The 71,817-nt window shown below is 42.8% G+C and overlaps 2 protein-coding genes across 2 annotated transcripts; one reads left to right on the top strand and one right to left on the bottom strand.

Moving 5' to 3' along the window:
* Nucleotides 1–12,682: 12,682 nt before the first annotated feature.
* Nucleotides 12,683–29,313, bottom strand: COIL (coilin). The gene is made up of 7 exons (XM_058560608.1): nt 29,057–29,313; nt 20,436–21,546; nt 20,227–20,313; nt 19,787–19,834; nt 17,820–17,889; nt 15,171–15,259; nt 12,683–13,360 (listed from the first exon to the last, which is right to left on the bottom strand). The coding sequence occupies exons 1-7, from the start codon at nt 29,299–29,301 to the stop codon at nt 13,277–13,279; spliced, it is 1,734 nt and encodes a 577-aa protein (XP_058416591.1). The 5' UTR covers nt 29,302–29,313; the 3' UTR covers nt 12,683–13,276.
* A 12,605-nt stretch (nt 29,314–41,918) lies between these two features.
* Nucleotides 41,919–69,981, top strand: SCPEP1 (serine carboxypeptidase 1). Its single transcript, XM_058560607.1, has 13 exons — nt 41,919–42,022; nt 44,394–44,542; nt 48,854–48,943; nt 50,642–50,797; nt 51,159–51,233; nt 56,045–56,117; nt 59,539–59,576; nt 60,094–60,222; nt 60,844–60,937; nt 61,724–61,837; nt 63,835–63,972; nt 65,002–65,165; nt 69,010–69,981. The coding sequence occupies exons 1-13, from the start codon at nt 41,956–41,958 to the stop codon at nt 69,070–69,072; spliced, it is 1,350 nt and encodes a 449-aa protein (XP_058416590.1). The 5' UTR covers nt 41,919–41,955; the 3' UTR covers nt 69,073–69,981.
* The last annotated feature ends 1,836 nt before the right edge of the window (nt 69,982–71,817 follow it).

Genomic DNA, 71,817 nt, shown 5'->3' with positions numbered 1-71,817 from the left:
AGTTAAATTTTAATTTCAGACATTTTACTTTTTCATTATAGAGTTTCCACTTGGTTCTTTTTATTGTTTGCATTGCTTTGCTGAAATTTCCCATACATCCACTCATTATGACTGTATTTTCCTTTAAGTCCTTAATAATATGTATCATAGCTACTTTAACAGCCTTGTCTGCTAGTTCCAACATTTAGGTTATCTTGGAGTCTGTTCTATTGATTGTTTTTTTGTTTTTCTTGATCAAGGGTCACATCTCCTTGCTTTTTTGTTTGTTTATTTTTTTGTGAGGAAGATTAGCCCTGAGCTAAGATCTGTTGCCAATCTTCCTCTTTTTGCTAAGGGAGATTGGCCCTGGGCTATCATCCGTGCCCGTCTTCCTCTACTTTATATGGGACGCCACCACAGCATGGCTTGACAAGCGGTGCATAGGTCCGCACCCAGGATCCGAACCTGTGAACCCCGGACCACCAAAGCAGAGCATGTGAACTTAACCACTACGACACCAGGCTGGCCCCCAAATCTCCCTGCTTTTTTACATTAATAATTTTTTAATTTTATGCTGGATTGTGAATGATATGTTTTGAGAAATCAGATTATATTGTCTTCCTTTAAAGGGTATTAATTTTTTTTTCTGGTAGGCTGTTAAATTATAGGCATGTCCTTTTGGCCCTGTCAGCCTTGGTTTTATTCTTTATTAGAGTGGATGTATTTTAGTTTTGACCTTAATCTTAGGGCTTGGCCCTTAAACTAAGACATATTCCTGACTCCTAAATCATGTCTTTTCTGGAGTCCCACCTAAAAGTCCGAGGTGTTCATAGAAGTCTCTCCTCTCTGGCCAGGCCAGAACACCAACATCTCCCAGAACTGCACAACATTTAGCATCACCATTCAGCTCTCAACCTCACACCAGACCATCTGCTAGGCCTCACAGAGCCTCACCCTTCACCTGTGCAGCCTAGTCCTCAGTCAGGGACCTATAGTGAACCCCTGTGCAGACTTCTGGGATGCCCTTCCCCCACAGGGCTTCCTCTTCTTCAGTTATCTGCCCCTCAGTTTTTAGCTGCTTCAGTAGCCCACTAATCTAGTCTCTGCCTCCTCAGCTCAGCAAGACAACTTTCCACTTGAGATCCACCTCCTTGCACCACAGCAGAAATCTAGGGTGATTGTGAGGCCTACCTGCCTGTTTCCCTCCTCTCCAGAATCATAGTCCTGCACATTTTGCCCAATGCCTGAAACAGTTGCATCATATATTTTGTTCAGTTTTGTAGTTGTTCAGTGGGAGGGCAAGTCTTGCACCAATTACTCTATTATAGCCAAAGGTGGACATTGTTATGTTTTCCTAACATCAGATTCTTTCAAAACTTTTGTTTCTCGTGTTTTTGATGCTCCTTCCTACTGGTTCCCAGAGCTTAGACCTAGTCTACCAGAGGGTAATCTGGCACCACCCTGTTGCCTGTTCCATTTTTTTTTTAATTTTAATTATTTTATTGAGGTCATATTAGCTTATAACATTGTGTAAATTTCAGGTGTACATTACTATATATCAGTTTCTGTATAGACTGCATCATGTTCACCACCAATAGTCTATTTTTTATCTGTCACCATACCTATGTGCCCCTTTACCCCTTTTGCCATCCTCCCTCCCCCTTCCCTTCTGGTAACCACGAATCTGTTCTCCTTATCCATGTGTTTGTTTATCTTGCACACTATTCCATTTCTTTCTTTTTTCACTCTGTCTCTTAATCCTAAAAATGGATTAGGATCAAGAAAATAAGAAGACAAGCCAGAAAATGGGAGAAAATATTTGCAAAAGACATATCTTACAAAAGACTGTTATTCAAAATATATAAAGAACTCTTAAAACTCAACAATAAAAGAACAAACAAGCTGAATAAAAAAAATGGGCAAAAGATCCAAACAGACACCTCACCAAAGAAGATATACAGATAGCAAATAAACATATGAAAAGATGCTCCATATGTCAACAGGGAATTGCAAATTAAAACAATGAGATATACTATACACCAATTAGAATGGCCAGAACCTGGAACTCTAACAACACTGAAGTTGGCAAGGATGCAGAGCAAAAGGATTTCTCATTCATTGCCGGTAAGAATGCAAAATGGTACAGCCACTTTGGAAGACAGTTTGATGATTTCTTACAAAACTAAACGTACTTTTACCATACGATCCAGCAATCATGCTCTTGATATTTTACCCAAATGAGTTGAAAACTTATGTCCACACAAAAACCTGCACACGGATATTTACAGTGGCTTTATTCATAATTGCCAAAACTTGGAAGCAACCAAAATGTCCTTCAGTAGGTAAATGCATAAATAAACTGTGGTACATTCAGACAATGGAATATTATTCACTGCTAAAAAAAAATGAGCTAAGTCATGAAAAGATATGGAAGAAACTTAGATGCATATTATTAAGTGAAAGAAGCCAATCTGAAAAGGCTACATACTCTATGATTCCAACTATATGACATTCTGGATAAGACAAAATATATGGAGACAGTTAAAAGATCAGTGGTTGCCAGGGGATAGAGGGTAGGGATGGATGAATAGGCAGAGCACAGAGGAATTTTAGGGCAGTGAAACCACTTTGTATGATACTATAATAGTGGATACATGTCATTACACATTTGGCAAAACCCATAGAATATACACCACCAAGAGTAATTACTTACCCTAATGTAAACGATGGACTTTGGGTGATTATGATGTGTCAATGTAGGTTCATCAGTTATAACAAATGTACCACTGTGGTTGTGTGTGTGTGTGTTGGGGAGGTGTCAAAGGATATATGGGAACTCTCTGTACTTTCTGTTCCATTTTGCTGTGAACCTAAAACTGACCTAGAAATAAAGTGTGTTTTTAAAAATGGATTAGGAGTCACCAAACTTGGCTGTTTCCGAATATTAGATCTATGCTTAAAAGGTGAGAATTCAAAATAAAATAGTCAATTAGCTACATTTTTGTTACTGTTATTACTATGATTATTTAACAAGGGTTCTCAAGATTCTTCCCCAAAAGGAGGTCCAAAGATGGTTGGCAAGCTGGTAGCATTAAGTGAATAAGAGTTTGGAATTCCAAAGGTTTTGTAAGACAGCATTTGTTTTTAAAAATGAGAGTGAGGAGGATGTTCTATATGTAGTTGTTAAAATTCTTAACATGACCGAGCAATGAAACAACATATATTTTGTTATATTGAAGGGAAAAAAACTTTTAAATATTGCATTGGTCATTATTATAAAGTTAACAAAAAAAAAAAACACCAAGACTGTTATTCATGCTGCACAGACAGGGCAGCTGGTTCTGATTATTTGTCAATGAGCCAAAAGCACATTCTTGTACTCAATTATGTTTGGCTTTTTTCAGTTAACGATTTTGCAAGAACCCATTCTTAAGGGATTGAGCTCCAGATCTTTTGCTGAATTCCTAATGGTGGAACTTTCTGTTTGTTTCCTCTTGTTCCGTTACTAAGCAGGTGATGAGGAGGCAGGAACCTGCATGTTTGGCCACACCCCCTCAGCCCTGGAAGCGGACGATATCTCAGCTGGCTAATTGGCCACTGCCAGGTCTGGACGTCTGCAGAGGCACCATGATTGAGGCAGCTGCTGGCCCTGGGTTGCAACTCCTTGAGGCTCCTTACCGTCTCCACCTCCACGGAAGGGATAACGCTTTTGGAACACTAGCAGATCCCTTATTCTTTCCCTGCTGTCCCCTTAGATAACTGTGAAGCCTCAGAAAGAGAGAAACGTCTATGGTGGCCACAAGGTCTGCTGTAGATTTCTTATTTCTTGCTGGAATTCCATCAGGGCCTATATCAGTAGCTATTTCTGCATCGTCTTCTCACCCCATACCCCTCAACCCTACCACCTCTCCATTTCTTGTTGCCCCATGGTTCTACTTCCTGATGTCTTCCTAAGCAACGTTCCTACTGATACCGTACCCCTTTTAAAACATACTACAAAATTATAAAAGTATACCATGCATGTGGCAAAACATTTACAGAGAAGAAGAATGTAAAAAAGTGAAAAGCTCCCTCCCCATCAGTCCTTCTGCATAGAGGTGACCACTATTAAGTTTCACAGATGTCTTCCCAGAACTTTTTTTTTGCTGAGGAAGATTCGCCCTGAGCTAACATTGTTGCCAATCTTCCTCTATTTCGTATGTGGGCCACCACCACAGCATGGCCACTGACAGACGAGTGGTGTAGCTCTGTACCTGGGAACTGAACCTGGGCTGCTGAAGCAGAGCACGCCGAACTTAACCACTAGGGCACCACGGCTGGCCCCAGAACATTTTTAAACATATCCCCTATCAGGAGCCTCTTTTATAATGCAAATGGGAAATATATTCTATAAATATATAACGTGCTACAATTTGCTTTTTCACTTAATACTACAACTATTTCTTCCCTACAGTCTTCTACTGCTGGAGAGATGGTAGAGTATGGTAGTTAAAAGAAGACTCTGGAGCAGACAACCTGGATTTGGACCCAGGCTCCTTCATTCGCTAACCGTGAATGAAAGAACTTAACCTCTGGACCTCAGTTTCCTCTTCTGTAAAAGGGAGATAATAGCGCCTATCTCAGAAGCTTATTGTGTAAATGAATCAATACATGTAAAGCGCTTAGAAAAACAGTTGGCGCATAGCTATTGTTGTCATTTCTATTCTCCAAAGCTTCCGTGTGACGATCTTCTCATCTCCGGCTGCGTGTCTTGATCTAGAGCCAGAATGGCAGTGGTGGTTCTCCTAAGCTATGACAGTGACCAGGCCAGTTTGGTGGTGGGGGGCGGGGGCACTCAGGGCTGCTCAGGGCATGCTGGGTCCGTTTCCACTCCTAAACTACCATGTCATAAAACACTGTGTGCTCAAATGGCGCACATCACCTGTGTTCCAAGACTTTGATCCCAGCTCCGGGGCAGCCAGAACCCTTGGGTGGTTGCCTCTGGCCACTGATAGCATTATTTGCTTATCCCAAAGTACCCTACAAGTATCATTTTCTATGTGTGCCCTGATAAGAAAAGGGTCGGGATGCCCTGCATACAGTACTCAACTGAATGCGACAGTCCTGGCCCAAATGAAACCTTCAGCCTCCTGAAAGCCCTGAGCCGGCCCCTTGTTGGAGGCTGTGTCACTCCCCTTTTCCTCTACAGTGAAAGAGAATCTCAGGCTTGCCAGGTAGCCCCCACGAAAAAGCTTCACAGAGACCAGGTTTAGTCAAGCAGAAGTAACTTTTCTTGGTCTAATGAGCAGGGAGCAATGCCAATATCCCAACTGTGTTCTGCTCTAACTCAGTGCTTCCCAGACCTTCATGGGCACACCTCACCTGGGGATCAGGTAACGCAGCTTCCAGTCCAGCAGGTCTGGGGTGGGGCTGATACCCTGCGTCCTAATCAGCTCCTGGGAAGTGGTGGCTACTGATTTGCAGACCCACTGGGGCGGCAAGTCCTGACTTAGCTCACCCTGCCCTTTCCCTTAAGGTTCAACCAGGCTTTTTTCAACCAGGCAGACTCCAGGGGAAAAGCCCAGGAGCAAACAGGGTGGCGTGGGCTGTTGACATTGAGGGTGAAGCTCAGTGAAATTGACTTGTTGCAGTGGAAACAAGCTAGCCAAGATACGTAACCAACACAACCAATGCCATGGCCTTTGGACTCTGTTATGGTGGGTTTGTGTTTTAAAAAAAATCAGACATCAGGGGCCAGCCCAGTGGCATAGTGGTTAAATTGGCACACTCCGCTTCGGCAGCCCAGGGTTTGTGGGTTCGGATCCTGGACTTACACCCCACTCAAGCCATGCTGTGGTGGCATCCCACATACAAAAAATAGAGGAAAATTGGCACAGATGTTAGCTCAGGGACAATCTTCCTCAAGCAAAAAGAGGAAGCTTGGCAACAGATGTTAGCTCAGGGCCAGTCTTCCTCACCAAAAAAAAACAAACAAAAAGTTAGACATCACCTTATAGCCACACTTCATATGGTAAAACCCTGCCAAAACCCTATAAATAGTGTTCCCGAATCCAGTCGTTTAACACCTGGGGTTGCATTACTGCAAGGTCAACAAAACGACTAGGCTGAGTGTCTTGCAGAGGACAGAAGCTAATCACCAATCCCCTTATATCCCAAATGCATTTTTCTGGAGTTTCATTGTACTTACGTTCCTGTAATCCCTCACTTGTTCCTCTCTGAATGCCTTTTCTCTCCTGTTAACTTAAAATAAAAAAACCTGAGTTGTTTTTTCCTGCAGAGAAGATTCACCCTGAGCTAACACCCGTTGCCAATCTTCCTCTTTTTTTTTTTCTTTTCCTCCCCAAAGCCCCAGTGTATGGTTGTATATACTATTGTAAGTCTTTCTAGTTCTTCTATGTGAGCCATTGCCACAGCATGGCAACTGACAGACGAGTGGTGTGATTCCACTACTGGGAAGCAAACCCAGGGTACCAAAGTGGTGACAGCACCGAACTTTAACCACTAGGCCATCAGGGCTGGCTCCTGAGTTTTTTTTTTTTTTTTTTTTAATTTTATTCATTGATTGATTTTTCCCCCAAAGCCCGAGTAGATAGTTGTATGTCATAGCTGCACATCCTTCTAGTTGCTGCATGTGGGACGCGGCCTCAGCATGGTCAGAGAAGTGGTGCGTCGGTGCGCGCCCGGGATCCGAACCCGGGCCGCCAGCAGCAGAGCTGGCGCACTTAACCACTAAGCCACGGGGCCGGCCTCTGAGTTGTTTTCTTAATATAACCTCTTTGAAAGTGGGGATCATGTGTTGTAAATACCTAGAGCCCTGGGGGAAAGCTATACAACTCAAATATTAGGATAAGACACAACAATTTAGAGTTAATGGATGGATGGAATCAGCAGCAGAAATCTCCAAGCCTTCCAGAATAAAAGCACCATTGATGAGAATTAGGTGACTGACTCCCTCCTACCTAAAGATGCAATTAAAGAAAGTCTAAACATGGCAGGTATAACATGAAATATGGCACAAGTTGTTTCTAACAGATGAAAATAAAAAGAAGAGAATTCAAGTTCTACCGAAAATTTGGAGCATAACCAAATGATAACTAACGTCTCATCAAGCACTTACTATGTGCCAGGTCCTGTGCTGCATGCTCCACATGCACTACCATCTTGTTCAATCCTCGCCACACTCCTACTGGTGGGTACTATGATGAGGAAATTCAGGCTTACAGAGGTTAGAAAACTTGTACAAGATGAAGTGACTAAGAAGAAACCAGGGCAGAATTCATACCTGGGTCATCAGACTCGAGAGCCCACATTCTAACCACATACTGTTATTTCACCTCCTCTGAGTCCGTTGTCTCAGAGTAAAGCTTGGGCTTCATTATTTGACGGGGACTTCTGGCTTTAACATTTTATGACCCTACAGTGACCAAAGATTGGGTGCAGAGATTCCAGTGAAGACTCACGGTTTAGACCAGAGCTTTACTGCTCCCCTTGAGTCCACTGGGACACAGGAGAGATGATATTCTCGTGGCTGTCACATTCCCGTGGAGATACCTGAATTGTTTCAAGAGCTCGGTGCTGACTGTAACTCCACTCTTTCTTAGGCAGTGAACCATTAGAACGAACATTTTTAGGCAGGATGCAAATATGCTTTTGACGAAAGCAGTATAACTTTTGCAAAGTGAAATGAATCCTCCGTGAAGACTATCACATGCTAATACTATCATATGCTAAAGCTGTGACTTTTCTTCCTGAATGTTAATGAGCTGGAGTTTATTAATTAGCCTCTTGAGAGTCTGATTAGAGGCTTAAGAGTAGAACAACACTTCCAGAACATCACATTTTACAAGCATTATTTTGACTTCTCATTATAAAATGTCTATGGGTGGGTTAAGCCCATTCCACAAATGAAGATACTGACCCTATGTCACCCAGCTCGGATGGGGACCCAACTCTGACTTCAAAACTCGTTTTCTTTCCACTATGTCAGCAGTTCTCTAAGTGCAGTCTGTGGACTCCTGCACGTCCTCAAGACACTTTTAGGGGGTCCATGAAGTCAAAACTCCTAAGATGTTATTTGTCTATTCACTGCATTGATGTTTGCAATGATGGTGCAAAAGCAATGAACGGCTGCACTTCAGCAAGAATCTAGCCAGTGGAACCACTTGGCTCACAGTACTTGGTGCTCACAGTAGAAAAACAAAAACAAAAACAACCGTTGTACTTAAGAATGTCCTTGATGGAGCAGAGACAATTATTGTTATTAAATCGTGACCCTTAAATCGTGCACATCTGCTGCTGCATACTAAAGTACAATGGGTGCCTCAAGGAAAAGCACTCGTGCAATTGTTGTGTCATGAGCTGAACTGCCCACATTTTTCATGGACCACCATTGTTACTTGAAATCATTATTGACAGAAAACCTGTGGTCATTCAGACATGGGTCTTGGCAGATATATTCTTGACAATGAACGAAGTGAGCCTCTCACTTCAAGGAGAACAACTGACAGTGTTAGTTGCCAATGAAAAAATTTGAGCTTTCAAGCAAAAATTAGAATTTTGGAAAACTTGAAAATGCTATAGTGAACTGAAAGCTTCCCAATACTTAAAAAAGACTTTTCTGATGAGATCAGATACTTGCCAATATTAATAAATGTAATTTTTAAATATTGTATAATTAAATGTGTTAGCATTTGAAAGATGGTGATTTCCAGCAAGTTCTGCTGGTGCAGCATCACAGTGACGTCTCTGCCCTTCAGTGAGGATGGCCACGACCTCTCAACAAGGTCTGATCACAGCCCAGGGATAGGGGTGTTGGGGGCTCTTCCTTGGGGACTCTTTCTCAGCCCCAAGGGTAGTGCTGCTCCTCATATCTGCTATTCCTATATTGTTCAGAGTTCTCTTTATTTCTTAATAGCCAGCCCCTCATTATTCCAATCCCTGTTGTAGTTAGTAACTCTTTATATTGAACTTTTTGTTTGAATTACTGTGTGGTTTCTCTGTCATGACTGGATCTAGACTGATAGAGCAGGCCTTGAGAGCAAGAGCTGAGAACAGTCACCAAGGAAGAAAAACCAACCAGTACAGTCATTACTGTGAAAGGAAGGGAATGAGAAGAGGGAGTGAGGGAGCACACGTTCCTGCCAGTCCTCCGACCTTGTGAACGGCAAGAGCTGTCTACTTGACATGGGGGAAGGAAGGTATGGGTTGAAGGAGAAAGTTGGAAAGATCTTTCAAGTATAAATAAAGAAGGCGAAAATTAGAACCAAGTAGTACCTACATTTTGAGTGGGCTAGTACTTTCACCTGTGAAAGAAGTTTGTGTGACATCATCCCTTCAGAACAGTTAAAGTGGTAGGGAGGGAATGCTCCAATCAATCCAGGTTTGGACGTAGCTAAAAACAAGTTAACAGGTAATGAAGTTACCACCACAGTATCCAAGATGAGGACAGCAAAAAAGAGACCAACCCTGTCAGCGATGTGAATGGAGTTGGAGAGCTTGAAAGTTTCAGAAGCAGGGGAAAAAGGTCCAGTGGGATATTGGACTGCTTAAGTCAGGGTCAGAGTCGTTTTATACAGAGTTGAACATGAGAGCTAAAGCAGTTTAGAACTTAACGGTGACATGGTCATTGCAGCATTATTTACAATAGCCAAGATGTAGAAATAACCTAAATGTCCATCCACGAATGAATGGATAAAAAATGTGGTAAAAACATACGATGGAACATTATTCAGCCTTAAAAAAGGAAATCTTGCCATATGCAACAACACGGAGGAACCAAAGGACATCATGCTCCATGAAATAAGCCAGTCACAGAGGGAAAAATACTGCATGATTCCACTTATGTAAGGTATCCAGAATAATCAAACCCATGGAAGCAGAGAATGGTGGTTTCTAGAGACTAGAGGTAGGGGGGAGTGGGGTGTTCTTGTTCAACGGGTATAAAGTTTCAGTTATGCAAGATGAATAAGTTCTAGAGATCTGCTGTGTAACATAGTTAACAATACTGTATGGTACACTTAAAAAAATCATTAAGAGGGTAGGTCTCATGTTTAGTGTTCTTACCACAAAAACAAAAACAAAAAAATCATGGCAGGAGGAAACTTTTGGAGATGATGCATGTCTATTACCTGGATTGTGATGATGGTTTCACGAGCGTATGCATATGTCCAAACTCATCAAATTGAATACATTAAGTATGTGCAGTTTTTGGTATATCAATTATACATGAAAAAAGCAGTTTAAAATAATTTTTTTAATCCAAACAAAAAATAATAAAAATAAACATTCAATTAAAAAAAAGAATTTAATCAACTTAATGGTGAGTAGACAACCTGAAGATGGACAAAACCGAATTGTGGTGGCAAAAAGGTAATTAGCCAGAAGGTTCCTGTTGCCAAGGACAAAAGCAGCAATGGAGGAAACTAGAAGGCGGCACCCTACCGCTGCTTACACTCAGGCCAGGACAGAGCCACTTTAGGGACAGCCATCATAACATCCCAGGGAAAAAGAATACTGCTCTCAAATTACACTAGACTCTCCCTTTTCTGGTTGGGTGGTCTTTGGCAAGTTTATTCAATATTGAGTTGAGAGGAATCAGACAAGTTACTACATTAAGCCCATAGAATAATCCTATAATAATAATAGCTGGCATCTGCATACTTGCTATTTTCCTCATCTAGAACAGTGCTGGTCCACCAGCCCAGGAGCAGGGAGGCAAAGATTTAGCCCCTGGCACGTACTTGTTTGCCTGGCCCCTTTGTTTTCATCTCCGCTCTTCTCTCTCATTCCTGGAGTACCATCTGACAATTACATCTCTGATTTCAAGTAGTAAGAAATACATTTACATTACACATGGCTATATGTAAATTGTTTCATAAAACAAACAAATTTACTGGATGTGGTGCACTACTTATTTTTCTATTCTATTGTATTTCACTTTTCAAAATGCAGGTCATGACTCCCTAAATTGATATCATGACCCTTCTAGTAGACTGCTCTTCGTAGTTTGAAAAACACCATTATAGAGGAAAAGGATGATTCATAAACTGATTATGATCTGAAGAAAACACCCTGAGGTCTACACTTCCCTTTGGACTAGTCAATGTTTACTAGTTACTTTTTTTTAATTGAGGTACAGTTGACATATAACATTATATTAGTTTCAGGCGTACAACATAATGTTTCAATATTTGTATACATTGTGAAATCATCACCACAATGAGTCTAGTTAACATCCATCACCACACGTAGTTACAAAGTTTTTTTTTCCTATGATGAGAACTTTAAGATCTACTCTCCTAGCAACTTTCAAATATGTAATATGGTATTAACTATAGTCACCATGCTGTACATTACATCCCCATGACTTATTTATTTTATGACTGGAGTACCTTTTGATCCCTTTCACCCATTTCACCCACCCCTTTCCCCCACTTCTGGCAACCACCAATCTGTGCTCTTTATCTATGAGTTCAGTTTTTTTGTTTTTCGTTAGATTTCACATCTAAGTGAGATCATATGGTATTTGTCTTTCTCTGCCTGACTTATTTCACTTAGCATAATGACCTCAAGGTCCAACCATGTTGTTGCAAATGGCAAGATTTCATTCTTTTTTATGGCTGAATTTTATCTATCTATATAAACCACATTTCCTTTATCCATTCACCTACTGATGGACACTTGGCTATTGTAAATAATGCTGCAATGAACATGGCGGGGAGAGGGGACAGATATCTTTTCAAGTTAGTGTTTTCATTTTTTTTGGATAAATACCTAAAAGTGGAATTGCTGGACCATATGGTAGTTCTATTTTTAATTTTTTGAGGAACCTCCATACTGTTTTCTATAGTGGCTCACCAATTTACATTCCCACCAACAGTGCATAAGTGTTCGCTTTTCTCCACATCCTCACCAACACTTGTTACATCTTGTCTTTTTGATAACACCCATTCTACTGGGTGTGAGATGATATCTCATTGTGGTTTTGATTTGCATTTCCCTGATGATGACTGATGTTGAGTATCTTTTCATGTATCTGTTGGAGTTTACTAGTTATCTTAATTTGTTCTCCAAGTCCTGGAAAGAAAATATGCTACACAAGAGCCCCAGTGCCAAGATCCCATCATTCACGTTAATCTCACTCTTTCTGGAGTAATACTTCTCATTACAAATCAACAAATCCACATGTTGATGCACGTCAGTGTCATGCAAATTAAATTAAAATTGGACAGCACTTTCCTCGGTCCAATAGCTCCCAGATCTAATGAACTCTGCTGGACTAAACTTTGCAACACCGGACTCTTTAGTCTAGGCAAACCTTCTTGTTCTGGAAAATTTTAATCTCTCACATTATCATAAAACAAGACAGCAATCTGCAATACTCAACTAAACATGATGACTCAGCATGGAAGTTTAGTTCAATATGATTTTATTTAACAATCTGCAAAGCTGAAGGAGGGATCTGATCTTTTGTTAAAAGAAAGCAATTTCACAGTATATATTTAGCCATTTTAGCTTTGTGTTGAATAATCACAGAAAAGGAAGTCTCTGTTCAAGATCCTCTCTCCAGCACACTCGGTTAGGTGCCTGGGATCTTGTAGCAAGATAACACATTTCCTGGTCTGAACTCGCAGGAAATCCTTTCAGCCAAGTGGAACCAGTTCTTCCCCTGGCACACACATAAGAGCTCTGCTTTCTCTGCTTTACACATGGCCCTGAGAATCCTTAATTTTAAAGTTGAGAAAAATGTGAAAGGATTCCTTAATTCACGGCCTGCCACAAACCCAACTACTTGTTAATTCTTGACAATTACAAGTATAAAATACTTTAAATTTATAAGATGTTCCACATTTAATGGAACAACTCAAATTTAAAAAATTAGGTCAAGTAACATGCTTTCATGTTTTAAAATGTTACTTAATAAAACTTACTGAGACAAGATACGCAGCACTTTCCTGTACTCCTCGGTATTATAAACTCCTACTGATGATGGCTACTTGATGGTCAAAAAATATATAAAAAGAGAAGAAACCATACCTATTGGTAACTAACAATGCCTGCAGGGAATGTCATGTTTTAAATTTTGTTACTAAAATTAAACCTGAAAAGGGGGTGGGGGAGGCTACAATAGCAACACCCATGTTACTTTAAATGGTGAGGTAGATGTTTTCCTATGCAGTAAAGTGAAGATGACAACAAATGCATACAACTTTCAAATCTTTTTTTTTTTTTTAAAGTTCAGGTTATAGTCACTTTCACAAACAAGACATTTATAGACTATGAGGTGGAGAGGTCACACTCAGGCAAGCTCTGTCCTTGATGTCTTACTCGGAGATTCAACAATCAGTCTTGGATCAATCAACTCTCTCCAAAAAACAGTGATCTGAGGAAAAACACAAGGCATTCAGTTTAGAGACTTTATTTGGAGGTCATATAGGTTTCGGTCAGTTAACAACTTCAGTCAAGTAAATTTCCATTTGTACAGAATGGTTGAAGACCTGGAATAATTTGAGTCCCAGTAAACTGAGTTCAATTAGGTATAAGAACTTGTTTACCTAGCATGCAGCTAAATTTTACATTAAACATAATCCATCTTTCTTTGATTTAGAGCAGGGGCTGTAGGGGCAGCTGGTTCCAAAGGGGTCAGGAGGATTTGCCTGACAAGTGTCTGTGGACAGGCGGCCCACAGACCTCTCAGGAGGTAGAGGTGGCCCAGAAGGGTTATCACCAGACTGTGATGCCCTTTTGCACAGCTCTGTGGTTCTTATCTCGTGCTGCCTAAACATGGGAGGTATTTCACATTTTACCAAGAGAAAGCAAACTCTAACACCTGGCCATATGGATGAATAACGAGGGCCACCTAGTGTCACAAAAGGTAATTACAGGCCCCACTTCAGGCCTCTGTTTCAGGAGGCATAGAGGACAGCCTCCAAGGTTTAATTTTCCAATGCAGTTTCCAAGAATACATTTCAACAAAAAAGTGGGGCTGCATATATTGCAACTACGGAAGCACCGGAGACGGCCAAATCTGCTGATTGTACCACAGACCCCAAAAATGTGTTTTTGGAATAAATCCCTAGGAGTGTCATCTATCCTAAAGACAAAGCAAAACATAGTCTGGATAGAGTTTCTACAAGTTTACATTTCAGATGAAGTGAGAATTTGCATTACTGAAACTTAGAGAATAATATCCATAACATTTCAAATATAAACACCTTAAGAGGAAGCATTTTCTTAAATATAAATTCTTTTTTTTTTTATTTATTTTTTTGTGAGGAGATCAGCCCTGTGCTAACATCCGCCAATCCTCCTCTTTTTTTTTGCTGAGGAAGACGGCCCTGGGCTAACATCTGTGCCCACCTTCCTCCACTTTATATGGGACGCCGCCACAGCATGGCTCGCCAAGCAGTGCGTCGGTGCGCGCCCGGGATCCGAACCAGCGAACCCCGGGCCGCCGCAGCAGAGCGCGCGCACTTAACCGCTTGCGCCACCGGGCCGGCCCCTTAAATATAAATTCTTTTTACTTTAATGCTGGCATAGCCTAACGAGCCAGCCATTGCCAGCAACTCTGGAAGTCTGGCTACCTAAAAAGCTCTAAACCACATACTTCCTAAAATGGCAACTGAAGGATTTAAACAAAGTCAAAAGACAGAATCATCATTTTATGTCATTCTTCAAAACTCTATGCTGTTATAAGTCAGAATTGTGGAACACTTAGGGGGTAGTACTGACTACAAGGAGACATGATGGAGACTTCCAGAGGGGCTGTTAATGTCCTACTTCTTGATCTGGGTGTGGTTACATGGGTAAGTTCATTCGTGAAAACTGTTATAGCTATATGCTTATGGCAACCTTTCTGAATGTACATGTCAATAAAAAGTTTTTAAAATATGTTACTCTTTTCTACTGAAACCCTTATATGACTATGATTTTATGCAACTCTATACTCTTAAAAAAGAGTTTGTTATTTGTGCATCTTGTCATGTAGCCTCTTTGGGTCCAAGGTGGTGCCCTAACTTGGCACTTGGCACTGTTATTGTCACCCTGTAGGCAGGACAGAGATCCCCAGGGCCTATGATCCTTTGTGATTTTAAGATAGGCAGTTCAGGAAGCTGCCATGTCACTTTCCAGATCACCAGTAACCAGTCGAGAGAGAATGGACGACCAAGCAACCCCAAGAGAAGTGCACCTACCCTCTTCTCCTGCATCACAGCGTACTCCACTACCTCAGCTCCATTTTCATTGTGATAAACCAAATCAAATTTCCCAGGTTCTTTCACGGCTGAAACCAGATGATAGGCAGAGGCAATAAGTCATTTCCCAGTGGCGAAAATGTTCCTCTACAGGGAATTTATATCATTAGAAAAACAACCACAAAAAAACTGTCCCTTGATGTGGAGGCTGGGTATGCACGTGAAGGCATGGAGTGCTCAGTGACAAGAGGCCCTTAGAAAACCCTGCACCAGCAGATGGGAGCTTCCTGGCCATTTATCAGAGACAATCTTTCCTTCATCAAAAAGAAACGAGCGTGATACATTGTCACTCGTACTCCCAGAAAAGAATGTGCAACCACAAGATAATCCCAAAAGATAATTGATATGTTTCAACAGGGGAAGGTAATATGAATTCTGCAAAATTCTCATATCTTGCTCTGTTCTCAGAAATTACACAGGCTTACTACTTGGTAATAGAGTGGTCCTCACTTTGCATGGTAATGTGGGATCATAAAAATGACCACGCAGGCTGAAATCATACAAAACAATCTTAATAATCAATGGGAAAAATTATGATTGTCTGACAATCTTTAAAAATTTTTACCAAAACATTAAAACCTTCACTGTATAGGGAAATGAAAAAATTGTAAAACTAATATTTATGTAGTACACTGTAATTTAAAACACTAGAAACACTGAGAATTAAAGTGTTCTATTTTCTTGTAAGACACTTTTCAAGGGTAGTTTGAACAGCACTTGCCTTCTTGTCATGTAACGATACAGAGTGAGAATTTCTTCTATGCCTTGTAGAGCTGTCATACTCCTAAGTTTGGATCAGCTTTCAATATTTTATCCTTTGAGCATTTAATGTCATGAAATAGCTCTGAGAGTTTGTTTCTTTTTCACAATTTTGTGAAGTTTTTTTGCTGATGTCACTCCTGGGACATCTTCATCCCTTTTGTCACAACCACTTTCCTCATTTATGTAAGAAGTTCACACAAACCGCAGAGTCAACATTCCCACGGTTAGCTATTTCTTGTATAATTCCACTGAAATTCTACTTGGATGTCACTTCCAGCATGTTTGCTTTTTGTTTCTTTGTTGTGCTTTCATCTTTGTTGGTTGGCCCGCTTCCTATTTCAATTATGCATTTTTGTAAAATGTCACGTAGGTTTATCACCGAGACAAGGAGGTAGCACAACTACACACTTTGCTGTGTGTACGGGAACTGAGTAACAGATGCACAGTGACCAATCACCAAGAGACTGAAAGAAGTGATGCGACTGGTCACTGATCATGACGGTCTGTTATTTACACAGTGACTTGTGGACTGAAGAGCTAGCAGTACTTTATGCAATTACTCAGTTAACAGTTAACATACCCAACGTCGTTGGGAGACTGGTGTTATTGAACTAAACCTTGGTAACTGAAGTTCATGTATATCAGATCCATGAAAAGTGAGGACTACCCACATTTCCATAGAGAACAGATAAAGCCATTTCTTGATGCCCTAAAGAAGAAAAGTTCTAACTGAACGTCATCAGAGTCAATCACCTGATAAGCGGTGATCAGGTTGTGTCCATGGAATGTGACCATGGACAAACTTCTCTACCCATCCTTCCTGAGAAGGGGGATTTCTTCAAATGAAACCTAATCAGAAGAAAGCTGGAAAACCAGTGTAAGTTATGTCTAATCAGAAAGGGACTTTGTTGAAACACCCTTTTGACTGATTTTTGTGTACTGGAGTTTTGAATCTTCTACTGACTATCTAATTTAAACACAAATAGAAGATAATTAATTGCCTTAGAGTCTGCTAAAGAAAGAGATCTCCCCTGCTCTCTGGCCAGGGATGCCTACAACACAATCCAAGTTAAGCCATATACAGTAAAAGCCTTCTGATTCCAGGATTTCAGAACCAATAATGGGTGCGGTGAATCAGGGATAAAGCAGGGAACCATTTAAAATAATGTGTGAGTGTATACACATACACTTTAGACATTTTATTTTGACTTAACACACAGAAGTATGTGCATTTGCCAATCTTTTGCAACAGAGCTGAGTCAGTCTTATGAGTCCAAGGACTAGAGCTGTCCTTCTTTTATAAACCATATTCTTAATGTATGTCTGCAATTTCCACCATTTCCAGTCTGGAGTTTTTTAAAGTGATGCAAGAATGCAAAACTAGCAAGGCAATCTAAGTGCAGAAGCTTTCTAGTTACCGAATTCCTCCCAATCTCTGATAGCTGACCCACCCACACACAATTCAATAGCAAATTTTTTAGTAACGCTCCTGAGTCAGCATTCAACTTAAGTTTCATAGAAATAATTCTTTTTGCAATCAATTTTCATCAGTTTATGTAATTTTTATGAAATTACATATTTACAGTAATAAGAACAACTTGCCTAACAGCTTTGGGAACAAATCCAACAACTCTTAGTAGACACACAACTCCACTAGTGGGAGCACAGGCCCACCCCCCGGACTGCTTTATGCTGACAGAGGTAGTGGAGAGCGCCAGTTAATCGAGGCAGCCAGTGAAGAGAGCAGCTCCTATCTGTAAAAGCTATTTAGAAATCAATTTAGATATGAAGAGCCAAAATTTTCAAATTCTTTTCTAGAAGACTCACCAGGTAAGGATGAAAGAATTTCTATATCTACTTGCTGGGTCTCTGGATTGTGGCTTAATATTTTTCCTTCCTTTCAAAAATAAAAGTCCAAGTCAAAAGTCATCATGTGAAACATTGTGAATATACTAAAACAACTGAACTGTACACTTTAAAATGGTTAAAAGGGTGAATTTTATGTTATGTGAATTTTATCTCAATTAAAAACATTTAAAAATAAATCAACATGTAGGGGAAATAAAACTCCCACACACCAAGCCAGTATTTCCCCTGGTCTAAATCTTCCTATGGTCAGGTACACACAACTAGGGACCAACCCTATAGCCCAAACCCTGCTAATTATTCAAACTAGCCGATCCTACACCGTTTTCCCCACCCTGCCTTGCCTGCCCAAGGAAAGCCCACTAAAGGCTCTGGCCTAGGCTTTCCCCTCACTCCTGCTCCTGCCTCCTGCCTACACCCAGGCGCTTTCCCCTGAGGTACCGTGGCATTCCCCCTTCTCCTGGGAAATGTACGTAATAAATTCCTCTTTCAATAGCATTGATTTCTCTGTGTTGTCCCTCAGTCACTTCCATAAATTAAAATCCCACAGGTACAAATGAGACAGGTTAGGGGCTGAGGAGACAACATTCTCTGATGATAGATTTGACTTTTGAAGACAAGCTTAATGATGAAGCCAGTGATCAAGCTGGATAACAACACTCGAGGTCAAAGCAAAAAAGAGGGATTGATATCCACTCTCGAAATGGTTTTGAAAGCAATTTCAAAAAAGTTCTAAAAATAGCCAGAAATAAAGCAGACAGCTTTCCAAGGTAATAACTATGATGACCAACATCCATTTAATATGCATTTTAAAAAATCAATATCACCTAGAATCACAATTTGTAGAGGTTGTGGGACGTATCAATTCTATATTTATTTCCATTTCCTCATACATCACAGAATTAAATTAGTTATCTATGGTAGCATGACAAAACAACCTGGTTTGCCAAGACAGGCCTGTTTACATGTCCTTCCAGTATAATTATTGATATAATATTAATCCTTTTCACTCACAAGTTTCCTCATTTAGATGATAAATTATATGGTCACCTATAATAAACAGCTAAGAAGATGAAAAATATGATAAAACACCAATTACCCAGAACTAACCGACCAAATCCCTTCATGAACTGATTGTTCTTCTAGCCTGCTTTTGAAAAAATGTTCTTACCAAGATTTTAAGTCTTCCAAGGTATCAACTCAGATTAAATCAAATCTCTTTGTACTTTATCTGTATTACTATATTAATATTACCAATTATAACTTCTTAAAAATGGACTTACATTCTGTATATTACAACAAAATAAGAAAGTATGTATTTTAACAAGATTTTCAACAAAATTTTGAATGAGTGAAAAAGGGAAGCAAACGTAATTCTGTAATCTCATTGAGGCACGCTTTTACTGATGTGTGATAAAGCTCATAGTCCAATATGAAGTCTCATACAGATACTAAATGAGTAAATGCCAAGGATAATATTTGTGAATTACCTGTGGTTAACTGATAATGCAAAAGAAACCATATCAGACCATAATAACCAGTAGTAATTCACAAATATATAAAATAGATTCTTATGATGAAATAATAAAATTTTCTGGCTGAGAGCTATTTGTTATTTTCTCTCAAAGTTTAGGATCATGGGAAAGGGATACTCAAATAAGTTTGTATGTCTAAGCTGATCAGAAAAAAATAACTAAAAAAAATTAAACTCATCATTCTCATTCTATATTCTTTCAAAGTCTAAGGAAAATAACACTGGGAGATCTCAAAGTGATACTAGTAAAAAGTTTACAATTTGATGTTCTCATTTTCTACTTTATGACATTACTTACTCAAAAAAAAACTATATTATCCATATTAGCAGTATTAAATACAACTTTAGCTTCTTTAATATACTGACACAATTATTTTTAAATAAACAGCCTTACCTTGTAGTCAGAGACATCAGGAGAATAATCAGATGTTAGTTCCAAAAGCTAAAAAAGAAGAAAAAGCCCACAAATTCACAAACCCTGTGGCTCCTCTCCCCGACCCCTGAGAACACGTGCAGTGTTGGGGTGCCCACTCCACCACTGCGGGAGCCCTACCAGGAATCTGTGGCAAAACAAGGGTTCCAGTGGGAGAGCTTTCCTGGGTTTTGGGGGGTTTTTTCGTGATACCTATAGCCTTTGTTCATTAAACCTTGCTATGTCCCAGACACCAGGCTAAGCCATTTTTATTCATTCCGAAAACCATTACTGAACTAGACAAGAGAACACGAAAGATATGATCATGGAAGCATTTTTATAAATATCTTTAACCTGATCTGCTAATGAGTAAGCTCACTTGGAGGGGGAATAATCTTTTTTGTTGTTGTTTTAAAATATACCTTAAATGCAATCTTTTCTCCGACTTGAGGGGCAGCTGCTAACAGTGGTAACAGACTGTAGTCCTTCTTGTGTGTCTCTACTGGATTCTGAAAAACAGTATTAGTCAGTTGACTTGTAACTACTGAGAAACTGGGAACCCACGGCATCAACCCCCGACACACTACATGTGGAAAGCGGAAGAGGTAAACTCACAGTAAATAATACTTGCCTGGATAATAGTAGATGAATTTGTTATCACTTCATTTAATTGCTGCTGCTTCTGATAGTCAGCATTTCTATTTAAAAGACAGGAAACAGCGTGCCCTCGTCCTCGACCTCTCCCCCGCAGGCCCCGACCCCTAGCTCCCTTCCAAGAAAGAAAGTCCTCTCCTCTACCCCAACCTCTTCCCAAACTGGTGGGGAGAGTCACATTGGGAGGAGGCCCAGGAGCCTGTCTGCCTCCATTTGAGTCAGAGTGCTTCCATCCAGTAGCATTTGGAGTCTGTGATGATGGCCCTGGACCTGGACAACCTCTTCCTGCAAAGACGCCTCCTGTCTTTGAGAAACCTGCAGCCCGCTCCGGGGCGCTCTTTGACATCGCACATCGGTCGTCTGACTCTGAACTAGAGTCTGAACTAGAAGACGATGGTCTGGTTGTCTTGCCCTTGGTGGGGGTAGAGTTAAAGCCAGTTTTAGGAGCCACTTTGTTTGCAGTTGTGTTTTTTGTAGAGGGTCCTTCCTTTGATAACTCAGTGGATGTTTTCTCTGAGGAATTTCTGACCTCCAAGATGGCATTGCTGAGACCATCACTGGTTGATTCGTGATAAGACTCAGACTCTGAGGAGGAACTGGGACCCTCTTCTGTAGGAATGCCCACGCCTCCTTTCCTTTTGGATTTAACAAGGCTGTTTCTAGCAGGAGAACCCTTTGGAGGACTACACTTCTGCATGGTCCACTCTTTCACTGTCTGTGCTTTAGACAACCTGGGATTCTTCGCCTGTTTTTTATATTCACATTTCTCCTTTTTCTTTGGTGATTTTCTTTTGGTCTCTTCGTCATCATCATCCACTACACCATATGTGGCTTTGTTTTTCCTCTTGTTTTTTTTCCTCACACTCTGATTTGTGACAGCTCTTGGTTCTAGATCCAAGGTCCTCTCATTGTTATTATTCTCTTGCCTCTTCCAATGCTTCTTTGAGTCTCTGTAACCTAGTTCAGTTTCTTCATCCTCCTCCAACTTAAATGCCCGCTTCTTTGCTTTTCTAGGTAACGAATGAGTACCGTCACCATTACTGACTACTACAGGATTCTCAGCAACTCCTCTCTCTTCTAATTTAACTCTATCAAAAGAACGAGAGAAAGCTAGAGTGAGTAATTCATAAGCACGTCTCCAGGACGTAGTTACACACTGAGATGACTGCCAACTGTCACTGCCATCACGCAATGAAAAACGTCAAATCACTTCAGGACAAAAGACTCTGACAAAATGGCCTATATGATATCACTTAAGGTCAACTTTCAAATGACTAGTTTTATTTATTGAATATCTACTGCATCCCAAACATTTTCTATACATTTTCTCTAATCTAAACACCACCATGAACTAGGTATCTTTCATTTTAAAGTAGATCACAAAATTACAGTTCCGACAAGTCACTTGCAAAGACCCGCAGTTAATAAGCAGCAGAAATGGGATTCAAACCTCAGTCTGTCTAACTTCAAAGTTCACAATCTTTCCACTACTATGTTGCCTACCCCAAATGGTGATAATGCTGAGTATCTATTTCTGTTTTTAAGTGTGGGCTGCTTTTTTTAAAATCAGATTTCATTTTTATTTTAAATTAAATTAAATAGGAAAATACTGAACAATTATGTTCTCCGGGGTAGTGACAGCCATCGTAAAATTCCATCACATTTTGTGATTATTAATTTAGTGTGTCAACTTGACTGGGCCATGGGGTGCCCAGATATTTGTTTAAACATTGTTCTGGGTGTGTCTCTGAGTATTCTGGAGGAGATTAACGTTTGAATTGCTACACTACGAAAAGCAGACTGCCTTTCCCAAAGTGGGTGGGCCTCGCCCAACCCAGTCAAGGCCTGAATAGAATAAAAGGCTGAGCACGGGGGAATTTGCTCTCTCTGCCTAACTATCTTTGAGCTGGGACTTCGGTCTTCTCCTGCCTTCAGACTCAGACTAGGAGTGGAACTTCAAGACCATCAACTCTCTGGTTTCTCAGGCCTTCGGACTTGGACTAGAACTTGATCATCGGCTCTCCTAGGTCTCCAGCTTGCCAAATGCAGATCCTGGGACCTCTCGGCTTCCATAATCTCATGAGGCAATTCCCTATAACAAATCTCATATCTACACCTATATCTAAATAGTTACCTACATCCTCTCCTATTACTTCTGTTTCTCTGGAGAACCAGGACTAACACACACTCCGTCCAAAATTATTACACTATAGTAAAGGAATTCTGTTCCTCCACGAATTGGCAATGGCTAATTCTATCACGTGCAGCCCAGAGACAGAAAGCTGAGTGTTCCCAATGTCAAGCACATAGTGGGTGCTTAAAAATGCCCTGCTGAAAACCCACACTATACTTTCAATACATTTACATCCAGCTATATATTTCATCAAGTTTTTTCAGTGACCAGGGAAAGATGTAGACAATCATATTTTAAAATAAAGTACAATTGATGAATAAGAAGATATAAGCATTCTTTAAATTTTTTTTTAAGTATAGTAATCCTGCAGAGTTATCTCAATGTGGTAATTGAAAAAAATCCTCAATTATTCTTCAGAATACACAGACACATATAAATCAAGGTAAAATAAAAGTTACTGATATCAGGAGTAGGATAAAGACAGAAATCAAACTCTGAAGAAGCAGGGATTTAAATTATAAAAACACATCACTCGCTCTTCCCAGCCATGGACCGCAGCATCTAGCAGCAAGGAAGTCATTCTTAAACTGGCAAAAGCTAGCTTGGCATCCTGTGAATCTAAAAACTTTTGGGAACTTCCAGAATATTGGATTGTTCTCTGACATTCTTGATCCATTTGTTTTTACTTGTAGCAATGCTATGATTCAAATTTCAATTCTGAGACGACCAGTTAGGACCAAACTTTCCAACAAACTTAGAAAATGGTTGCCAAGCTCTCTGCTCAGTCATTGCAGTTTATTAATTCACTGGAACACAGCACTTGCTGCATCCAGTATACGCAGGACCCCTGCCTTTCAGAGGAGCTTGCAACAGCATCAGGCTTTCAAAAGCAGCCCTTTCCATCATCTCACCCATTCTGAAGACAATGGATCTGTGGATACTGGGCATGAAGGTATTATCTGTGATTATTGCAGCCTCACTGTTATTCCTGAAGAGAATAATTTCAGTTGGGAACATATTAAGATTGAGAGACAAAATGCCATTCAGAGAACAGGAAATAGTTCACCTGGGTCTCCACAGTTACCAATTCCTTTCAGGGCGCACACTTGCCCTGGCAATGTTCCTCATTTCCCTACTTGGACCACAGGCCACAAGTGCAGCTGTCCTTTTTTTTTTTTTTTTAATTACTATCTTAACCATTTTTCCCCCCCAATTTTTCCCCCCAAAGCCCCAGTAGATAGTTGTATGTCATAGCTGCACATCCTTCTAGTTGCTATCATAGCTGCACATCCTTCTAGTTGCTGTATGTGGGATGCGGCCTCAGCATGGCTGGACAAGCGGTGTGTCGGTGCGCGCCCAGGATCCGAACCTGGGCCGCCAGCAGCGGAGAGCGCGCACTTAACCGCTAAGCCACAGGGCCGGCTGGCAGCTGTCCTTTTACAAAGAGAAGTCAATTACCTGTGTAATTAGCGATGGAAGAAATTGACTCCAAGAAAATTTTAAAACAGATTCTCCACTGCTTATTCAAACTCTTTGCAGGGCAAACTGGGTAGTATTATCAAAATGCAAGGTATTCCTTTTAAATCTGTAATTTCATTTCCAGGATTCTATCATACAGAAATACAGACATGCCCGTCTGCCCTGCCTCACACCCCCACCCACTGGCCACCAAGGCTAAAGTGATCATCTGAATTCAAATCCTCCTTCTGCCACTTTAGTTAAAATTTTAAAATATCATTACCTCAACCTTTCTCATCTGTGAAAACGGGGATAGTGATAATAATTATAGTACCCAAATGAGCTATCATCTATATTTAGAGCAGTGCTGGGCTCAGAGTAAGTGCTATTCAAACATTAGCTCTAATTTTTATTAACACAATGAATGTTGTTAGTCCCTGAGGGCAGGAGCTGGTAGGTTTTTAATGAACTTGTCCCATCAAATAGAGGTGAAATTCAACAAGAAGGGTGAAAGGGGGAATTGGGTCCCATCTGTTCCCTGCAGCCTCCCTGGTGTCTGGCTGCTGCCTGCAGTGGCCTGCATGATCACCTTCAGAGAGGCAAAGTTACTTGACCAAGGGCACGCAGTTAAAGCATCCTAGAGCCAAGATTCAAACCCAGGAATCTGACTCCAGACCCTGAGCTCTTAATCACTCTGCTCTCTTACCTTTCACACAATACTGAACAAAAGGAACTCATATATTGTTGGCATACATACAGGCTGTACAACTTTTCTGGAGGCCAATTTGACAGTACCTATCAAACTTTAAAATTTGACCAAGGAATACCTCTTCTAGGAATGTATCCTACTGAATCATTGCCCAAGTACACAAGAATATTCACTACAGAAGCAGGTAACAGTGAAAAACAGAAAACAACTGCCACCATCTAAATGTTTGTGTCCCCCCACCCCCCCAATTCATATGTTGAAATCCTAACTCCCAAGGTGACAGTATTAGGAGGCGGGGCCTTTGGGAGATCCTTAGGTCAGGAGGGTAGAGCCCTCAGGAGCAGGATTAGTGCTCCTATAAAAGAGATCCCACAGAGCTCCCTAATCCCCTTCCACCATGTGAGGACACAGTGAGAAGGTGCCATCTATGAACCAGACAGGGAGCCTTCACGGGACACTGAATCTGCTGGCACCCTGATCTTGGACTCCCCAGCCTCTAGAACTGTGAAAAACAAAATTCTGTTGTTTATATGCCACCAGTTTATAGTATTTTTGTTATAGCAGCCCAAATGAACTAAGAAAACAACCTAACTATTCATTAATAAGGGGCTGGTTAAATAAACTGACATGATCATACAAACGAATACTATACGGTATTTAAAAAGAATGTACAGGGGTCGGCCTGGTGGTGTCGCTGTTATGATCCCGCACTCCGCTTCAGCGGTCCAGGGTTCGCAGGTTTGGATCCCGGGAGCTGACCGACGCACCACTTGTCAAGCCATGCTGTGGCGGCATCCCATATAAAGTAGAGGAAGATGGGCACGGATGTTAGCCCAGGGCCAATCTTCCTCAACAAAAAGAGGAGGATTCGCAACGGATGTTAGCTCAGGGCTAATCTTCCTCACAAAAAAATAAATTAAATAAATAAATAACTAAATAAGTAAATAGAAAGAATGCACATCACATACTAGACACACTAAAATGAAAGCTATCCATGATACATCAGGTAAAAAAGTGAGGTGCAGGACAATATGTATATTATGATGACATGTATTTAAAAGTATAAGTACCTATTTTTGCATATGTATGGAAAAGATCTGGAAAGATATGCCCCAAACTTAACTGAGGATACTTCTGGAGAGTGGGGTGTGGGAAGAGTACTGAGAAGAGAAATAAGAAACTTTTTAGCTTGAACTATTTTGAAGTATAATTTTTTTTAATAACAAGCCTTTTTTTGTTTTTGTTTTAATAAAAGAATGGGAAAGGACTACAAATAAATGTTCCAGGATGAAAGCAGCCAGGCCTAACTTCCACTGGTCTCTATTTACCCATGGGCGTTAGACAAACATGCTCCTCAATGAGAGAGAACAGCTCTCAGTACTTTATATCCCAGAAACCATTAGCATGCTGCAAAACAACATTTAGGGTCAAGAGACCTAGTGCTACACAAGGATCGGCAACCTTAATGGCAGGTATCTTCTCTGGCACTCAAGGTTTCAGGAAACCAAACTGCCGTCAGCCTGGTTCAGACACTCTGTCTTCTTAATTCCTACCACCAGCCCTCACAGACATGTCAACCCCCACAGACGCGCCAGCCCCCACAGACGTGCCAGCCCTCACAGACATTTCAGAGGGGCTTGACTGGCTATCCAAAGAGCTACTAATTACAGCAAAATGAAATGAGAATGCATGTCTAATATTTAATCAAGTATTAAGTGCCACAGAGACTCAAAAGAGTGAAACAGAGAATGCATTTTGTTTCCTGACATAATGACTCAACAGAGAGATCTCCACTCCAGCTGGTTGCTCTCCCAACTAGTTGCTGTGGCCAGGCCTCTGAGAAGCTCTCTTCAGGGGGTATTATGGGCTGAATTATGTCCCCTCAAAATCCACATGTTGAAGCCCTAATCCCCAGTACCTCAGAACGTGACTGTATTTAGAGACAGGGCCTTTGAAGAGATGATAAAATTAAGATGAGGCCATTAGGGTGGGCCCTAATCCAATCTGACTGTCTCCTTATAAGAGAGGAAATCTGGACACACAGAGACACCAGGAATGCCTATGCACAGGGAAAGGCCATGTAAGGACACAGCAAGAAGGGAGCTATCTGCAAGCCAAGGACAGAAGCCTCAGAAAAAAATGAAATTACCAACACCTTAACCTTGGACTTCTAGCCTCCAGAACTGTGAGAAATAAATTTCTGTTGTTTAAGCCACCCTGTCTGTGGTATTTTGTTATAGCAGCCCTACCAGACTAACACGGGCGCTTCAAGCAAAATGCGGGCCCTTCCTCCTTCCAGGAGAGTTGGAGACCACCTTCAGGAGCTCACTGTCAGCAGCCTGGGAGCAGAGGAAGTCAGAGTCTGGGGGCCTAAGAGAATGGGCTGTAAGGAAAAGGCCCTGGCATACAAGTGTGGAGATGCCTCTTGACCCTCTCAGGTTATTTCTCAGGATTCCCACAACCTGGCTCCCCCTTTCCTCATCAGGCTTCTCTCGGTACTCCCAGCAGTCCCAACGGAATCCTTTTGTTGGTCGGACTCGTCTCTTTACCAAGTTGGGCTAGCTTTTGCCTCCACAACTAGGCCATCCAACATTTCCTACCCATTCTTCAAGGTACTGCTAAATTTCCTGACCATTTGTGTTCCATAACGATCTCTCCTTTCTGAACCATTTTCTGCACTTAGCAGCATAACCCAGTATAATTGTCCAGTCCGACTGCCGACATCACACAAGATAACATACAGAAGCAAGAAACTAGTTATTTTCGCCTGCTACAACAACACTAGGTACCTTTGAGAAAAGAGAATATGTTTTCTTCTGTTCTGAAAAAAAGTGAGTCTGTCGGGGGAAGACAGAAAATGACTGGGGACACGACACTGCAAAAACATACAAAACTTGTCCAAATTCAATTTTTTCCTAAGTTCTGTCCCATTTACCACTGAAGCCAGCTGCAGAGGTATTTCTTGCCATATGCAACTGTGCACTTGAAATGTTTAGGAGGAATTCTGCCTGCCATTGTGCTGTATGTATTTCTTAAAACAGCTTCCACAGTTCGCTTTTGACCTTGTTAATTTCATTATAAAGAGTATGATGCCCAGATGATTCATTGAAGTATAACTGCTGTTAGCTAGCAGCAAGTTATTAATTCATTAGGCAGGGGATAGTTCAGAAAGTACACTTGATAGGAGAGGATGCAGCCCTTACAACTGTAATATTTAAATAGTCCCTGAATTGCAAAGAAAATGGAAATCTATTTCACAGTGAATAAAAAGGAAAAAGAACTCTTTATGAAATTTGGACTATTTCAAATTGTCATTAGAAACAGCTAAACATTATTAATAAGTCATAGCATTCCTGATTTTAAGAAAGAGAGAGACACACACACTCAAAGATGTAGTAATTGTTCCAATTAAATTCCCTGATGTTCTGAAGAACTCTTATGAATCTGACATGCTCTGGGGAAAGGAATATTCAACAAAGAGCAAGCAAGAGGAAGTAGCGTGGTTCACAACTCTAGAATTTTTTCACTGTAGCTTAAGCTTTAAAAAGAAGCCCTGAATAAATCAGTCCAAGATATGCATCTGAACTGAAATGATCACGTCTTACCATTTTATTGAGACAAATCAACCACACACGGGCAATTCATACCACAACTGCTCCTCGATACTCATCTCAGTACAATTTTTAAAAATTTCCAAAAGCATATTTAAAACTATTTTGTTTCCCAATTCACAACCCAAAAAGTCCCCAACACCTATTTAAGTGAACCACAAAACGCCCAAGTGGGACACAGAATGACAACCATCAGAAGTCTCAGGGGCTATCCAGGAGCATAAGGATGGACAACCTGCACGTTATGAAGAAAACACGACTGCTCCTCGGTTTGCGTGGGTCTCCTGCACCTGACCCTGCGAGCCGCCAAGGGAAGGCCGGGTCTCAGGCACTTCTGCATCACGCGCAAGTAAAACAGCGCCTGGCTAAGCGATGGTTTCCTAAATCAAGCTTTAAGAAACACGCGCCCTGCCCAGACACAAGATCCGGGGTTTTCCAAGTTTGGTCCACCAACCAGCTGCATCAGAAGCATCCCGGAGAAAGAAGGCCGTTACAATGCATATTCCTGAGCCCCAGACCTGACTAGACTAATCAGAATCTCTTGGTTCACGAATACAATTTGACAGCCCCACCCCATGCCCACCCCCACCCCTTCCTCCACCCCCTCGCGGGCTCCAAGGGCCCAGGCGCCCCCGGGCATGCGCACGCGCGTCCCCGGCCCGCCGCCCGGCCCACCCTGCGCGCACCTAAGGCAGTCGTTGTCCCGGACCAGGCGTGCGCTCTCGGTGGGGGGCAAGAGCCCCCCCTCCAAGTAGAGGCCCAGGAGAGCCCCAGAACTGAAGCCGAAGCGCTGGCGAATGAGACTGATGAGATCCGTGACGACTCGGCATCTGTTCAGGTCGACCAGAAGCCAGAAGACAGTGCAATGCGGCGTGGCTGGCGGCGGGTAATCAAATTGAAGCCGTAGCCTAACCGTCTCGGAAGCTGCCATCTTGCTCGATGCTCAACGGAAGCCGAGAGACACCACAGGGCTACAGAGAGGCGTGTTCGGGCGGCCCGCCCCCCTGGAGCCTTTTAACGTGTGCCACCTATCGGTGGCAAGTGGCTACTACAGCCTTCGTGAAGGGCAGGAACGCGGGGCCGGGTTGATTCAATTCTGTTCACGACAAAGCTAGGGAAGCGTATAAATGTGATAGTGCCTTTCTTTCTTTCCTACTCAGCACTACGTAGGGTCTGAATTTCGGCAACTCTCTGGGTTTGTAGTGCTTCTTAGCACTTCTCAGCAATGGTCTTCTAAGATGTTTGCTTATATATGTAAAAGAATTCCAAAAAACACTAACTCCCCATACATTTAGTTGACACAATTTCTCATCATCAAGAGTTGCAAAAGATGTAATTCCTAGCATATTGCAAATATTGACATTTTAAAATAAAACCATTAATCACTCTTTTAAATTAGCCAGTGGAATTTAAATACCTTAGCAGTTTAATACCTACCACCATCCATATTTTAAAATATAAAAATAAGAGCTCTTATTAACCTGTAGGTAAGTAAATCAGAAATTTTACGTCATTTGAATTTCCATGCCATTTGCCCACATAATATGTTAACACTTCCAAGTTTTCATGACAAAGGTATGAATTATGAACTAGTATTATTCCCATTTGAAAATTTTAAAAAAAGGAAGATCAGAGAGATTAAGTAACTTCCCCAAGGTCACTGGACTAGTAAGTGGCTAATATCTTGCAGTCAGTAGATATATTGAAAAAAAATTTTTTTAAGTTTTGTTTTACCATGACCCTAATGCTCTAGGTCTTTTGGATTGAGTTATCATTACTATAATTAGTGGTACACAATTGATAAAAATAGCATAAAACTTCGCACATTTTGGTGCATAATTATTAAATAAGGAAAATAAAATGGGCATGGAAACATATCTCCTAATGAAATATGTGGAGCTGTGTTTTTTTTTTTTAATTAGTCCAAGTCTCTGTGCATGAATATAGCTGAATGAGACAGGGATCCACATCAATTCTGGACCTATTTTTTGTTTTTATAGATGTAAAGTCCTGAGAAAACTTGTTCATTTATGTAAGTAGTTAAGAATGGAAGGACTTAGGTTATTGGCAACATTAGTCAATTTCTTAAACTCCTTCCAAGTTACATGCTAAAATCACCTAGAGATCTTTCTTTGAAAATTCTTTTCAGGGGCCAGGCCTGTGGCGCAAGTGGTTAAGTGTGCGCGCTCCTCTGTGGTGGCCTGGGGTTCGCTGGTTCAGATCCCGGACGCGCACCAACGCACCACTTGTCAAGCCATGCTATGGCGGCGTGCCATATAAAGTGGAAGAAGATGGGCACAAATGTTAGCCCAGGGCCAGTCTTCCTCAAAAAAAAAAATTATTTTCAGTACTCCATCAGCCAACAATTCAGTTAGATTCAATAATGTTAAAAACAAAGAATCAAGAATCACCTGACTTTCAAAAGGAGTGTTTACCCAGTCACTAGGGTCATTCGCTTTCTCAATATCTGGGAAGGCTCTCCTAAGACTTAAGTGATTATTATACTACTTACTCTTAGATTTAGAAGTGCCTGGTTTATGGAGCTAAAATTAGATGAAACTGGGGTAGAAATGACAATTCCATAAAAGTAGGGATTGTTATCAAAGACCTGTATATTCATGACAGATAGATAAAACTGAACACTTGTGAACTGTTATTTAGATTAACAATTTAATCTGATAGTTGATATCAGTGATGTTTATAAATATGCATTTACAGAATTGGAAGAGCATATCAACATTTAAGAAAGAAGGGTTAATCCCAATAAAATTAGGCTGTTTTCTCAAGTTCGGGGCATTACTAAATTATATATATCAATGATTGCTGTTGTGTGCATTATTTACAGTAGAATCCACTACATTTTTCCCTAAAGTTAATCTAAATTTAATAATACCTGATAGAAACAAATAAACAAGTGAAGTAGGTTCCAGTGAGGCTGTGTAGACGGGTTGGGGGAGATGCATTTCTTTTGGGAGAACAGAAACAGGCGTATTCTCAGGCAGTTAGCTTTAGGAAAGAGTCTAGTGAAAGAGGGGAATGTGGAACTTGATTCTCTTAAAACCATCAATGCCTGCCTCCCCTTGGAAACTGTTTGAGTACTCCTCAGGACATATTTACCCCCAGTCTGAAAACTGCTACTCCAAAACATGCAAAATTCCCTAAGCAGTGGGTGGCTTCTAAGTGCTTACCTGGTTATTCATGTTTCCTTCCCTAAAAGTAGGTAAAAACACCACCCTTCCACCTACTACGGGGACCTGAAGTGAGGACAACAGTTTACATCCAAACTATAAATCTAAGAGTTAGATCTAATCTAAAGTCTAATCTTAGATCTAATCTGATTAAGTCAGGTCTAATCTAAGAGTCAGAACCAAAGTGTTCATATTATTTTAATAAGGCTGGGTGGTAGGTACACGATACTGTGTACTTGTCTGTATTTTGCAATATTCATGATACAAAAATTTCTAGAAAGGAATCTATTTTTTGTTATAGGACCCTTTAGAGGTCATTTAGAGGGTCTCTAAAGGGTCATTTGGCAACATTTGTCTCAATTATAAATGCATGTACCCATTGACCCAGCAATTCCACTTCTAGGCATTTATCCTATGGAGAGATTAATAGGGATGTGCAAAGACTCATGTGCAGTGTTTGTTGAAACATTGTAACAGCAAGAGTCAAGAACAAAGTAATGAGCTGGTCTGTGGCGCAGTGGTTCAAGTTCTCCGTGCTCTACTTTGGCGGCCCCGGTTCGCTGGTTCAGATCCTGGGTGCGGACATTACTCCACTCACCAGCCATGCTGTGGCAGTGTCCTATGTATAAAAGAGAGGAAGATTGGCACATCTGTGCCAAAAAAAGAAACAAAGTATATGCTCATCCGTAGGGATTTAATTGAATAAATTAGTGTACATCCATAAAACACTGTGTAGAATTCTACTGTATGGATGCATCATAATTCAGTCAGTTAAATCCCTATTGAGGTAGTTCCATATACACTGCTATGGAAAGGGGTCTAAGATATAATGAGAGAAAAGAGCAAGGAGCAAAACAGGATAATTGTATGATTCTATTTGCTTTCTTTTTTTTTTTTTTTTTGTGAGGAGATCAGCCCTGAGCTAACATCCGCCAATCCTCCTCTTTTTTTGCTGAGGAAGACGGCCCTGGGCTAACATCGGTGCCCATCTTCCTCCACTTTATATGGGACGCCGCCACAGCATGGCTTACCAAGCAGTACTTCGGTGCGCACCCGGAATCCGAACCAGCGAACCCCGGGCCGCCGCAGCGGAGCGCGCGCACTTAACCGCTTGCGCCACCGGGCCGGCCCCGCTATTTGCTTTCTTTTTTTAATTAAACTTTCTAATATGAGATAATTGTAGATTCGCATGCAGTTGTAAAAAATAACACAGAGAGAACCCATGTACCCTTTACCCAGTTCCCCCCTGTGATAACCAGGATATTGAAATTAACACAGTCAAAATACAGAACAATTTCATCATCACAATGATGGTTCATGTTGCTCTCTTATAGCCACCCACAATGTTTTCCATTTCTATAATTTTGTCATTTCAAGAAGTTATATGAGTAGAATCATAGAGTATGTAACCTTTGGTATTGGCTCTTTTCACTGGTTAGTTCTCTGGAGATTCATCCAGGTTGGTGTGTGTATTGATAGTTTGTTGCTTCTTATTGCTGAGTAGTATTCCATAGGATAGATGAACCACAGTTTATTTAACCATTCGCCTGTTGAAGGACAGGTGGTTTGCTTCCAGTTTGGGGCTATTACAAATAAAGCTGCCATAAACATTTATTTACAGGTTTTTATGTGAACATAAGTCTTCATTTGTCTGGGATAAATGCCCAGAAGCGCAATTGCTGGGTCATATGATAGTTGCATGTTTAGTTTTTCACGAAATTGCCAAACTGTTTTCCAGAGTGGCTGTACCATTTTGCATTCCCACTAGTAATGTATGAAGTGATCCAATTTCTCTATATCCTGGCCACCATCTGACATTGTCAATATTTTTATTTTAGCCATTCTGATAGATGTTAGTGGTATCTCATTGTTGTTTGTGTGTGTGTGTGTGTGTGTGTGTGTGAGAGAGAGAGAGGAAGATCAGCCCTGAGCTAACATCCATGCCAATCCTCCTGTTTTTGCTGAGGAAGACTGCCCCTGGGCTAACATCTGTGCCCATCTTCCTCCACTTTTTATGGGACGCTGCCACAGCATGGCTTGACAAGCGGTGCGTTGGTGCGCATCCGGGATCCAAACCCCGGGCTGCTGCAGCAGAGCACACACACTTTCCTATAAATTTTAGAATAATCTTGTTTGTCTATATCTGCCAAAATCTTGCTAGGATTTCTATAGGAGTTGTGTGAAACCTGTATATCACTTTGGGAATAACTGTCATCTTTACTGTGTTGTTTCCCAATCCACAAACACAATATGTCTCTCCATTTATGTAGATCTTTGATTTCTTTCATCAGGGTTGTGTGGTTTTCAGCATACAAATCCTATACATGTGTTGTTAGATTTACACCTATGTATTTCTTTTTTTTTTTTTTTGAGCAATTGTAAATGGCATTGTAGTTTTAATTTTGGTGTCCATGAGTTCCCTGTTAATATATGGAAATACGATTTATTTTTCTACGTTTATCTTGTATCTTGCAACCTTACTGAACTAAATTATTGATTCGAGGAAGGGTTTTGGTGTGTGTTGTTTCCTTGGGATTTTCTATGTAGGCAATCATGTCATCTGCAAGTAGGGACAGTTTTATTTCTTCCTTTCCAATCTGCATGCCTTTTCTTTCCTCTTCTTGCCTTCTTGCACTGGCTGAAGTTCCACTGCTATGTTGAATAAGAGTGGTGAGTGGACATCCTTGCCTTGTTCCTAGTCTTAGGGGGAAAGCATTCAATCTTTCTCCACTAAGTTTGTGTTAGCTGTAGGTTTTCATAAGTGGTCTTTAACAGGTTGAGGAACTTCTCCTCCATTCCTATTTTCTGAAAGTTTTTATCATAAATGGATGTTTAATTTTTTCAAATGCTTTTTCTGCATTGATTTATATGATCACACGGTTTTCTTCTTTATCCTGTTAATAGGGTAGATCACACTGATTGATTTTTGAATGTTGAACCAGCCTTGCATTCCTGCAATAAATCCCATTTGGTCATAGTAAACAACTCTTTTTAAATAATGCTGAATTCTATTTGCTAATATTTTGTTAAATATTTTTGCAACTATATTCATGAGGGCTCTTGGTCTATAGCTTTTTCTCTTGTGACGTCTTTGTCTGATTTTGGTGTTAGGATAATAATAGCTTCATAATATGAATTAGGATGTGTTCCCTCTTCTATTTTCTGGAATAGATTGTTTAGAATTGCTGTTAATTCTTCTTTAAATGTTTGGTAGAATTTTCCAATGAATCCACTGGGCTTGGATATATCTTTTTGGGAGGAGCTTTACATTTATTTATTTTATTATTTATTTTTAAAGCAGTTTTAGGTTTACAGAAGAATTGAGCCCAAAATACACACAGTTCTCATATATCCTGTCTCCCCCTACCCCACCCCACACCCACACACAGTCCCCTATTATTAACATCTTGCATTAGTGTGTTACATTTGTTATAATTGATGAATGAATGTCAATACATTATTATTAACATGTACTGTTATCTCAGTGTTGGCACCTATTTATCGTCTTTTTTCAGTTTGAGATCTTCCTGGTTCTTAGCACGATGAGGGGTTTTCAGTTGAAATCTGAACATTTTCATATTATGTTCTGAGACTCTGGATCTTATTTATTCTGTTTTAGCTTTCTCTGACACTGCTCTGGTGGAGGAGAGAAGGTCCTGCCTCATTATTGTGAGGTGGGAATAGTCCAGGTTCCCTACTAGGGCTCTGTTGATGCCTGAAGGCAGGAGTTGGGGGGAGGCTCCTCACTGCCGCTGGTCAGTGGTGAGACTTCCTTGTATAGGGGCTCCTCCTGGCTAACGTGTACCGATGGGCTCAAGTAAACTCGTTAGTCTCTGGTTCTGATTTACTTTTATTTGAGTTTGAAAATTTAAGAAATAAACTGTATTCCAATGCATCCCACATGTAGAGTTGAACTATTATTCCTGTTGTTGTGCCTACAAGAATTTAAATTTAAAGACTGAGGCTGAAAATAGGGTGTATGAAAAATCCCTCTGGCCTGTCTGGGTTTCCCTTGCTTCTAAAAATGATTTCTAGTCCATTTCTTCTCCTATATTTTGCTGTCCTCAATCAGCTTTGTCAAGCACATTTACATTTTGCCTCCTTCCTGACCTTGGGGCTTCGTTATGATTCCCTGACTGCTATCATCCTAGTTGAGTTTGGGTGGTTAGTTGCTGTGGCAGGTAGTCCTGTGCCTTCAGGTAATTAGTTCCTTCAGGCAATTAGCCTTGAAGAAGAGGAAGGACCCCTTTCATTGCACCAACATAATAAAATTAACTGTGGCACCGATCTGATCATGTGACTTCCTGCCCAACCCTCTTCCCTGGATTCACATCACCTGTGATGAAGCCTAAATTGGTAGCATGCCAGCAGTTGCGCTCAGATCCTGCATTCTGGCCCAGACTTACCCAAGTTCACTTAGACATTATTTTCTAGCAATTCTCCCATTATTTGTAGCTCCTCGAATATGGTGGGGCCTCTCAGGCCCTGTACATGACAAAAGGATAATTTATCCCTAACTTGGAAAAAGGCACAATGATGACTGCTTGGCTTTCTGATATCAAGGTAGAGCATTTTCCAATGAGCCTCGTGGCTCTCATATGATACTATCAAATACTGCTCTGTGGTCAAGGTCTATTTGGCCAACCATTCAGGACAGCCTGGTCCTCAACCTCATAGAGTTCACAGTTTAGCAAGGAAGATAAAATGAAAAAAAAAAATAACCACACAAATGAGTATTTAAAAATAATTATGATGAGCACCATGAAGGAGAGGTACAGGATGCAATGAAGATCTGTTACCACCCAAAGCTGGGAGGGGGCGTTGGGGGAGGTTGTCTGCCCACCGCAAGACGTGTCAATAGTCAAGAGGCAAGATGGTAAGAAAGAAAGGACTTTTTATTACAGCTTGCTAGCAAGAGGGAAGATGGCTGACTAATGTCCTAAAAAAAACATCTTACAGAACAAAGACTACAGGCCAGTTATATATGGGACTGGTTGTCTTGACATGAGTGCAGCCATATTTGGCCGCTCCGTTGACCTACAGCCACCAGCACACAAAGAAATATAAAGCTGCTTTCTGTGTGGTGGGAACTGGCCTTTTTCCTGGGAACTGGCCTTTCTCCCATGGAGATAGTTGCAATTTGTAACATTTCAAGGTTCCTTGGGTGTCCTAGCTCGGGACAGACTGGCCATCTGTGCCAGGCTGGGACGATAACCGGGAAAAACAACGCACGTACACAACTGCTGGGCTGGGATGATAGCCAGGGGGCTCAGCGCACGTACGCCACTAATAACCATTTGTGCATGGGAACACTAAATGCTTGCTCTGCAAACTCTGTAACTGCTTAGTCTAGAAATTACTGATGCTATAAAAACTGCTGGAAACTGAGGCCTGGTGAGAGTCTCACCTGTGGAGGGGACACCTGGCCCAGGACTTCTGATGATCGGATTCCGGCCCAGCCGTGTCAGTTGAAGGGACTTGACCCTGCAGTGGGGCATGGATGTTGTGAGTAACCGATCTGATGTGTTCTCTTTTCGGTCAACCTGGTGTTTCTCTTTCCGGTTGATTTGTGTCATTTCCCTTCAGTCAATTTGGTGTTTCCCTTTCCGATCCATCTGACGTTTTTCTCTCTCATTATACAACCTATTCAGATCTGCCGCTATCTCAGTCAATCTGGTGTTTCCCTTTCCGATCGAGCTGGTGTTTTTCCCTCTTATTATTTGACCTATTTGGATCTGTTTGCAGACTATCGCCTTTATTCTCCTCTATGTGATAAAATATACCTTCAGTCCATTTGTTTGGAGTGGAAAGTTTCTTTTACGTCTCCAATCAAATCCCCTCAACCTCTCATAACACTGGTCTCCAGGTGGGGAAGGCAGCTGGTCTCCAGGTGGAAGCATCCATCTGATCTCCAGGTGGGGGCACCCATCTGGTCTTAGTTCCTGATAGTCTTTTGTTTTACTGGATATCAGAGACCAGAGCAATGCTCTATGCCCAGATCTTTCAGTTGTCACTGATGATGGCTATCAGCATAGACTTTCTGCCTGGGAGTCATCACATTCCTAAGGAACTCAAAAGAACGAAGTTATCAACTTATAGCCACTGGGAGGGGCCATAAAATCCACAAAGCATGTCTGGGTTGGTTAGTCAGGGGTCATTCAAAGTTACAATATGGTTTCTTTTCTACAATATGGCTTACCTTATGTCAACCTTGTATTGAGTTGGTATCAGATACATTAAGAGGTTCTAGTCCTAATCTAGTCTGCAGTGTTGGGAAAGGCTTCCCTGGGAAGGGACATTTAAACTGACAGCTGAAGTTTCCACAGTCACTAGCCAGGTTCAGGGAGAGAAAATGTGCAAAAGAGCATTCCATGAAGGTAGAACAGCACAGGTGAGTGCACAGAGACAGACATGCACAGAGGGAAGATGATGTGAAGACACACAGAGAGAAGACAGCCATGTAACACCAAGGGTCATCAGCAAGCATTTGTACCAAAAATTCACTGGAAGGGCCTTTAATGAGCCACCAACCAATCTCCATCAGCTTCTCAAACCCTTCCCAAAATGAACATAGAATTTAAAAAAATAAAGAATTTTTGCAAACACTGTTTGTTTGCTGAAGAAGAGTCACCCTGAGCTAACATCTGTTGCCAATCATCCTCTATTTTGTATTTGAGCTGCCACCACAGCATGGCCACTCATGGTGTAGGTCCACACCTGGGAACCAAACCTGGGCTGCTGAAGCGGAGCACGCCAAACTTAACCCCTAGGCCACCGGGGCTGGCCCTGCAAACACAGTTTTGAGATAAATTTCCAGTATCATTCTTCCAATCCTATTGTGTCCCCTAAAGCGCTATTATATTTTTGATCTGCCCCAAGAGGAAAGGTTTACATCGAAGAAATGCAAGCAAGTTCAAACTGAACCACAGGCATCACCTTTTAAAAAATGTTCTGTAGCCACTCCCCATCAGAGAAATTTCCGCTGACTCTTCATCCAGCCTCGACTTTCTTTGGCTGGTCTTTCTCTCTATACAGACCTTTTCTTTTCATCTATCTCCCTTCTTTCCTCTCTTAAGAAAGCAAATTCCTCTCCTAGTCCTGTGTAGGGCAGTTCAGCAATCCTCCTTTGTTGCTTTGGCTGATGCCCATATGCTCTCAGCTCCCATCTCCTAACCTCAAGGAACCCATAAGATATTTTTCTTAAAGACCATTCCAGTCCTTAAGAGGAACATACTTGCTGGCTATTAAAATAATAAGCTTTCACCTGGATCCCAGGTGTGTTTTTTCGGTTTCATTCCCTTTATAAACTGTAATGAAAAAAAGAAACATTCGTGTTTGCCCTAATCAAAGACCATCTAGTGTTGAAAGCCAGATTATAGAACACTTACTCACAGCTTGTCACACTTACACCACACTTGTCAACACTTGTAGCCACCATAAGTGACCCATTGTTTGATGATTCTTGTGTCACAAGAGCAGTTTGGGGGTTCCCTAACTTGGTGAGCTTTTGCTTATATCATCAAAAGCTTCCACCCTGGAAATAATATTGGTTTAGAAAATAGGTGAAATAATATGTGTTTCAGAGTCAAGTGCTAAGACATTTTAAGAATGGGCTTCTAAAATCCACTTGGGGTCTACTCTCACTTTTTTTATAGCTGATTTTTTCCCTACATTTTATTATAAAAATTTTCAAGCATAGTGAAAGGTTGAAAAAATTTTGTAGTGAACACCCGTATATCCACCACCCATATTCCACCATTAACATCTTACTGTGATACGTGCTTTATCACATATTTATCCATCTATTCATTCCTCTTTCCATCCATCAATCCATCTTATATTTTAGATGCATTTCAAAGAAAATTGCTCACATATATTGGTACACTTCCCACTAAACTCCTCAACACGCATATCATTAATGCAAGGTGAATTTGTGTTTACAGCTTTTTTCCTTTTGAGGCAAAATTTGCATATTATGAAATGCACAAATCTTAAGTGTACATTTGCTGAGTTTTGACAAATGTGTACATCTGTGTAACCCAGCACCTATCAAAATATACATCACTGTTACCCCAGGAAATTCTTTCAGCTCCCCTCTCTGTCAATGCCTGCCTTTTGTCCCCCGAGGGCAACCATAGTTTCTAGTTGATGTTTATACCACCGTTTTATCAGGCAATTCCCTGGGCCCTACCTGTATCTCCATCATCCCTACTGGATAAGCCCATCCCATGAGATAAGAATGATAATAATTTTAAAGTTATAGAATAATGTTTGTAACCTTGTATGCAATAGTATCACTTCTATTTCATCTTTGAAAAATAATCCCAAATATGAAAAATAGTATATGCAAAAATATAGATATTTATAATAGTGTTATTTTTGCAGTAAAAAAGTGAAACCCTAAAAGTCTAACATAGTGACACAGAACAACTTGGAAGCTTTAGATAGGAAAAGCTTAGGATAATGTTTGTTACTATCAGTGCAAATAATCCATAGTCAATCTATAAGTCAAAATTGGGGTGAATATATTATGAGCCAAGTTCAAGGACTATAGCCCAGGGCACCAAAGAAGTGGGGTGTACAGACTGTCTTGGAACAAAGAGTTTACAACACATATGACAGGAATATCTCTTTTACTGCTGTCACGAGACACTTAGCTAGCACAGCAGGTCAGTGGCCAGCAGGTCAGTGGTCACAAGGTGAGCACAGCAGGTTGGTAATTAATCCTTAGTCCCCAGGAAGAAATGCTTATCTTTAAAGAAATGCTGATATGGGGGGAGTTATAGCCCTATCTATAAGGGCATCATTCTTGTCTTTGGGACATTGTAAATGTTTAAAGCAGATGTACAATGCATGCTTAACAGGCCTTTTCGGAAAAACAAGGTCAGGTGGAATTAGTTTTAAACCAAATGGCTTCCTCATAGACTCCAATATATACTATTGCTTTTCATTTATTTATCCGTTACATAGTTATTTCTTTTTTACCAAGGGTGTAACTTTTTTTTTTTTTTACTAAGGTCACGGTTGTTTATAAAATCATGTAAATTTCAGGTATACATTATTGTATTTCAGCTTCTGTATAAACTGCATTGTATTCACCACCAATAGTCTAGTTTCCATCCGGCACGGTACACGTGCCCCTCTACCCCTTTCACCCTCCCCCTACCCCCTTCCCCTCTGGTAACCACCAATCTGTTCTTGTCTGCGTGTTTGTTTATCTTCCATATGTGTGAAGCCATATGGTATCTGCCTTTCTCTGTCTGACTTATTTCTCTTAGCATGATGTCCTCAAGGTCCCTCCATGTTGTCACAAATGGCACAATTTTGTCTTTTTTTTTTATGGCTGAGTGGCGTAACTTTTATGTATATCTTTCAAATGTTTCTCCCGAGTCCCATTCCCAATATCGGCATTATGGGATTGTACAGGAAAGGAAGAGTTGTGGTTGTAGGTACTTTGTTTTTCTGTTTTGTTTTTTGTCTTGCGCCCTTTTGAAACAGAGTATTTGAAGTAACCTGACCAGCACACAGCCTCTGCCTAATCTTGTTTTCTAGCTCTGTGAGGTGAGTTATTTAGTACACCCTAAAATAAAAATTACCTTTATACACACACACACACACACACACACACACACACACACACACACACGCACATAGGAAAACATCTCTCCCATCCTTTTCCTCCCTTCCCCTTAGCAAACCTCCACTGAGATCTCCAAAAATGACTGTTGTGAAGACAAAGTTAACAACTCAGAATTATGCCAGTGACAAATTATCAAGAAAGAAAAAAACAGAATAAAAAAAAAGAAGTAAAAGACTAGGGGAAAAAAATATCCCAAAAGCTAGCAATGGTTATATAGGATCTAAAATTTTTTTCAAATTTCCAAAATGTCCATAATATACGTAATTTTATAAGAAACATAATTTTAAGAACAAATCTGTGAAAATGGAATCCCCCGGTTTCCAACGACCAGCTGGTTCAGACTTAATCTGATTTGGGGCAGGTGCAGCGGTTCTTGAAATGCCCGGCCTTTTGTTAGGGAAGGAAGGGATAGGCGGGGCAAGAAGGACGGTCCTCGTGGTGATTTCTCTGTCGCACAACCCAAGTCAAATAAATGCATTAAACGCCTCTTCCTCTCGGCTCCGTCCACAAAAAGGCAAAGAACGACGTGGTAGGGCGGACAGAACACCCCGAGCGCCGTTGCACGTGTCCTGGTCGGCCCGCCCGACAGAGGGCGCCCAGGACACTGCTAGCCGCCTCGCCCACCCAGGCCCCGCCCACACCTCCCCCGCCCCGCCCACACCTCCCCCGCCCCGGCCCGCCCCGGCCCCGCCCGCCGCCGTCACGTGGTGGGGCGCCGGGTCCAGCCTGTTGCTGATGCTGCCGCGGGGCGTTCGTCATGGAGCTGGCGCCGCGGAGCTCTCCGGTTCCTCTGCTGCTGCTGCTGCTTCTGGGCCTGAGCACGGGTAGGTTCGGGTAAAATGTGAATCAGCGGGCCTCTTTCTGTCTCCAGAGATGAGAGTCTGTTAGTGAGTTTGTGCTTTTTAAAGCAAATCTCTTTGCCCCGGTTTGTATCTTGCGTAATTACATTGCGTTTGAACCTCACTCGTTTTTAAAAATTTTTTTTTTATTCAAAGTGCTTTTTCTGTCCTTTTCTGGCTCTGGGTGGTCTGGTGCTCCTTTCTTCCCTACGCCTAGAGAGGAGCAGTTGTGGGAAACATGTGATTTGGAGAAACTGCTGATCAATGAGGTTTCCACGATCGTAAGGCCACCTCCCTTTTCCTGCCGGGATTGGCTGTTAAATGGGATTATGAGGTCTTCTTATTTTCAGCTGAAGCTTGTGGTCCAAAAGACCCTGAGAAATCCTACCATGAATGGGACGTTTCACTGACATAAGGCCTTTCTCCCTCTCCTTGATCAGAAGAGACAAAGTAACATGCCCCCTCACCGCGATCCTTTTGGTAAAAACAAATTCGTGTTTAATAGGATGACTTGCAAGTTGATTTTTAGTCTTTTCTTTCAGCACAGTAGCTCCTGGTCTAAATCAAGAACTGAGAATTGGAACTGGCCGCAAACTTGTCTTGTGATCTTAGGCAAGTTGCTTAACAGTTCTTGTTTTCCCTTTTGTAAAGTGGGGATCATCTGGCCTTTCAGCTTGTGTCTGAAAAATGTTGTCAAATATGTTGACCCCCATATTTTAACAGTGGTCACTGCCAGGGAAAGGAGGAGTGCCAGAGGTTAGGTCAAAAGAGACCCAAGCCTTATCTGTCATTTTCAAGGAGACTACAATCTCGTGTTACTTGTAGATAATATTCTAGATGTTTATTTTGCTCCTCAAGCCACTATCTCGTTTTCTTAACCTCCATCCTTATCAGTTACCAAACAGCATTGTCTCCTCATCTACTGCCGTCTCTTCTTCTAGAGACCAGTTTTTGTTTTTTTACTTGCCACAGGGGCTTGAAATTTAAGAAAGGAGGCGGTAGAAAGCAGAAAACTCCAGTCGCCAAGGGTCACCCCTCTTATCACCTTTTAACATCAGCCTTTTTTTACCCATAGAATGGTATTTGAGAAAAAAAGATACTGTAACTTGAAAGTTGTTACCTTAGCAAAGGTGACATAGAAAATGTATTTAACCTACTCTTTTCCGATACATATTTTACAGATGCTAGAAAAGTTAACTAGGGAAAATTGGAGTTGTGGGATTAAAGGACACATGTACATATATATATATACACACACACATATACACACATGGCTTTTGATATATTTTTTGCCAGATTGCCTTCCCCAAAAGTTATGCCACTGTGCACTCTTGCCACCAGTGCTGAGGGCCAGTCTCCTGTCTCCTGTGGACATGGAGCACCTGCCATCATTTTTTGCCTATCAAATAAGCAAAGATTTTTTTTTAGTGACCTTATTATTGCTTTAATTTTCATATCTTTGACTATTAGTGATGTTAACCGTTCTTTCACATATTTATGAGTCATTCATATTTCCTTTTTCATAAATTATTTCCTCACAGCCTTTACCCATTTAACTGTGAGGATCTTCCATTTTTTTTTAATTGATCTACATGAGTAAGGAAAATTACCCTTTTTCATATTTGTTGCAGATCTTTCTTTGTCATGTGCCTTTTATTTTTGACGTACAGAAATTTTATTGTACAGAAATGTAACAAGTTTCTGTCCTCAACTCTGTTGAGATTTGTCTTATAGTCCCTGGGGTATGCTTAAATCATTTATTTGCCCATCCAGAGGTCAGAAAAACATTCAACTGTATTTTCTTATATATTTTTTTAATATTTAAATTTTAAAATTGAAATACTTGGTTCCCTTGGAATTTATTTTGGTTTATAGTGTTAAAAGAAGACTACATCTCTATTTTTTTCCTTCAAAAAAGTTAGCAGTTGTTCCAGAATAATATAGTGAAGAATGTTGGCCCCACTAATTTGTTATACCTCTTTAATCATATAGTAAATGAGATATAAAAGCCAGCATGCTGCATTTTGAGATTTTTCTTTTTCCCAAAAATGTGCCTCTCTCCCTTTTTTTAAAACAGAGTTATAAAAGTGTTTCATGCTCATTGTTAAAAAACCTAAACATTACGGAGGGTGTAGAGGAAAAAGTGCAAGTCTCCCGCCTCCTATGCTACTATTAAGAAATTTGTTTTTTCATAACCGAGGATTTTTTCCTTATCGCCACAATATATTGGAGTGAGTAAATTGCCTAAAATATAAACCAAATCATCTCTAGCCTAGCATGGCCATCTCTCTTATGCTTGGAATTTACCTAGGTGTTAGACATTCTTCAGGAAAACCAAACTGTGCTTCTGTTTCAGGAGCTGTCATCGACTGGCCCGAAGAGGAGGGCAAGGAAGTATGGGATTATGTGACTATCCGGAAGGATGCCCACATGTTCTGGTGGCTCTATTATGCCACCAGCCCCAGCAAGAACTTCTCAGAACTGCCCCTAGTCATGTGGCTTCAGGTAAAAGTGGCTTTGCTGCCTGGCCAAGGTCCAGGCCAGGTTTCTCCACTTATCACTTGGCTTACTCTGAGAGCTCACAGCTCAGGGGTGAAAGACTGATCTGGTCCAACAGTCAGCTGGGGGGGTCTTCTAGGCTTGGGGACTCGGTGTCCTTCTGAGACAGGCAAAGGCAATGGTGTAGCCAAGAAGGCCAAATCAGAAGGTGGGGGGTTCTAGCCTTTTGCTGGGGTCTTCCCCCCCCCCCCCCCAAGCCCCAGTAGATAGTTGTATGTCACAGTTGCACATCCTTCTAGTTTCTGTATGTGGGACGCGGTCTCAGCATGGCTGAGGTGCGTCGGTGCGCGCCCAGGATCCCAACCCCGGGCCGCCAACAGCGGAGCGCGCGCACTTAACAGCTAAGCCACGGGGCCGGCCCTGCCGGGGTCTTTTTATGCTGAGCCCAGGCAGTGACAGGAACCCTTCCTGGAAGCTCCTGAAGACACCTTTGACTGTATGCTGATAGAAAGTGTTTTGAAAGATTCCAAAGCAAAGACCAGTCTTTCTTCTCCTTCTCCCTCTCCTCTCAGTCCTCCCCTAGACCCTAACTTCTTGCCCTCAGAAAAGCTGACCCTTTGAAAGGTCTCAGCCTTTTGTTTCTTAGTGTTAGATGCTGGGCCATGTCCTTCTCCCTAAGTGTGTTTGCATTTTAATCTTGGGCTCTGATTGTAGGATGGAAGGCAGGGAACTGGATGAAAGGTATTTGGGGGCAGGCAGAGAATCCTTCCTTGCATTCCTAATCTAGCCAGAGGTGACCCACACCCACCTGGAAGACCAATCTCTAGGGAGGGGTTGAGGAACACAGTCTTGCTTCAGCCTTTGGAAAGTGTAGGCACAGCCCAGCTGGGGCTCCAGGTTGCTCACCAGTAAATAGGGCATCCTGGTTCTCACCTCCATGAGATGCAAATGTCACTTCCTCCAAAAATGTCAGTACTTTATTCATGAGCAGCCTCGCAGGCCAGGCCATACAGACTTTCTGGTGAGGTAGAGAGAAGGTGAGCAGGTTGCAAGGAGGGCCTTTATCTCTTAGGATTATCACAGTGTCTCCTTTGAGGGCTGGAGGTGAGGCTCACCCTGAGGGTGCAGATGTGAAACCGCCTCAGAAGAAGAACCCGTATATGTATGCCAGGGAACTTCTGTCCCTCCCGTGTGGCTGGGCATGAAGATGCAGCACAATTGTCAGGAGAGGCAAGCAGTGGACAAGCCTAGGTCGGCCAGACATGAGACCTGGGTTCTCCCTGCCGTCCTGCCGCTTACAGCTATGGCAAGACACTTCCCTTTGGGCTTTGGTTTTCTAATCTGGGGAATTTCAGTGGTTTTCAAGCTTTTTATTAATCAGCAGAACTTTTTCCACCCCCAAGTGAAAGCTTACGGAGCCAAAGCAGCAGAAAGCAGAAGTGCTGAGGCTGGGGAGCGGTAGGGTGCCGAATCCCACCTGTTCAGCCTCCGCTTTGTCACATGCTGCGCCTCAGGCGCTCTCTGGGCTCTCAAGAACACAGTTTGTAAACCACTGACTTTCAGAAGCTGGAAACCTTCCTTTTGGTTGATTGCAGAATGGGGTGGTTGTTTTATTTGAATTAGTTGCCCACATTCTAAATTCAAGACATTTCCTTCCTTTTTCCAAAAATCAGGAGATGTAGCAACTTGGGACCTGAACTTACTGTCCCAAAGCTGAGTGGTGGTGTCCCCCTTTCAGACAGGGCCTGAGGAGGGGCTCCTGGAGGAGGGGATCCCTCTGCCCACGCCTGACATCTCTGCTCCATCTGGTGCACTTCCTGGTGCCTGGAGGCCATCCGTTTGTGACCTCTGATGAGGTTATGAAGGTTGTCAACTGACTAACTAACTAACCTGCTCTTCCTCTCTTCAGAGGCCCAAGGGAGAAGAAAAAGGATTACAATTAAGGAAGACATAATTAATTCTGATTAAAAGGAGGTCTGTTTTAGCAGCCTACCAAGGACACGTGCACTGACTGCTCTGGGCAGTTCTTTGAGAATTGAGGTCACATCATCTGAGTGGAGTAGTGAGTTATTTTAGGTACACTTTCAAGTCATTGAAGCATTTCAGTTGGTCCACTGACACATTTGCCATATTTCAAAGTCACTGGATAGCCCCGGGCCCTGACAGCACCCCATCCCAAAGTTCTAGTCAAAAGATTTTATAATAGGATGTTCTTGAAGGGGAGGAAGGCTATCCCCTACCCACTCTGGGTCCTTTCTGGCCAGGCTACAAATTAAATTGACATGAGACCAAGTAGCAGGAGAAAATCAAACAAAGGTTTATAACATGTATACATGGGAGAGACCCGGGGAAACTGAGTATCTCAACAAAATGGCAGAGGTTCTCTTCTTAAATAGATTTAGGTAAAGACAAAGGAGGATGTTGAGGGATGGGGGAGTCAGTTATGGGAGATTGCCAGAAAAGCATAGTAAGGGTGTTATGCAGCCTTGCCTTCCTCACTGATAAGTTTTTAGAGATAAGGTCATTCCCCCTTCTTCCCTGTACAGAGAGAGAGAGAGAGACCTTTACAAATGGAGATTTCCCTTGTAAATGTAAATCTCTCTTACAGAGGATAACTTCTACTTTTACTTGGAATGGCCTTAGCAAGGACCCTCCCTGTCTATCCATGTCCAGAGTTAAATTCTTTTAGGCTTTTACTTGGTGGGTGGGGGGGGGGGGGGGGGGTGACGCGGGTCAGAGTTTTCTTTCAGAGAAAAGAATCAAGGTAAAGAGACATATTTTGAGGCAGTGAATTCTGATCTCGCACATTCTCATAGAGAACAGAGGCCCCCTCCAGCCATCTTCTTGTTGCCATGGGGCAGGGGGTCATCTCCTGCCGCCACCATGGTTTATCAAAAGCAGAACTGGAAAATGGGGTTTCTCCCACAAAGACCAAGCCCCCTGGGATTCCCAGCTTCCCTCCTTTCACTTGGTCCTGTCCCATCCCAGTAAGTCCACTAGGAAAAAGGGACCCAGCTTTCATTCGAGGATGTACACTTGCCCTTAATTTATTACATATTGCATTATAAGCATTTTTCAGTGTGCCCACGTAGTTTTCACAGTTCGTGATTCTAAATGGCGGTGTCACGTTCTGTCCTGTAGACGTGTCATCATTTACTAACCTATTGGGGGTCGTTGGAGTTAAGTCTTTTTGCTGTTATAAATACCACTGTGATGAACAGCTCCCTCTGATTTGTGAGCTTTTTACTGCTGCGTTAGGAAATCTTAAGATCAGAGTGCATACAATTAGAGGGATTTATAGCCTCTCAATTTTATAATAGTTAGCTTGGTTGAGGTCCAAAACGTTAAATAGTTTCATAAAGTCTTTCCCTGTTGGGGTCCTCTCGTTATCCCTGAGCTCCGACTCTCTGTTGTCTTTTTTCTTTAGATTTCCCTGTACAGATTGCCTTGCCCTGTTTTGCCTGAGCCATTCCCTTCCATCTTTGTGGATCTCCCTCTGCTCTCCACCTTGCTCATGCTCAGGGAGGCAGCACCCTTTTATTCAAGGCCCCAGGCTGGTCCCCTTGCCTCAACTGATAATGTTCTCCTCGTAGCCTCCTTGCTTTAGCTGGCTCCCAGGATTTTGTCCAGAAAAGGACTGACCTTCCTTTCCCCTGAAGGGCCTCCTCCCCTCTCTTAGCATCAGAACCCCTAGAACGTCTGCCTCTCGCAGTCTGGGGCCCCCAGCCCCAGGCTTCGGTTCAGAATCCTGCCTGGCCCTGGATGCCCACAGGACTGAATGCTCCCTGGTCTGGGATGTCTGCATTTGCTACATTGTATCCTGGGGATTGACTTGACCAAACTGCCCCTCAGCCTGGGTCCCTGGTCAATCCTCAGGGACACTGGTGGGGTGGAGAGTTACAAAGTCCCAGGGACAGTCCTGGCAGAGCCCCTAATTGCCACGTCCCCTCCCTGGGCCTTACTGCTCTGAAATGAAAGGGGCCAGACAAGGTGTTCTAAGGTCAGCGAGCCCTATGGCAGGCCAAGGTTCAAGCTTGGAGAATCAGAGGTAGGGAAGTTCCCTCTGGGGGCTCTTAGCCCAGGTCGGTTCCTTTTAGAAAGACCTCAGCAAGTACCAGGGGCTCACTTAGTGCAGACGCCTTGGTTCACTGAATCAGTTGTGTCTTTTGTGTGGGGCTGACCCAACCATCACTAAATCATAAATTGTTTATAGTGGATGTGGTCAGAGTTGTAATGATGACAAGTCAAATCTTGTAGTGATGAAGATTTGACTAAGGTTTTCTCTGGATTTATTTTTGTGTCTTTTCTCTTCCACAGGGTGGTCCAGGTGGTTCCAGCACTGGATTTGGAAACTTTGAGGAGATTGGGCCCCTTGACATTGATCTCAAACCACGAAGAACTTCCTGGGTACAGTGAGGATAGCCCCTAACTGAACTGCCTTGTGGCCTCTTCTAGGCTGAGCCCCAGCCTGGCCTGCCCCATCCTGGGTGGGGTCACAAGTTTAGCAGCACCGTCCTGCCACTCCTGTCCTCCTCCCCCTGTGTACTGGGGCCTTTGGCACTTGTCCACAGGCTTCCTCTCTAGCCAGCTTCTCCCATTTCTCAGGACAATTTATCCCACAAAGGTCTTTCTTGTCTTCCCCAACTCGGTGATTTTTCTCTCCACTTGCCTGCAGAAACCAGACCTTGTCATTTCCCACATATTGGCCATCTCTGCAGTCTGACTCCAGGGTCCCAGCCTCTAGCCACAACCTCTGATCCTGTCCTCTCTCTCCTACCTTGCTTCTTGACTTCATCAAGACTCCAAACCCCTTGTCCTCTGCCCTTTGATATCTCTCTAGTTCTCTGTCTCCACCCCTCCCCTCATTCTGAGCTTCACTTCCTTCCCTAACCCCTCTCTGGTCATTCCTCCACCCGCTGGCTCCCTTATCCTTCTCCCTTTACAGCCTCGCCATGCCCAACCTTGACTCAGTCCCATTGCCCACCTGCTCAGCTCCGACCCCCAGGCTGCCAAATACTAGCAGGCAAAACCACACTTCATTTCTTTGGCCACCCATTCATACCCAGCTCACCATACTCATGTCTACGATTCTTTGATTTTCTTATCTGTCTCCATACTGGTCTTCCTTAAATGCATTTTACTCTTACCTCAGGGTCTTTGCACATGCTGTTCCCTTGGCCTGGAACATTCCTGTAGTTGCTTCCAACTGAAATATCACTTTCACTTGCAGTAGCAGAGTGCCCCACTGGCTTGTCCCCAAGCTTCCCAGAACTAAGAGGGTAATATGACTGGGACAGAGAGCCTGAACTAGAAGTGAGGGGACTGGACCTCAGTCCTGATGCTACTATTACCGATTCAACTTTGTGACCTTGGACAAGTCCTGGGCCTTTTCTGGGCTTTAATTTCCTGATCAGTAAAGGACGTGGTTGGGGCTGGCCCGGTGGTGTAGTGGTTAAGTTCACGTGCTTCACTTTGGCGGCCCAGGATTCGCGGGTTCAGATCCCGGTCGAGGACTTACGCACCACTGCGGCAGTGTTCCATAAAAAGTAGAGGAAGATGGGCATGGATGTTAGTCCAGGGCAAACCTTCCTCACCAAAAAAAAAAGACATGGCTGGACTGTGTCATCACTAAGGCTTCCAGATGTAAAAGTCTATAACTCTAAGCCTCTTTGGAATAGGTTTTAGAATAAATTCTGTTCTTGTAGTGAAGCCAGGCCAGTGTGGAAATTGGATTCATCTTGGAGAAAACTGACGTGTGGTATTTCCCCCTGTCTGTACTCTCACTGCTTCGAGCTGCTGCTCAGGCTGCGGCTGCCCGGTTCTGCCTGCACTAATGTATCATGTGAAAAGTGACAGCTTAGGTGCTTTGATCCCCACATATATGTTAATCTTTCCTTCTTGCCCCTCCGTTCCTTTGTCTTTCTTTGCTGTGGTAGTCTATGTTCCTGTCTCTTATATTTTTTTAAATCCTTTTTAGCAACAGGAGCATAACCACGCTGATAGCCTCATACACGTGGTTTTTGTGGAGCTCATATAAGATGATCAAAAGATAATTGGTGGCTGGCTGGCTGATTGCAACATTTGATCTTCCTCTGTGGCATGTAGCTCCAGTCGGCCAGTCTCCTATTTGTGGATAACCCTGTGGGCACTGGGTTCAGCTACGTGAACAAGAGTGACGCATATGCCAAGGACCTTGCCACTGTGGCGTCAGACATGATGGTTCTCCTGAAGACCTTCTTCAGTAGCCACAAAGAATTCCAGGTAAGTAAAGACTTAGGGACGGCTAAGCAAGGGGCTAGGAGTAGCAGCACTACATCCGTCAGAATAAACTTAAACTTCCCCAAGAGTTCAATGCTCAGCTGCTTCCAGAGAAAACCTTTTTGCACCCAAGATCAGGTTGTGGGCTTTTGTTTCTATCATCTGTACAGATAATTTTTAGCTTGAAAGAATGAGCCTGGAGCCAGTATTCTAAACAGGTATAATAATCAGATATGGTGGGAAAGACCAACAAAAGCAGATTTGTTTTGTCTGGCCATTACATGCAATAGAAATTTGAAATTAATTCATCTGAATTAAAAGGCATTCAGGATAGGTAATTCTTTGTAAATTTCTTTCTTACTAGACGATTCCATTTTACATTTTTTCCGAGTCCTATGGAGGAAAAATGGCTGCTGGCATCAGTCTAGAACTTTATAAGGTAACAGGGGAGATGACTTTGTTCTTTTGGTTTCAGACAGAAACTGATTGTTACTTTTTATAGTTACCTGATATTGAATATACTTGGAATAGGACTTTGTACATACAAAGTAAGAGTCTGTAATAATAACCACGAAAAGTTTCAAAAAGAACAGTGATGGATGCCCTACCAGGTATCAAACAAGCTATAAAGCTACAGTGAGTAAAACAGCATGGTACTGGCCTAGCAACAAATAGGTTAAATGCAACAGGATAAAGAATCTAGAAACAGATTTTATATATACATATATGTATGTATATGTATCTGTGTATGTATATAACACATACATATGTATCATACATATATATGATCATGTATAAATGATAAGAGGGCATTTCAGATCCTTGGAGAACATATAGAATATTCAATAAATGGTATGGAGACAAATGGCTATCACTTTGGAAAACAGTGAAGTTGGATTCTTGCCTTGCATAAAACATCACTTCTAGGTAGATTAAAATCTAAACATAAAAATCAAAACTAAGAGAACCTGAGTATATAGGAGAAAAGTTTTATAATCTTGAGTAGGGAAAGCTTTTCCTCGTAAGAGGGAACGCCCAAAAGCCAAAAAAGATAAGTGTGACATATTTAGACCACATACAAACTTAAAACTTCTTAGTTCCATAAGCAGTTTTAAAATATATATATATACACACACACATACAGAGACAAAAATATATAATAGAAAAAGTATTCATACCAGTAACTCCATAAAAAAAGGACAGTTTCCTAGTAGAAAATTGGCAAAGAATGTAGACAAGCAATTTATAGGAAAAATGCAAACAGCCTATGGACATATGAAAAATGCTCAACTATTATTAGTAAGCCAAATCCATAAAATTTGCAGATATTTAAAAGATTGGTAACACCCAGTTTTGGTAAGAAGTCAGGGAAATAAGTGCACTCATGCACTTTTGGTGGGAATGGAAATTGGTAAATCATTTTAAAAGGGCAGTTGGGCAGTATCTATCAACTTTTAAAATGTATGTGCCAGGGCTGGCCCCGTGGCTTAGCGGTTAAGTGCGCGCACTCCAATGCTGGCGGCCGGGGTTCAGATCCCAGGTGCGCACCGATGCACCGCTTCTCAGGCCATGCTGAGGCCGTGTCCCGCATACAGCAGCTAGAAGGATGTGCAACTATGACATACAACTATCTACTGGGGCTTTGGGGGAAAAGTAAATTTAAAAAAAAAATGTTTTAAAATGTATGTGCCCTTTGACCCAATCATTTCACTTCCAGAATCTGTCCTATGGGAAGACTTATACATACGTGTGTGTCAGAGGATGTTTAGTACACTGTTGCTTATAATGTCCATAAACTGGAAACAAGCTCAATGGCTACCATAGAGGATTACTTAAATAGAATAGGTGTATCCTTCCATGATGGAATACTTTGTAGCCATCCATAAGGAATGGATAGATCCGCATATATATGTGTGTATATATATGTGTATATGTGCTTGTGAAAGCGGAGAAAGCAGCTAGAAGGATACATAGCATGTTAACTGTGGTTAACTAGTGAGTGTGCAAATGGGGCAGAGGTAAAAGAGTTTTTTCACATTTTATCCTGTCTCCTTTTTTTAAAAAATTTTTACAGTGAGCTTGTTGAGTTTTATTTTTTTAAGATTTATTCTTTTAAAAAATGAACCTTTTATAAGAAGGCGTATATGTGCATAACTGAAAATTGGAAAATACAGCAAAGACAAATCAAAAAATTAAAATTTCTCCTTCCCACCAGATAGAGATCACCACTGTTAACACCGTAGTGTATAGCCTTTAAATCTCTTTCTGCACTTTTATAAACAATTTTTTTAACCAACATGGGATCATATTATACATAATGTCTACAGCCTGCTTGCTTCAATCACTAGTCCTCACCTTCCCATTTCAGCAAATTTTCATCTCAAATCTTCAGGCTTCTTTAATAATCCCAACGTGTCCTTATAGCTGGTTGGTCTGAGCCAATACTCAGTCCAGATCCATGAATTACATCTGGCTGTGATGTCCCTAAGGTCTGTTTTCATCTAGCACAGTTCCTTTTTTATGACCGTGATTTGGCAAGAATCCAGACTACTTGTCTTGCAGAACGTCCCATTTTCTGGATTTGTCTGGTAACGTCTTCATGGTGTTATTTAGTTTATTCCTCTCTTCACTGTGTTTCCTACAAAACTGGAAGTTATAGCTAAAGACCTGACGCATTCAAGGTAAAAGTTTTGGATTGACTATATTATAATAGGTCAGGTCTCAGGAAACTATGGCCGGGAGGTCAACTCCAGCCCACCAACTGTTTTTATATGGCCCACGAGCTAAGAATGGTTTTCACGTTCTCAGGTGGTGGGGGTGGGAAGGATTAAAAGAAGAACATTTCATGACACATGAAAATTATATGAAACTCAAATTTCAATGTCCACAAATTGAGTTTTGTTAGAATTCTCATTTGTTTTATATTGCCTGTCGCTGCTTTAGCGACACAATGGCTGAGTTGAGTAATTGCAACATAGACTGATCTACAAAGCCTAAAATAGTTAACATCTGGCCCTTTAGGGGAAAAATTGCCAACCTCTGATATTGGTGACATTGCACACTTCATTTTACTACAAATCATAAGACACATAATGTCTAGATTAGTCTGATCCTTCATTGAACTCTCACACCCTCCCCTGGACAGAAAGGTATCTGAGTGGTGTTATTTTCACACTATATGGATGTCCAGTTCTTAATCCATCTTTCACCTCATGGTTTTAACCTCAATTTTTAGTTCTCACATATGTCAGTAATTTCATTAGGAGTTTCAAAATGATAGTTTTCCACTCCTGTCATTTTGTTCACATCTATTAGTTCATAATTCTTCTATAAAGTGGAACTTTCTTTCATTATCTGGGGCTATTTAGGTAACTTGAAATAAGTTCCTTCAGGAAAAGCCAGATAAATGCATAATTCCTTCTGTTTAATTACCAACGTTTAGGGGGCCAGCCCAGTGGCATAGTGGTTAAGTTCACGGGCTCTGCTTCAGCAGCCTGGGGTTCACAGGTTCAGATCCCGGGCACAGACCTACACACTGCTCATCAAGCCATTCTGTGGCGGTGTCCCACATACCAAAAAAAAAAAATAGAAAGGAAGATTGGCACAGATGTTGGCTCAGACAATCTTCCTCACCAAAAAAAAAAAAAAGAAAAAAAATTACCCATGTTCAGTCAGGATATTCATTGTTTTCTTATTTTAGATCTCTGAATAGCTTGTGCATTCACATAATTCAGAGTTCAAAAAATGTAAAAGGTATGCTGTAACAATTGTCCCTCTTGCCTCTGTCCCCCTCCACTAAGATAACCTCTGATACTAGTTTCTTCTCTATCTTTCTAGAGGTATTTCATGCCTATAAAAGCTAATTCATATATATTCTTTTTTCATATTTTTATACAAATGATAGTATACACTACACTATATACACTATACTATATATATTACTATATATATATCTATACCTACATACACTCATGCGCCGCATAACGACATTTCAGTCAATGACGGACCACATGTAAGACTGTGGTCCCCTAAAATTAGTACCCTATAACCTAGGTGTGTAGGAGGCTATACCATCTAGGTTCGTGTAAGTACACTCTATGATGTTTGCACAATGACGAGATCGCCTAATGACACATTTCTCGGAACATATCCCCGTCATTCAGTAACACACGACTGTGTATTCTATATATCTCTGTCTTAAATTTAACAAATTAAAAATAAATAGTATTTTATACAAATGATAGTATACACTACACTATACTATACACTATACCTTATATACTACTATATATATATTTTATATATTTCTCTTTTTTAATGTAACAATATACCTTGGAGATCTTTTCATATCAGTCCATAAAGAGCCTTCTCATTCTTTTTTTAAGTTGCATCATGTACCGTGGAAATAACCATAATTCATTTAGCCCATCCTATTGATAAATATTTAGGTTATTTCCAGTTTTCTGCTCCTGGACAGATGTATTACTTTTTTTTTTTTTTTTTTTTTTTAAGATTTTATTTATTTATTTATTTTCCCCCCAAAGCCCCAGTAGATAGTTGTATGTCATAGTTGCACATCCTCCTAGTTGCTGTATGTGGGATGTGGCCTCAGCATGGCCAGAGAAGCAGTGTGTCGGTGTGCGCCCGGGCTCCGAACCCGGGCCACCAGCAGCGGAGCGCATGCACTTAGCCGCTAAGCCACGGGGCCGGCCAAAATGGATAATTCTAACAGATTTCTTTTTTAGATGTATTGCTTTTAAATGAACAAAGGAGCAGAGAGGGGCAGGAGCTCCTAGTCCTAAGGCATCAGCACACCCTTGAGGACCTCCTGAGGAGGCCTCCCAGTCCTTGAGTGACTGTCACTTGGACAGTAATGATTGTACCCCAGGAGCCCCCTGAGCACCTTGTGAGAAATCACAGACCTCGGGGGAGCAGTGGCTGTGTCCCTCCTAAAGAAGATAGGGGCTGCACCAGACCCCACACACATCCTGCCAACACCCTTGTGAAACATTAGGGAGAAACTTAAACAGTTCCTACTCATTTTACAATTGGCAGCAGGAAAATGTTACTCTTGCTCTCTAGTGGGTATCTGAGGTCTTCGGATACCCAGGGAATCTTCGAAACGGTGAGCGGAAGTTTTCTGTGCTCAGGAAAGGCAGAGTATAAAGGCCTGACTCCCTCCTCTTGAGGAAGGGATGGAGGCCCCTGGGTTCCCTTGGCAAGGATGTTTCTCGGCTCCTCGTCTTTCAGGCCATTCAACAAGGAACCATCCAGTGCAACTTTGCCGGGGTTGCTTTGGGTGACTCCTGGATCTCCCCTCTTGGTAAGTATGGAATTTTCAGGCATTTCTTTACTTCCTTTCCCCATCCTTCCCTGTGACTTGGGCTGTGTTGTGCAGATCAAAGAACAAGGCAGTGGAATTTTCTGGGTCTTCAGAGAAGTTAGCACAGAAAACATTTGCCTCCGGAGCATCCAAGAAATTTGGGGATGTGAACTCATTTACAAAGCACCTACCATGGGCTGCTGTAGGCTGAACCAAGTTCTCTTATTTGATTGTCACAACAAAAGAATCAAATTTTACAATTGAAGACATTCTAAAGAGTCAGAGACGTGATGAAATTTGCCCTCTGACACACAGAATGAGTGGCCTGGTCAGGATTCAAACCCAAGTCTGTTTGTCATCTCGTCCCTTCAACCACCCTGATGCCGGAATGAGCATTTGGGGTGAAGTTCCCATCTGTTGCTCATGTTGATGGTGAGACAAGGTTACCATCAGGTCCTGCAACTCAGAGATTCACAGTTTCACAACCTGAGCATGGTTGGGAGTGCAGATAAAAGTTGTTTATGTTGCAGACTTCTGGGGTGTGGCCTCAGACATCTGAAATAATCACCTTGGTGGGGTGAACACAAGATTTCTAAATCTCTGCGATATTGACATTTTGATTCATACAATTCTTTGTTGTAGGGGGCTCTCTTTTGCATTGTAGGGTGGTTAGGAGCATCTCGATGCTTTAAATGTATTATCACCCCAGTGTGACAACCAAAAATGTCTCCAGACATCGTCAAATGTCCCCTCGGGGACCAAATCACCCCCAGTTGATAACTACTGTTCTAACGTAACAAAAGGTGACTTTTCACAGGCAAAACCAAACTGTAGAGTAAGAAATCATAAGAGAAGTTGCCCCTGGAGGAGGGAGGAGAATAAACTGGAAAGGGACACAAAGGAGCTTTCTAGGCTGTCTGTGCTCTGTGTCTTGATTGGGTTGGTCATTACATGAGCATTTATCAAAACTCTTCTAAATGTACATCTATGACTTGTGAGGTGTGATTATGCCTCAGTTTCTAAAATTAATAATTTATAAAAGGTAGTGTTTTCCCCCTAAAAGATAGAGGTTTGGCTTGTCACAGAGCCGTACTCCGGCTGGATTTGAGATAGTCTGATGCTCCTTGGAATGGTAATTTCTTGACCTCATTCTGGGCAGCACCAGGGCAGGACTGACATGGTATAACTGAGCTCTGTGAGTCAGCACTGGGAGAAGGGCTGTTTGTTTGTCCTTCCCGAATGGACCACCTAGGACATCAGGAAGCTGCAGAAGCCTTGATCAGAGGCATGAAGGTCCAGCCGGTTTCTTACCAGATATCTCACTCAAAATTACAGTGCTGGCCCTTACGCTTCCTCCTGGGGTCTCATCACAGTTTCCTAACAACACTAAGCACTTTGCATGTGTTAACTTCATTTAATGCTTACAACTCCACAGGATGGATGCTGTCATTATCCTGATTTTGCATATGATGAAACTGAGACTCAGAGAGGTTAAGCAATTTTTCTAGAGTCACACAGCTGAAGCCAGGATTCAAATCCAGCGTTACACTACACTACTTCCACAAGACCAATAAGTTTAGCTTCATGGCTTTGCAAATGCTATTCATCCTGTCCAAAATCTATCTTTTCACTTTGCCATGACCCACCTCCCCTTATAAATCTTCCTACCCAGATCTTACTCCCTCGTTCCAGATCCACTTCAAGTATCACCCCTCTATCCCAGAAATACCCCCTTTTTGAGGGAGAAGGACTTAATTTTCATGAACAGTTAGTAATTGCTTGCTAGGTAGTAGGTATTGTGCTAGGTGCTAGGAAAGATACACAGACACACTCCATGTCTTCAAGAAGATCTGCACAGTTCAACGTGGTACCCATAGCCACATGTGACTATTCACATTTCAATTAATTAAAATACGGTACAATTTTCAATTTTTCAGTTGCACTGTCCACATTTCAAGTGCCCGATAGCCACACGTGGCTATTGACTATTGTTTTGGACCACAGATAGAGAACATTTCCATCATTGCAGAAAGTCTATTGGACATCTCAAATCTACATCAGAGGTCAGCAAACTATGGCCTACCAGTCAAGTCTGTCCTGCCACCTGGTAAATAAGTTTTTTATTGGGACACAGTCACGCCCATTCATTTACACATTGTCTGGCTGCATGGAGGCCACAACAACAGAGTTGAGTAGTTGCAACAGAGAAAGGCTGGCCTACAGAGCCAAAATATTTACTAGTTGTCCCTTTGCAGAAAAACTTGGTCAATCCCTGGTCTAGATCAAACAGGGAATGGAATCCATGGGAGAATTACAGGCGATTCTGCATTTGAAGAAAATAAGACACCTGCTTGAAGGTTAAGTGGAGAGGAGAATGTACTAGGTCCCAGAGGACCTGGTATGCCTGCATTTCTCTGGGTGCCCTCTGAAGAATGGCAGTCCAGTGAGATGCTAGACCAAGGGCTCCATGGTCAGTGGAAGTGCTAAACACTGCTCCATCTCCACAAGGTCTCACAGGCACATTAAAGGCTCTGAGGAGTCCTGCAATACAGGAATGTGTTTTATTTTGCATAGCCAGAAAGATATTTAACCAAAGAATCATTTTTTCTTCTAATCCCTAGATTAAAATCCTGCAGAACTGAGGTTGTTTGAAACATAATTTGAGATGCTTGGCCTTAGGGAACATTGAAGGCTTTGAAGCAAAGAAGTGACATATTCAAATGTGCTTTATAAGTTATGGTTCTTGATACCTTGTTGGCACATCTCTCGGTGGCACTAGCCTTACCTAGTGGCATGGTAATTGTGAACTTGTCTAAACCAAGCCCAACTATTCTCTTCTAGGGAAGGCATTGTCTTAGTCATATTTATATCTTATAAAGCTCCTTACAGGCCCTTAGTAAATTCTCAGTGTATTTGTGGAATAGAAATGAATTGATTGGCAGTATAGGCACACACACTTGAATTACAAAATCATTAGTCCTCTTCCTTAATTAGCTCTTAGCAGAAGCTAGTGTCCCTAAATCGGAGAAGCGAGCAGGATGGAAAGCAGAAATGCGAGGGTGGGGAAATATTTTAAGTTGTCAGAAGTCTAGAAGTCTACAGATAGGAATCTCCACTGCGCACGCGCAGCCTGCCTGTGGTGCCATCACTGACTATGACTCACTCGCTGGGCAGTCTCAGGCCAAATTAATGTGCCATTAGTCCTGAGTCAATAGAAAGGCCCCCACACCCTCGTCCCATCTCCCAGCCAGCGAGATGTCAGCCCTGCATGGGCACTGGTGAGTTAAGGAGCCTTCAGACCCAGGGCCATTGGGTTTCCTGCTTCTGTCTCTTTCTGCTTTGGGAGGGAGGTTAGTTAGGTTTTTCTTTGGGAGGAGAGAGCCATGACAAACTTATTATGTCCTTATGTGGTTTCCTTTAGATTCGGTGCTCTCCTGGGGACCTTACCTGTACAGTGTGGTAAGTAGACAAGTCCCTACCTCTGCACCCTCCATGGTAACCAGCCCAGCTGAGCTCTTCTGGCTCTGTCCCCAGGAAGGACAAAGCTAGCTGGGTTTGCCTCTGTGGTCGACTCTGCTCCTTAGGGACTCGTAGTCCATATCAAATTGGAGACCCTAAGCAACAGCTGGCCTCGGGGACAAATTTAAAGAAACATCAGCACAGTTATCCCATTTCTCCAGGTACAAGAAACAGCTTTAAATTTTTAAAATCCCCCCAACTTTTTATTATAGAAATTTTCAAATATGCAGAAAAGGTGAAAGATCCCAGTGAACAACCATATCCCCACATCTAGACTCAGTTAACATTTTGCTGTGTTTCTTTCATAATAAATATGTGACTTGTAATGGGATGCCTTCGTATGTAAGCTCCCTTTTCACCTTCCTCCCTCTCTTTCTATTACCCATCCCTAACTAAGCAATGCCAGGTTTGTGTCTCTCAGCCAAGTGGGCCTTTTTGTTCTTGGTTTGCATTCCAGTCTCTTCTTGACAACCAAGGTCTGGCAGAGGTGTCTCAGGTTGCAGAACAAGTGCTGGATGCTGTAAATAAGGGACATTACAAAGAGGCCACCCAGCTGTGGGAGAAAGCAGAAATGGTCGTTGAAGAGGTAACAGGACACACGTGGGGGCCAGCCCACTCGGCTTTTTCGCGTGAGTGAAGGGCCCCTAGTTGGTGTTGTCAGGATTGGGGTCTATCCCGAGACTCCCCTCCAGTCTGAAAATGATTGCATCATTTTCATTGAATTTTCAAACAATAAATCTAATGGTTCTGAGCAGTGATAGGGTTAGAAAGCCACCCAGGCCTGCAGGAATTATCCCTTGATGAATGTGTGGATTTTATAAGAAAGAATATGTCTTGCAGAGACAAGTGGTTGGATCTTGGCCAAGAAACCCTCTGCCCCGAGTGAGCCAGAAGGGAAGAATGCACAGCTGAGGACTCGAGTGTGTCGGACCCTCTGCCACTCTGTTCTCCCTATAAATTAACACACGGGCTGTGGTTTTCTCCTGCATCCTCTGAGCTCCACTTATATGAGCTGGTTGCTACCCTCAGGAGACCGGGCTGACATGGCTGGTCTCTGAGCCTCCAGAGCTGCATTTGTCTCTGGTCCAAGCAAGTTTACGAAGTCAGAGCTGTCCTTGGATAAGATGGAGAGCCAGGTGCTTTTCTGTTCTGCAACTTCAATAATGGATAAATTTAAAAAACAGCCAAACATACTTTTATATTTCAGAACACGGATGGGGTGAACTTCTATAACATCTTAACTAAAAACACTCTCATGTCTACAATGAAGTCAAGCCTAGAATTCACCCAGAGTCACCTAGGTGAGTGAGCCTTAAGGGTGCGAGAACCCTGCCTCAGCCTCGAGAGGCATCCAATTTTTTTTAAAAGCTTCATTGACATGTAATGTATATACCATAAAATTCACCCATTTTAAGTGTATAATTCAGTGGTTTTCAGTATATTCACAGAGTTGTGCAGTCATCTCCACTCTCCAGTTTTAGAACGTTTCCATTATCCTAGAAAGATCCCGCGTGTCTGTTTGCAGTCAGTTCTCGTTCTGCTCCCAGCCCCAGGCCACCACTACTCTGCTCTGTCTCTCTAGATTTGCCTTTTCAGACATTTCATGTAAATGGAGTCATGCAATAGGTAGTCTTTTGCATCTGGCTTCTTTCACTTAGATAGAGTTTTTGAAGTTTGGAAGCCAGTTTCCGCACACTGAATCACAGTGTCAGTCCTCTTAAAGGCTGGACTGAGTCATCTCTCGGCTGACCCAGCTTCACTGCGGCTGCCGAATGCTTGGCACCTTCCCTCCCGAAGAGGCACATAAAGGCTGCGGGAGTCCTAGATTCCTCTTCTCAGCTGATTTCCTTTGGCTGTGCCGGATAATCTCAGTGGCCTCAAAGGATATAAAATGCAGCAATCAAAACTATTAAAGCATCTCCGCTTTCAATGTGTTTCTTTCTTCCTCCATCTGGGGTGAATCAAGGTGATGCTTTTCATTTTCCAGCTGAAAGCCTCCTTGTGCACAGCATCCCCAACAGTTGGAAAAGAGGTCCTCTTGGTCTTGTTTCCCGTCCTTTGACTCACTGTGTACCAATTTGTCTTAGTTCGTCTTTCCCAGCGTCACGTGAAATACCTACAACTGGACGCCTTAAGTGAGCTCATGAATGGTCCCATCAGAAAGAAGCTCAAAATCATTCCTGAGGATTGCTCCTGGGGAGGTACTTATGTGACCTAATTAATTGCCATTTGTAGGGTTGGGGGCAATAGAGGTACAAACCTAAAGGCCTTAATTTGTAGAAATTTGTTGGTGATGATGGTTTGTTGCACGTAGAACAGTATTATTATCCACATTTTATAGATGAGCAAACATATGCAGAGACAGTAAATAACATGCCAACATTGGTTCAAAATAAGGGGTTCATAGGGAAGTGGGTGGGGAGAGAAATGAAACTATTGGTTATGAGTCGATAACTGTTGTAGCCAGGTGTGGGTACATAGCAGTCATCACTCTTTTCTACTTTTGTATCAGTTTGAAGTTTTCCATAATAAAGCATTGAGATAAAAAAGCCAGGCCCAAGGCCACAGCTGGTTGCAGGTGTGACTTCCAGACAGAGGTCCTTTTGGATGGGTTTTGACCAGCTCTCTCTGGCCGGCCTCCCCAGGCATCCTGATGCTGGGTGTGGTCCCGTGTCTACTGCATTCTGGTCTGAAGGCCATAGTGAGGAAATACTGGGATCCTCAGAGACCAGGGCCGGGTAGAAATCTTGGATAAATTCCTGCTCAGTCCTGTGGAGGCCGTGGGCAAGTGGGACTCCCAAGGTCCTGGAGAGGAAATGTGTCCGAGATACCCCAAAGCTGTGGTGGGGCGACCTTGCTCTGGCGGCCCCTTGACAGCTGCTGAGAGGCTAAGACTCGGCTCCGGCCCTGGCTTCCTCGGGGGACCTCGGCCATCCTCCCAACCTGCAGTCAGCAGAGGACTCATCCTAGACCTGGTGTCTTCATTTCCCTCCCACCCCTTGGAGTTTTCTAGAAATGAAGGAAAAAGTTAATTAGATCAAATAAAAAGAATATGCTATCAGAGCTGCAAGGGATGGTGGGTACAACTGTGGGGAGCTGTCATGGCACTGAGAAGAAAGAGATGTGAGCACTCACAGGGGGCCAGTCCAGGTCGAGCTCACGAGAGCACATCTTTTCAGCTCAAGCCCCTCATTTTATCTTTATGATGGTGTTTCTAGCCCCAGCTTCTCTGGTTATAGGGACCTCCCTCCCTGCCCAGTGTGGCTGGATGGGCAAGGTGACTACATTGTGGCAGATGATGACTCATAGAGAAAACTCTCTCTGGTTCTAGATGTGTCTGTATACAGCCTGGAAAGAACAAACTGTCTTTGGCCAATACTCCCAGTGTCTTGAGTTCCAGTTCGTGGTTAAGCCTACATACTGTGGAGTCAGCCAGGCCTGCATTCATATCCCAGCTTGCCACCAATTAGCTGTTTCACCCTGGACATGTTCCTTAGCCTTTCTGGGCCTGATTTTCTTTAACCATTGCACGAGTTAAGACTTTACCTCCCAGGGTAGTGATGAAGAGAAGATGGGATGTTGCTTGTAAACTGCTTCCTTAGCACAGTGACTGGCAAATAAAAATAAATGTTGTTGTTCAGTATGAGGAGGACGATGGTGGTGGCAGGAATCCAGCAGGAATACTGTGCTGACCCTCTCCTCTCTTGCCTGGGGCTACATCCACGTAGCTTTACTGAGGGCTAGCTCTGAACTGGTTTAGGTCTGATTGGGTTTATTACGGAGGTAGCCCCACTTGTTCAGAACTTGGCCCTGGTGTTACTCAGCAAAGGAGGAAAACTAACATCAGCCCAGAAGCACAGTCTGTTCCCTGAGAGGACCAGTTGAGAGGGTATTTTCTGAACCTCCCTGTTTCCTTGGGCATCAGCCTTCTCTGGGTTTCAATTCCTCATTAAAATGGCATCTGCCGTCATCACAAGCGCTTGAGTGAATAGAGCACGTGTGCTGTTTATGCTTCCCTTCCACCGACCAGCTCAGGGCTGGTTGGTCCCTATTGGTGAAGCCCCCCTGCGTCCACTCTTGGTTGGATGCTGCACAGTGGTTACATTTGGGTGCTGGAGCCCGGGATGCTCTGGGCTGAAAGGTGCCTCTTGTCCTGGCAGGTTCCAAGCTGCTACCTCTTTCTCCTCCCCCCGTGCAGGCCAGGCTACCGACGTCTTCCTGAACATGGAGGAGGACTTCATGAAGCCGGTCATCAGCATTGTGGACGAGTTGCTGGAAGCCGGGGTCAATGTGACGGTGTATAACGGACAGCTCGATCTCATCGTGGACACCATGGGTAGGAACCCGCTCTGGGGGCACGTGGAGGCAATTTCATGGGTTGAGCTGGAAGGGGACTGGCCTCAAGACACTTCATCTTGGGGCTGGTGACACTGAAATGCCAGGAGGAAGGCCGTTTCCTGTTACATCCATCCACCCCTGACCTTGACTCTTTGAAGAGGGCGGAGCTGCCTGAGGCTGTGACCCCTCAGAGAAGCCTGGGCCTGTCCAGTTTTTGAGGCCCTTAGGTATGATTAAGAAAAAGAACACCACCTACTTCCATCACAAGAGTGAAAAAGAAGACATTTTCTTGGCCATTGGACAAATACGCTATTTAATTGAAGGAAAACCTCATTTCTGTGCAGTGTCACAGATGGTAAACACTGGGGGGTGAATTAAGACTAAACCCTAATGACTGTAAACCTGAGGACCCAGGGAAGTGGTCTTGGTGGAGTCCCTGTTGCACTGGCTGCCACCGTCTGCTCACTTCTGGTTTCAGGAGGGCCAGGTAGAGGCTCAGAGGCAGGTTCTCAGAACCAGCAGGCACATCGAGGCACATGGTCTGGTGCGTGTGATGCGCTTCTCTGAGTCAGCAGGACTCAGTATTTTTGCGACTTGTAAGCCAATGGCCCTACGGACAATTTGAAAAGGTTCTGCATTTCTTCCATGGACTGCGTAGGTGATCTGCATTACTGTCCCCTCACCCTTTAGACTTCTCAGTCCTCCTGACAGCACTGTCACCTCCGGAGGTCCCCAGTTTCCTTCCTACAGAGCATATGGCAGTGAGAGAGTCAGAGGCAAAAATAGCCAGGCTGAACAGCTGCTAGGTTTCTCCCTGTCAGCCTGGGTATCGCTGGGAGCTTGCTAGAAATGCAGAATCTCAGGCCCCACCCAGACCTATGGAATCAGATTTTGTATTTTAACAAGATCCCAGGGTGAGTTTTGTGCACGTTACGGTTTGGAAAACACCAAGTTATAGAACCTGGATTTTTTTTTTCCTACTCCATCCAGCTGTTAATGCTGGGCCCTTCCTTGTCCCACTTCCCAGGTCAGGAGTCCTGGCTGCGGAAACTGAAGTGGACAGAACTGCCCAAATTCAATCAGCTGAAGTGGAAGCCCCTGTACTGTGACCCTAAATCTTCGGAAACGTCTGCTTTTGTCAAGTCCTACAAGAACCTGTCTTTCTACTGGATTCTCAGAGCCGGGCACATGGTGAGAGAGAGTCAGCTTTTGCCCCAGACTTTAAATCGTTAGGAGAGGGAAGCCTCAGGCAGCGGATTATGCCTGTGTGTGCTGTCTGGATTGGTCTCACAAGTGCTTTGGGCTTGGGCATGTTTCGAAGTCTCTGATGAAATTCCGCTGTTAGCACTTCATTCCTTTGAGGCTAGAAATTCTCATTTTAAAAAGCAAATCCTCCTGAGGGAGTTAGGCTGGGCTCCCTGTGCTTTACTCTTTAGTTTAAATGAATTTAGTATTACTTTCCTCTTAACAATTTGTCCAAAGGAACAATTTGTCGTGGGGGACCAAGGGAGAAGTGTCTTTCCTTGACATTTTCAGGAAGTAAGAACCAAAGCCCGGGGATCCAAAAAGCTGAGTTGCCAGCACATGGTACGAGGTGGGGGCTTGTCTTCCAGCACCGGCGGCTCCAGAATTTCAGTTTGGAAGAAGTTTTGGGTGCAGAGATGGGCAGTGAGACTGTACCGTTCCTGTGCTTGGACAGTGAACTTATTATTTCCCTTAGGTTGTATGTTGACTGGGTCAACGTACATGGGCTGAAGGAGATTATGGAAGGGTGAATCCACTACACGCATGCGTATGTACACACAGGCGCGCGCGCGCACACACACACACACACACTTGCAAAGGAGCCAAAGGGAGGAACGCCAGGAGGCAGAAGGGCCCGGATGCTTCCTTCATGGTTATGCGTTGGTCTGTCTACTTAAACTCAGGGTCTCTCTTCCTCCCGGGATTGCAGTTTCTGGGAGGAAGTTAGTTGAGAGAGACATTAAGGAGCCCTCCAGCCTGCTCTCCCCTCTTGGCTCCATTGTTCCCAGGACAGAATCTCCATCGAGAAGGGGCTGAGGGCAGCAGTCTGGCTGGAAAGTGGGCCCAGGGGACTGGTCTTAAAGCTCTGTTGGCACAGCAGGCACATAGTGTGCTTACTTGGATGGCTGAGGAAGTGCTGAGAGAGATTTGGGGGTGACCAAGGTGCCCTCTCCACAAGCCAATCCTTAGGGCCATTAGTGGTTCTCAGTTGGGGTCAACTTTGCCCCTCAGGGGACTTTGGCAGTGTCTGGAGACATTTTTCATTGTCACACTTGCGGGAGGGTTCTACTAGTATCTAGTGGGTGGAGGCCAGGGATCCCGGTAAACATCCTACCATGCACAGGACAGTCTCCTGCAACAAAGAATTGTACTGCCCAAATGTCAGTGGTGTCACGGTTGAGAAACCCTGACACAGAGGAAAGGCGGAGCTGGGGTATTTACAGACTTAATCTCACAATATTTTTGGTGTCTGATCACAGACCACTTATTCTTACACCTCTCTGACTCTCAGTCTCCTCTTAAGAACTTCCCAGAAATGAAGATGCTGCATGCTTTAAGAGAAACCAGAGTTTCTCTTTGGTTCCTTTATTTGATGAGCAAACCTTTGAGTGTCTCATGGCTGCTAATCACTGTGCCTGGTACTGGGAGTACAAAGATGGGTGGTAAACCATCTCTGTCCTCAAGGAGCTCATGGGCCAGAGGGGCAGACAGGCAAAGAGATTCTAATAAGATGGGGCAAAAAATGCTAAGATGGGGGTTGGCCAAGGGAAGATGGCCCAGCCCAGGTTTGGGGGTCTGGAAGACTGGGCCTTAAATGATGAGCAGGAGTTAGCTAAGTAAGGAGGAGAGATGGGAGCAAGGAGAGGCACAGGTGCAGGTCCAGAGGAGCCTGCAGACAGCCAAGGCCTCGGGAGGGACACTGGGGAGAAATGAGGCTGGGAAGGGAGAGTGTATGCAACGTTAAGGGGTTCAGACCTATCCAGAAAGCAACAGGGTGCCGTTGCATGGTTTTAAGCAAAGTAGTGAGATTACCAGATTTGTCTAAGAAATATTTTAGCAGCAGAGGGCATGGGACAAGACTAGAGCAGAGAGCCAATCTAAGAGACTCTTATGGTAACCTAGAGGGAGAGAAGTGGAGGGATTTGATGAAGTGTTGGAGGGTAGAACAGCCAGGTGGGATATCCATAGGGCAATTGAACACATACACGGTGTATATATAGATCTGGAGTCAAATATTTGTCCTTGGAGATAGAGGTTTGGGAGTCAAACATGGAAAACCAGTACGGTACACCAGTATTTAAGAAGCAGGAGGCAGAATAAGGACCCGAAAATGAGACTTGAGAAAGGAGCAGCCAGAAAAGTGGGAGGGAGACCAGGGACATGTGGCACCCTCAGAGCAGAGAGGGACGAGTCGTGTGGGTGCCACAGAGAACTCAGATGAAGGACTGAAACGTGAGCGATGCTTTGGTTACGCTGATGTCTGTTGTAATCCTGGCAAGCCTCGTTAGTGGAATGGCAGGAGCAAAAGCCAGAATGGAAAGGTTGGAGCAAATGAATGAGCAGCGAGAGAGAGAAGACAACTTCCTTTAAGAAACTGGAAGGAAGTAGCCCACCCTTTTAAGAAACTTGATCTGGAGAGAGAAAGAACAGGCAGGGCATATAGGGTTAAGAGGGCATTTTTTATTTGGCGGTATGTATCTGAGTACCTTCAATACTGACTGGAAAAAGCCAGTAGGAAGTCTTAGAGCACAACACTATTAGTAGAGAGGGGTCCCTGCAGAGGCAGGTAGGAGGGCAAGGGAGGAGCTAACCACACGCTTGCCCGTTTCCTCTTGGTTTGTCACAGATAGAACAAGAGATCTGTTGGGGGCAGCCTGAAAATAGCTCTTGGAGACTGTTATTAAATCATCCGCAGACCACTTCCCCTTTGGTTGATTAAACGTCACTTTGCCATACCCCACTGAGCCTGTGCCTCCTGGTGACCTTGCTTGGCAGGAGAGTTGAGGACGGAAGAGTGCCATAGAGAATCGTGGAATTTCAGAACTTGGAGCCGTCTATTATTCTACCCCCGTCTTTGTGGAGGAGAAACTGAGGCCTCTGCCCCTCTCCGCCCACCCCCCCCTTTTTTTTTGTGAGGAAGATCAGCCCTGAGCTAACATCCATGCTAATCCTCCTCCTTTTGCTGAGAAAGACCGGCTCTGAGCTAACATCTATCGCCAATCCTCCTCCTTTTTTTTTCCCCAAAGCCCCAGTAGATAGTTGTATGTCATAGTTGCACATCCTTTTAGTTGCTGCATGTGGGACGCCGCCTCAGCATGGCCGGAGAAGCAGTGTGTCTGTGCATGCCCGGATCCGAACCCAGGCTGCCAGTAGGGGAGCGCACGCACTTAACCGCTAAGCCACGGGGCCGGCCCCCGAGCCCCTCCCCCTTTTGATGGTGGATGGGAAGAAGATTTTTTAAAGGAATTATTCAAAAAATCTACGGGAAAAACAGAACAAAGTTGAATAATAATACAAAAATGGGGTGTCACCCAAACAAACAGTCATGTTTGTTTGTATTTGTTGACAGCTTTGCTATTAGCTTCCTTCTAGGCCTGTTTTCTACTCCATTCCCAGGCTGGAATCCCTCCTACACAGAGACTCCTTGAAAATGTTTAGAATCTTCCCTCTTCCTTGAACAGGCTGGGTCCTAAAACCATTAGCACAGCCCTTATAAAGAAATCAACAGATCTGCCCCAAATGGAGTAGAAGATTCTTTCCTAAATGCCAGCTTCTCCAAGCCCCCACCAGCTAACATGGTTGGGGCCCAGAGGAGCTTTTGTCTGGCACAGGGGTCATGTCACAGAAGGGACCTCCTCTTTAAGGGGAGTGCACCCAGATGCAGCTGTCCTCCCACGTTGCTGTCACAGAGCTGGCACTCTTCCTGGGAGCAGGGTCTCAGAATGTCACCCCTGAACCCAGCCCCAGGAACAGAACCAGGGGCACTAACTCGGTTACTGCTTGGTTCTAGGTTCCATCCGACCAAGGGGACATGGCTCTGAAGATGATGAGGCTGGTGACTCAGCAAGAATAGGATGGAGTGGGCTGGAGGTGAGCTGACTTGGCCTCAGGGCACAAGAGCTGAAGCCGGCACCCTGAAGCTGTAGGAAGCACCGATCTCCCCAGGAATCCGACCTGGACTGTGATTGTCCCTGTCAGCTTCCACACAGAACAAAATCATTGCCTCTGTGGCAGCTTGGAGATCATTTCTGCTTCTGAAAAAAATCTAAGTTTTTTTTGTTTTTTTTGTTTGCTGAGGAAGATTAGCCCTGAGCTAACATCTGTGCCAGTCTTCCTCCACTTTATGTGTGAGTCACTGCCTCAGCATGGCTGACAAGTGGTATATGTCCGTGCCTGGGATCTGAACCTGTGAACCTGGGCTGCTGAAGCAGAGTGCTCTGAACTTAACCACTACGCCACGGAGCTGGCCCCTAAGTTTTTTTTTTTAATGAATTTGTTTTCATCAACATGAAGGATTGAAATAGATTAACATTTTCTTATTACAAAAGCAAATTATGTGATTTATGGGAAAAAAGGGAAATACAGATAAACAAAGAACAAAATAAATACTCATGTATTCCCTTCCCAGGGATAAGCACTGATATCCTTGCAAATCCTTTTTTGCTATAAATAGATACATATTTTTTACAAAAATTAATTCCTTACTGTGTCTTATTTTACTGTCTGCTTTGTTCACATCAGTATGTCCTAAACACCTTTTCATGCCAATAAATGTTCTTCTGTAACATTTTTAATGGCCGCTGAGCGCTCCATTTTATGCATGTACCATAATTTATGTACCAAATGCCCGGTTGTTTCCCATAAGCCATTTCTAGTTTGTCGCTGTTATAAACAGTGCTTGGTGATTCATCCTGATAGTTATATTTTCATGCACATCCTTATTATTTTCTTACAATAAATTCCTAAGAGCATGATCATTTTAGTCAAAGGATTGTAACATTTCTTTAAAATTAAAATGATGAGTTCAGGACTTTTAAGTTTTAATTCGGGGCTCAAGGTCTGCATAAGGGACCTGATAGCTTCTATGATGGCCCTGAAAGAAACACCACCCCCTGCAGTTGTGGAGCTGAGATATCGACAACCAAACCCCAAGTCTATTCCTGCAGGATGTGAGGAAAGAGTTAATAGCAGGTTATGCGCACATGACCAGCCCCTTCTGATCCAAGACAAACGGGCTTCCTCAGGCAGAAGCTCTCCACACTTGCGCCAGGGTTCGCTGTTGGGAAGAGAGCACTCCTGTGTATATGCCCGTGGACAAGGAAGAACATGAGAGGCCCGTGCTGCATCCCCCTGGACTCCACCAATGAATATCATTCTCCTGATGCTTTTGCTGGAAAAAATTTTAGCTCTGAGTATAACTAGTTACTGAGTCTTGTGAGTCCTTCTGGCATTGAATTACAACACAGATTGAATTCCTAACCTCACAGGGGCTCTTTTGTTAGAAGTTAGGGCATTGGTTGGGAAGGAATTCCAGTGTGAACGTTAGGATGTGTCATATGCGCAGATTGCAACGAAGCTAAGGACCTCAGACCTCTTTTGATACCAGAAGCAGCCCTTCCATCCCTGCCTGAGGAGGTTATTCTTCTCTTGCCTTGAGATCTTATAATCAGTTCCCAGACTTGCCCATGGCCTGTATTCTTGCTACATTACGTTCTCTCTCAACCCACACCCATGCCTTCATGGGGAACTTGCTACGATCAGTCGACTGAGGAAGAAAAGTCTCGGGCTTGGTTTACAGACAGTTCTGCGTGATCCGTATGCATCACCAGAAAGTGGACAGCCATTGCACTAGAGCCCACTCTGAGACAGCCCTGAAAGATGATGGTGAATGGAGAGCCTCCCAGTGGACAGAACTTGGAGCAATGCACCTGTTTGTTCATTTAGCCTGGAAGAGGAAATGGCCAGAAGAATGAGTCTGCACCAAATCGTGGTTTGGCTGGGTAGTTGGACTTGGAAGGAACATGACTGGAAAATCGAAAGGAGGTCTGAGCAAGAGGTATGAGGATAGACCTCTCTGGATGGCAGAGTATGAAGATACTTGTGTTCCATGTGAATGCTCACCAAAGAGTAGAGGAAGAGTTTAATAATCAGGTGGATAGGAGGCCCCATTCTGTGGACATCAGACAGTGTCCTTTCCCAGCCACTCCTGTGGACTCATGAACAAAGTGCCCTTGGTGACAGCAATAGAGGTTATGCATGGGCTCAGCAACATGGACTTGCACTCACCAAGACTAACCTGGCTACAGCCACTGCTGAGTGTTCATTCTACCAGCAGAAGCGACAACACTGAGCCCCTAATATGGCACCATTGCCTGAAGGGATCAGCCAGCTACCTGGTGTTAGGTTGATTACATTGGACCACTTTCATTAGGGAAGAGGCAGCATATCATTCTTACTGGAATTGACACTTCCTCTGAAAATAGATTTGCCTTCCCTGCCCACAATGCTTCTGCCAAAACTACCATCTGTGGCCTTACAGAACACCTCATCCACCATCATGGTATTCACAGCAAGTGAAATGCAGCAGTGGGTTCACGCTCTTGGAATTCACTGGTTACCGTGTTCCCCATCATCGTGAAGCAACTGCCTTGACAGATGGTTGATTGGCTGTTTGAAGATTCAGTCCACAGTGCCAACTAGATGGGACACCTTGCAGGGTTGGGGCAGTGTCCTCCAGTATGTGGTATGTGCTCTAAATCAGCATCCATCCTCCCATACCTTGGATTCAGGAGTCCAGGAATCAAGGGATAAAAATGAA

Source organism: Diceros bicornis, chromosome 18 (genome assembly GCF_020826845.1).
Source record: "Diceros bicornis minor isolate mBicDic1 chromosome 18, mDicBic1.mat.cur, whole genome shotgun sequence".
NCBI lineage: Eukaryota > Metazoa > Chordata > Mammalia > Perissodactyla > Rhinocerotidae > Diceros > Diceros bicornis.
The sequence above is the reverse complement of the archived record's forward strand: the minus strand, read 5'-3'. Positions and strand labels throughout refer to the sequence as shown.

What these genes read in the sequence shown, in the direction of transcription:
- COIL (XM_058560608.1), bottom strand. Translation starts at nt 29,301, where the DNA reads ATGGCAGCTTCCGAGACGGTTAGGCTACGGCTTCAATTTGATTACCCG. An exon ending in GAGAAAAGATTGCATTTAAG is followed by an intron (nt 19,835 to 20,226) that starts GTATATTTTAAA and finishes CTTCTTTTTTAG; the next exon opens with CTTTTGGAACTAACATCTGA. An exon ending in CTGTGATGCAGGAGAAGAGG is followed by an intron (nt 13,361 to 15,170) that starts GTAGGTGCACTT and finishes GTTTTTCCTCAG; the next exon opens with ATCACTGTTTTTTGGAGAGA.
- SCPEP1 (XM_058560607.1), top strand. Translation starts at nt 41,956, where the DNA reads ATGGAGCTGGCGCCGCGGAGCTCTCCGGTTCCTCTGCTGCTGCTGCTG. An exon ending in CCCTAGTCATGTGGCTTCAG is followed by an intron (nt 44,543 to 48,853) that starts GTAAAAGTGGCT and finishes TCTCTTCCACAG; the next exon opens with GGTGGTCCAGGTGGTTCCAG. An exon ending in CTCCTGGATCTCCCCTCTTG is followed by an intron (nt 56,118 to 59,538) that starts GTAAGTATGGAA and finishes GGTTTCCTTTAG; the next exon opens with ATTCGGTGCTCTCCTGGGGA.